This window comes from Pygocentrus nattereri, chromosome 12 (assembly GCF_015220715.1).
Source record: "Pygocentrus nattereri isolate fPygNat1 chromosome 12, fPygNat1.pri, whole genome shotgun sequence".
NCBI classification, from domain to species: Eukaryota; Metazoa; Chordata; class Actinopteri; order Characiformes; family Serrasalmidae; genus Pygocentrus; species Pygocentrus nattereri.
This window is the reverse complement of record NC_051222.1, coordinates 15,035,834-15,107,922: the sequence shown is the minus strand read 5'-3', so window position 1 is coordinate 15,107,922 and position 72,089 is coordinate 15,035,834. Positions and strand designations below refer to the sequence as shown.

The 72,089-nt window shown below is 40.9% G+C and overlaps 3 protein-coding genes across 3 annotated transcripts; 1 reads left to right on the top strand and 2 right to left on the bottom strand.

The window, feature by feature from the left end:
* The first annotated feature begins 11,917 nt into the window (after positions 1–11,917).
* n6amt1 (N-6 adenine-specific DNA methyltransferase 1) lies at positions 11,918–22,262 on the top strand. Its single transcript, XM_017701909.2, has 7 exons — positions 11,918–12,003; positions 16,528–16,693; positions 18,222–18,308; positions 19,163–19,253; positions 19,422–19,505; positions 19,825–19,966; positions 21,824–22,262. Exons 2-7 carry the CDS (start codon positions 16,566–16,568, stop codon positions 21,940–21,942), a joined length of 651 nt encoding a protein of 216 aa, XP_017557398.1. The 5' UTR covers positions 11,918–12,003; positions 16,528–16,565; the 3' UTR covers positions 21,943–22,262.
* Positions 22,263–23,073: 811 nt separating this feature from the next.
* gart (phosphoribosylglycinamide formyltransferase) lies at positions 23,074–49,982 on the bottom strand. Its single transcript, XM_017701908.2, has 22 exons — positions 49,723–49,982; positions 48,056–48,209; positions 47,669–47,764; positions 47,094–47,268; positions 46,019–46,130; positions 44,856–44,924; positions 44,528–44,653; positions 43,654–43,741; positions 43,413–43,498; positions 41,918–42,086; positions 41,143–41,377; positions 40,574–40,668; positions 37,301–37,410; positions 37,018–37,216; positions 32,291–32,542; positions 31,968–32,120; positions 28,526–28,729; positions 26,259–26,411; positions 25,912–26,042; positions 24,549–24,690; positions 24,200–24,315; positions 23,074–23,798 (listed from the first exon to the last, which is right to left on the bottom strand). Exons 2-22 carry the CDS (start codon positions 48,198–48,200, stop codon positions 23,607–23,609), a joined length of 3,048 nt encoding a protein of 1,015 aa, XP_017557397.1. The 5' UTR covers positions 48,201–48,209; positions 49,723–49,982; the 3' UTR covers positions 23,074–23,606.
* A 2,085-nt stretch (positions 49,983–52,067) lies between these two features.
* On the bottom strand, positions 52,068–65,725 carry LOC108429857. The gene is made up of 5 exons (XM_017701910.2): positions 65,570–65,725; positions 64,042–64,422; positions 60,287–60,553; positions 59,617–59,769; positions 52,068–53,576 (listed from the first exon to the last, which is right to left on the bottom strand). The coding sequence occupies exons 2-5, from the start codon at positions 64,334–64,336 to the stop codon at positions 53,407–53,409; spliced, it is 885 nt and encodes a 294-aa protein (XP_017557399.1). The 5' UTR covers positions 64,337–64,422; positions 65,570–65,725; the 3' UTR covers positions 52,068–53,406.
* Between the last annotated feature and the right edge of the window lie 6,364 nt (positions 65,726–72,089).

The following is a 72,089-nucleotide window of genomic DNA, read 5'->3' as shown; positions in this document are numbered from 1 at the left end:
AAAAACTTAAGAAGCAAACATCTTGACTGATAAAGAACATTTGGGGTAAGGGAGAAAATATGTAAATTAGACTTTTTGGCTGAACTCCTGCTTTCAACAACTTTTTTTCTTCTCCCTTCTTGTCAAAATATCTTTTAATTATTTTTGTAACTTTCACTTTTTTCTCTTACAGGCTCCATTTGTATCTTCTTCAAAGGGAAACAATGATAATTTACTTCATTTAAGGTTCATTTGTTTCTTTGTTTCTCTTCTTTGCCTCATCACCTTTCTTCTCCTCTAACTCTTTTGTCGTTTATAGGTCTGCCAAGAGTGTTGGGATGATCGACAGTGGGGTGCAATAAAGCCTGTCACTGTATGATAAATACAGCATATACTCCCTTACTCCTGCATCTGGCTTGCTTCTGTGCAAGAATAAAACCTGGTCCCAATAACCAAGCTGAGCGATCATTTACATTCAAACGTACCCCTGAGTGTGTCAGATGCTGTATAACCACAGAGATATCACCTGTGTAAATTCCCACAAATTCATGGTGTGCACAATTTATCTATCTAATGGTTTCTCATAGTTGAGACGCAGTCCCTGAGTGCTGTGGGTCTGCACAATAACTCAGTCAGCAATGAAGCCATTTATCATGCAACAGAGCAAGTATCGGTTCTTCGAATGTGGGTTGCTTATGATTTCCACTGCACGTCTAGCTGCTTGAAAGTGACAATTGCAGTCGTATGGAGTTCTCGTAAGCTCGCGCTTAATGGTGCTACATTTTTTGAGAATTGATTGTAAGGCTTGTGGCGTTCTCTCACTGGCCATATTTCCACAGCGTTGACTTTTATGAATCCAGGGCAGTGGAAAAGGTGCTACAGGGACCAGACCAGTGGCCAGAAGTCTCCACGTGTCATACAGCCCTGTGCACCACATTCCAGTCCCCCACATAGTTATAAAATGTGATACCAGACAGACAGTCTCAAAGCCAGGTTGGCTGAGGGAGAAATAAAACAGCAATACCATCGTCATTCTTATCAATACAAAGCCTTCTGTCACATGTAATCAGTGGTAACCAGTTCCATGTACTCAGTTACATGTATGTAAATAAACTTTGGAAGGGACTGTATTTTGAATATGTTGTAAAATCCTATTATATAGTCAAAATATTACAGCTTTTAAGCTAGAAACACTAACCTTTGAAGGATTGTAGAGCCTATACCCAAACATGAGTTTTTTTGTTAGAAATCAATTGGGGAAATTCTTAACATCCTGAAAGGGAGTCATTCCACTAAAATAATACATAATGTTTATAACTCTGCTTCTTATTCCATCTCAGTTACTCCTCTTTGGTCATCATCATACAAGTACACTAAAAACATCTTAGCAACCACCTGGCATTCCATAGCAATCACCTAGCAACACCTTAACAACCACCTTTGCTCTTATTCACACCTCCCACTTAAGAGTTTTATTATGGGTTAATATATTTACCAGCCCATTTGTGGACAGTGACAATCAAAACTCTGAATATAGTCTATAGCAGTGGTCTCTAACCCCGGTCCTGGACAGGTACCTTCTTGCAGAGCCTAGTTCCAATCATAATTTGCCATACCTGACCCAGCTAATCAGGCTCTTTGCAGTCTTTTTTTACACCACTGGTTTAGAGGTCATTTTGTGGAATATAATGGAAAAACTAGGCTACTTAACCTCTACAGTGTGCTATGCACTACATATAACATACCCTTTTTAATGCTGTTGTATCTAGAATTGCAATAAACCAGCGACTCATCCACAGAACAAATGTCACCTAGTTCAGTGTTTCTCAAGCCTGGTCTAAGTCTGATTGTTAGCATCTTTACAAAGCTCGTTTTCGAAAGAAACAAATGCTTAGGAGTCAGTCCAGTCAAACCAATAAAAGACAGAAGAGGGGAGTCTGAATTTGCCTCAAAATAAATAAATGTGAAAGCATTGCTTCACTCCATGTTGGGTCTGGGTGAAAACAAATGAAGAGCTGTGCCTCTCTTTGTGTTTGTTTCTCTGACAGTAGTCAGCAACATCGTTAGCTTGATTTTTTACTGTTTAGTTCAGTTGTTAGTATGATAGCTACAAAGCCTACTCTTGTTATTTCATAGGGTAAAGTGGATTCATGAGAACATGAGGATCATTTATCAGGAGTCCAACTAAACTAGACGTCTTGCTTTTCCAGTCAACTTTTTTTCCAATCTAAGCCTGGATTTTCTGTCTTCCGAAGGTGGATCACTTTTTACCAGGCTGCATCAACATAGCCACTTATGCTGCATGTCTACCATGCTCCACGGTTCAGACTCGCAAAGCAGAAATTCTTGTGCATTGCTGCACTGGTAACGTTTTGCAGAGTACTTCACAAAGTTGAATTTCTCAGTAAGTTGAATCATAAAGCTTATGTTATATCTGGCTAACTGAGAAATCCTGCTTTGTGAAATAACCCCAAGGATAAGTTTAGAATTTAGGCTTACGAATAGCTCTTAGGGTCAACTGGGGTTGAGCTCCTGAGCAATCAGACACTGACGGAGGCTGGTGACTTTTTCTCTTGGTCATATTTTTGGCATCAATGATGTTTAGAGCATCTGTTATTTTAGCTAATCATACTACACAGATGTTCAAATCTAAAGCAATTATCACACCAAGAAATACCAACAGCGCTTTCTACTGTTATAAACACTTTAGTTTCTATATATTTACATAGATTCTTTTCCCTTTTTTTGGAAACAAAAATCACTTGACTCCTCTTCATTTTTCATGAAGTATAGCTATTCATCGTAAATGTCACTTTTTCATGTTAATGTGAATGAAGACCGATCACAGCTTGAGCATCTAAATATGAGACCATCTCCATAAAACGAGTTAAACATCATTCTATGTTAGGTTCTGTGCAGCTGAAACATAATCAAAAAGCCTGTCTATTAAACGTGCTTCGTGAGACAGGCCCCCGGTCAGGCTTCAGTCAGGATTATGGATCATAAACAGCACTTGGATGAATCAGGGCAAACTTCTGACCAATCACTGACTGAGAGGTGTTCACCATTTCTCTTTCTGATATTTGTGACATCAATCACATGAGAAATATTGCTTCTTTGTCAGAGAAAAACAAATTATGCTACACAGATATTAAGAATATAACTCCATTATAATTATAATAAGCAACAACACAGTGGCGTTTGTGACAGCTATGCTTTCTTACAGTCTTTTAACCAAAAGAAAAATGTTTTACTTTCTACAAATTTACATAGATGACAAAGATCCACCCCATGTTTAACGCCATTGGCTGTTCAGCATACTTTCTAGAGTTCATATCTTGAGTAGCTAAGCCTGAGTTAACAAAGAAAGTTAACAATCATTGTAAAATGAGTTAACTATGGTTCCATGGTTGGCCCTACCAACATACAAACTACTGTTGTTGAGGGGAAAAAAAAAACAAACTAAAGAAGCAAACCTTGGACACCAAACATGTCCCTAATGTCCTAACTGACTACACTACCCACCTCTACAAAATATTACGCATTACATATGATGCACCATATCATGTATTAATGTAATAGCTTGTTAACCATGTTTACTCAATGGGGGTTGGTGAAACATGATATCATTTAATATTATTAATATTATTTATAATATTAAATGTGGTGGACAGTGACAATCCCAAAGAAGATGGTTTATAGCAATGGTTCCCATCCCTAGTCCTTGACAGCGATACTATATTGCCAAAAATATTCACTCACCCATCCAAATCACTAAATTCAGGTGTTCCAATCACTTCCATGGCAACAGGTCTATAAAACCAAGCCCCTAGGCCTGCAGACTGCTTCTACAAACATTAGTGAAAAAATGGGTCGATCTCAGGAGCTCAGTGAATTCCAGCATGGTACCATGATAGAATGCCACCTGTTCAACAAGTCCAGTTGTGAAGTTTCATCGCTACTAAATATTCCACAGTCGACTGTCAGTGCTTTTATAATAAAGTAAAAGTGATTGGGAACGACAGCAACTCAGCCACGAAGTGGTCAGCCATGTAAAAATGACAGAGCAGGGTCAGCAGATGCTGAGGCGCATAGTGCGCAGAGGTTGACAGCTTTCTGCAGAGTCAAGCGCTACAGACCTCCAAACTTCACGTGGCCTTCAGATTAGCTCAAGAAAAGCGTAGATTTTCATGGAATGGGGTTTCATGGCCGAGCAGCTGCATCCAAGCCTTACATCACCAAGCGCAATGCAAAGCACTGAATACAGTGGTGTAAAGCACCGCAGTGAAACAGTGGAGACGTGTTCTCTGGAGTGACAAATCACGCTTCTCCGTCTGGCAATCTGATGGACGAGTCTGGGTTTGGCGGTAGCGAGGAGAACGGTACTTGTCTGACTGCATTGTGCCAAGTGTAAAGTTAGGTGGAGGAGGGATTATGGTGTGGAATTGTTTTTCAGGAGCTGGACTCGGCCCCTTAGTTACAGTGAAAGGAACTCTTAGAGCTTCAGTAGACCAAGAGATTTTGGACAATTTCATGCTCCCAACTTTGTGAGAACTGTTTGGGGACGGTCCCTTCCTGTTCCAACATGACTGCACACCAGTGCACAAAGCAGGTACATAAAGACAGGGATGAGCAAGTTTGGTGTGGAAGAACTTGACTGGACTGCACAGAGTCCTGACCTCAACGTGACAGAACACCTCTGGGATGAATTGGAGTGGATACTGCGAGCCAGGCCTTCTCGTCCAACATCAGTGTCTGACCTCACAAATGCACTTCTGGAAGAATGGTCAAAAATTCCCATAAACACTTAGAAACCTTGTGGTTCTTTCCCAGAAAAGTGGGCCGACATCATATTAAACCCTATGGATTAACAAAGGGAGTTCATATGCGTGTGAAGGCAGATGACGGAATACCTCTGGAAATATAGTGTACCTTCCTGCAGAGCCTAGTTCCAATCAGTTTACTATACCTGCCCCAGCTAATCAATTACTGGTGCACCGTGACAATCAAAACACAAAGATGGTTTAGAGGAAGGCAAAATTCAACACATTTTGATGGAATATTGTGGAAAAACAAGGCTATGCTGGGAAACTCTACCCACCTTTACAATGGAGTCTGTATTACATATAACTTATCATTTTTGTGCTGTTGTGTCTAGAAGGGCATTACATTATATCAACGCCTCAACAACAGAACAAATGTTACTTAGTTTACAAGCAATACAGCTGTTTTAAATTCACTAGAAATGAGTTTGAAATGGATTTGTTAGTATTTGTACAAAGCTCATTTACAAAAGAAGCAAATGTTTTGGTGTAAGTCCAGTCAAAGCAGTAAAAGAGTCAGAATTTGCCTCAAAACAAATAAAAGTGAAAGCATTGCTACACTCTATGTTTTGTCAGGGTAAAAACAAATTAACAGCTGTGCTTCTCTTGGTGTTCATGATTTTTTAATACTGTTAGCGCAGCTCTTAGCATGACAGCTACAAAATCTATAGCTATAATTTTCATCCAAAAGCTTAATTAATAACATGGGTATTACTCAATGTCTAGATCACAGTGTGACTTGGGGTCATGGGAACATGAGGACACCGAACATGTCTCGGCTAATTGACTACATTTGACGTAAGAGGGTGAATCATGTTAATTAGTTTTCTTTCGCAGGAACTGTTCCTTTAGCACCACCTCTTTCATTTAGCTTCTTCCGTCCAACTACCAGAACAAAACATCCTGCACACACTTCAGCCTCACCAACCCCTCCTGTGATTTGTCCTTGCAACAGAACCACTTTGAAGTCCCTGGTGTCAAGCTACATCCTTAAATGCAGTCTCCTAATCCCAGCATGCACCAGCCGCTTGTAAAGCTATCCCACAAATCTATTACCCTCAGTTTGGCTGAACCTTTCACTAAGTGGCCAGAACTGAACATCCTGCACAGAGCCATCTCTCTGAGCATGGCAGCGGCAGGCCTAGAGCACTCCCTTCTTGGAAACTGCCCCAACTGTGCTCCTAGTACACTCGATTCAGGCTCTCACGTTCCGTTCATAAAAGTGTCACATGTGACCACAGGGGACGGCACAGAAAAGCACAAGCACAAAAAGCACAAAAATCAAATCTGATCCTTTGTATCAACGGTGTTCGTTAATGTTCCTGGCCATTAAGTGTGATTTATAACCATTTCAAAGCCAAAAGCCTGTTTTAATGGTGACTCAGCTGCATTTACACCACCTCTTATGTAAAAACATAAAAAGAAAAATGAAAACATGTAAAAACAGCTGCGCTTATTGAGGGTTCAGTAAATACATGTTTATTTTACCACTCTTTTTTCTGAATTTGCCTTTACTTCTCATCCAGCATTTGTTATGATTTAATGCAACAGAGCTTTATATTTCATATGGCGGATGCGGCATACCACCAGCTCAGGTATTGCTTAGAAATAGAGTGAAAACCATGTGCACACAGCACAAATGACATGTGCCAGGTGGATAACTGGTAGCGCCCATCAAAGGAAAAAGCTCAGCTAGCTTAGGCTACGTTTACATGGCAGGTAAAAGTGGCCCAAATCCGATCTTTTTCCTCAAATGTGACACAGATGTGTATCAGTGTGAACAGCAAAAAAACCACATTGAATCTGAAATTTTTAATTCCGATTTCAGACGCTTTCCCATGTGGTATTGAAATCCGATCCATATCCGATCTGAGGCAATGCGACTCAGTCTGAACAGCTAGATCGGAATTCAGACTTTTACATCAGTCCAACTCGACTTTCATCGTCATTCCACACCTCTGAGACTCATGGACATTAGGCTGATGTTTCTGTACCAAAAAATAGAAGTAACTCATCGCAGTCGCTCCGTGTTTGAAGAAGTTTCGAACAAAACAGCCGAGCGCGGCCGGAGGAGCCCGAGGCTGCAGCGCCAGAGAGTCTAAACAATCCGAAGACACGAACCAAAGAAGTGGCCGTGACCGAATAACGCGCCCTTTCTACGGTGAACTCAAACACGTTCTGGGCGATGAGCCCAGTTGTCAACGATTGGAACTTCGTAATCGCTCCTGCGCTGCTGGCGAAGACGAAACTGAAGCTCCAGGAGCGAATGGTGTTCTCTGGCCATCATGATTGTTTACCTAGGCCTCATGAAGCATTGTTCTTTTGCGAATGCGGGTCGGTTTAGGAGCTGATGCGTTCAGTTTGATGTCGCATACAGATCATATTTAAAAGATAGTGCGAACACACACACACACATTTTCTAAGCTGCTTCTCCCTCAGGGTCGCGGGGGGTGGGGGGTGCTAGAGTCTATCCCAGCAGTCATTGGTCAAAAGGCAGGAGACACCCTGGACAGGTCGCCAGTCCATCGCAGGGCATGGTGTGAACAGCTAAAAAAATCGGATTTGGTTTTGCCTGCTGTGTAAACGTAGCCTTTGTGATCCCCTTGAATCTGAATCACCCTGTATTTGGTTTAAATGAGCATAAAATTAGGTAAATTTACAAGTGCTCAACGTGAACCTTCCCCAGCTCTACAGACAACATCAACACAATAGTCAAATTCATCCCATACTCGATGAAGCATGTCAGGTGTCACGGTCCTCCCGGCTCTTTCAAGGTGATTTTGGAGATTATCCAGTGTTATAGGAACAACGACGAACGCTCTGAGCTGCTCACTGCCAACAAAAATCATGTTGCACAGTTATGACGGATTCACTCTCCTCCCAGACTGAAGGGAACCGTCTTCCATTGACGGTCAGAAACTCTATGACCCCCTCTTTCAGTTGGTATGTGATTGGTTCCTAGGCACCTCAAAGTTGTAAAAATATGACGCTTTGAAATCGGGTTAATCTTGTTGTATCAACCCGTATTTTAGTGAGGAAATGAATCTACATTTTAGCCATTCCTATATTGCCTTTTTGGGGTTCAATTTCTTTATGTAGATGTTGGGTTTTCTAAGATGTTCCACGGCTTATGCTGAAGGAACTGCCCACTGGCTTCTGTATACTTTGAATCAAAAAGTTTTCTGTTCATTTCCAAGGACAGAGAAACATGTTCAATTATTATCTGTGGTAATCAACTGTGTACTACAGATGCAGCAGATAAACATTAACATTAGAAAACCATTTGATACAACCAGTAAAAAGATATTTGGGGAACCAAAGGTGGTGGTTCTATAGCATCTAACTATAGAACTCTTGTCACCCTCATTTTTAAGATTACACACATTCTTGAGAAATACTGCAAACCCTGTAGGCCTGCGCTCAACATGGACATGTTGCCAAGCTCTCTTTGCAACAAAGATCTTCCAGGACTTCCATTACTGAGAAAATAAAGGTAAATAGAGCAGAATTAAATTCTGTGGAGTCAGCTGGATGCTTCTGGGGTCCCCCCACCACTCACCCACCCTCCCACCCACCCACTCACTAACTCACTCACTCGTTTGCTCGCTCGCTCGATGGCCTTTTGGGGCCAGCGAGTCTGGAAAGTGTTAAATACTCTCTTCTGTGGATCACGGCCAGGTCACAGTCAAGATGAAGCAGTCTGGGATACGTTAGACACCCTTGTGCAGATCAGCTGCCTCAGCGAAGAGAAAGAACGTGAGTCTATTTACCACCTGACTGTCATGCCAGTATCAGCTTCTCTCACTTAAAATACCAAAAAAAAAAAAATACTGTATGCTCTCAACAAAAAAAAAAAGTTCCATGATGATTTTTTGGCTCAGATATGTGCTTTAATTGGTAGATAACCTTATGTGGAAGGTTCTTTAGTCTTCATCCCCACATTTTTTCTTAATTATTATTACTTTTATCCCTAAGGTCCATAAGACATTTGCATAAGTTACATACCAAAACTAGCCACAATTCATTTTTGCATGATCATCTTCTACCTTTTGTTTGTCCCTTAAAATTAAACAGGCTTAACCTTTTGTCCCTTACTGAAGTCAAATTAAGTTAATGTTACTGTAACTTTAAAACTGATATGTAAATGACCTCTATTCTGACTGGCTGCTACAACACTCCTTATAACTTTAACCTAAATGGCTGGGGCTAAACAGCTGTAGGCTGAATAGTTGGGTAAATACACTGACTTTTTATGGCGAGGAATTAAAAAAAACAGGATGCTTAATTTCTAGGTGAGCACAATTGACATAGTGCTTTAAGAAAACAATGTGGACCCTTTAAAAGAGTCCACTAAACGGTTCTTTAGAAACAGTGGTTCTTATTAGGCAGCGCTCCAAAGAACCCTTTTGAAACCTTTTTTTTTAACATTCAGTTTTGAGCATACCCTTCAAAAGTCAACACACAAGTTTAACACCAACCTAGTCCCACCATAGACAGTCATCTTCTGCCAGTTGTTGTTTATAGCTGTCAGTTTTTAAGGCAGTGTTTTGTTTTAACATTGGGAGGCTAGGGGTGCAATAATGGATATCCTCCTATCCGGCTAGGAGCGAGTGTTTTGTGCAGTTTGATTCATTGGGCTCAGGGTGGGTAGTGTTTTTCTTACTGTTTGAATTATATGCTTTTGCACCTGTATCTGTTTCAGTTGTAGGACTGTGGACTGATTTCCATGGCCAACTCCACAATTGTTCCTGGACTAAAGATGGGGTTGCGAGTGTCCAGAGTTAGAAATAAAGACAACAGTGTACATTTACTTCTTTGTCAGTTTCAAGGTGTGGAAAGTAAATGTTAAGAGAAGAAATTTCATCGATAATTTTGCCAACACCGGGTATGGATCACCTTCTTCTCACTTTTGCTCGCTCTGCCTGCCAGCAAAAACAATCAAAGCCCCTTTGAAACTGTGAACTGAAGTAGGGCCCTCAAAACATTTCCACATGGATCAATGCTGCCATCTGTTGACTCAATGTTTCATCTTCTTCCATGGAGAAGGAACTTTCCGATCCATTTAATCAAACTGTCACTGGAACAAAAGTGTATTTTAAGAGTCAAACTTAAGGATCAAACTCTTTGTTGAGACAGTTGAGCTTACTTTATTTGAAAGTCATTAGCATGATGCACACATTTATGGAGGTATTTCTCTCAGCACAGCTTCTCAACCCTCCTTCTATTGACAGACTGTAGCAAATCCCTCCCTATTGGATCAGTTCCTCCAGCAAAGCGTGGCAGTTCGGCTCTCCAAGCTTGGCCTGGCCTTCGTTCTCGTGCGTGTGGCCCTTATAAAGCCTTGGCCCTCTGGAGACCAAGAAATGTCTAAATTAAAAACAAGTTTGTTTGCCTTATCGCTCTGAGGTCTAAAAAAAAAAAAAAAAAAAGGAAAAAAAATTACACGTTTTTACACCCTCTCTTTTATGTGTCCCTCTCGTGTCTATAATTCGGACTGAGTGGGGACTGTTAATGAGTAAAACAGCACATTGGAGTGTCTAACTGAGACCATCTGGAGTGCCTCCCCGTATCCCAGTGCAAATAAAGGGGGTGGGAGATTTCAAAAGAGAAGTTTGCTTGTGGTAAAATGCCATCTTTGTCAAACTAAAGGCATAGGTGGACAATTGTTCGTGTTTCACTGCTAGTCTGTAATTGTCCAGGACTGTGTATTTGTTTTAAAGTTTGGCCTACAAATCATAGGTAGAAAATCAAATTGGTTGGAGAGCCACTGGCGCCACCTTCAACACCAACAGTAAACTGACTAGTCTGGTAACATAATATGCTAAATCCGCTAGCTAGATTATAAGAAAAATGGTCACGCCAGCATGTCTCTTTGGGTCGCGAGGGCAAGCCATAGATTGCAAAATTAAAATACCACAAATTGTTGGTTTGGCTTCTTCCACACCCTACATCTTCAAGCCATTACATAACCATGACATGCAGGCTACAAATGCTACTGGAAACTGTTTGCTCATTATAATTTAATTTCATGAGTTCAGTGAAATAGCAAATAAAGGCAAATATATATAAAAAAAACAAGTGCAAATATAGCCATGTTAGCCACAGTGTGAATCTCCTTAAAGACACAGTTATTATGAAGAAAGGTGAAATATAGCTCTAATGTCAACACAGACTAGCCATAGCCGGTCGATTCTCTGATACCACTTTGAGAATCGGGAGTCCAATGCAAAAGCTTTGGTGACGTTCAAGTCGTAGAGTAAGAACTTATGCTGTGATTCTTTGGAGAGCTGGTAAAAAAACCACCCTTCCACACATAAACAGATCCAAGCAAAAGAGCTGATTAAGAAGACTCAGGAAAAGCTAGAGCTAGATATCCCCCTTTAGACAGCTAAGATAATTTAGCTAGAGTTCCTTAAATTGCCTTGCTATAGTCAAATAGGTCACTTAAAAATGATATCTTGTGTCCTTGAAGAACAACTGATGTGGTAGTTAATATCAAGATCCCTCATCGTTCACACCATAAAACACAATGGCAGATTATGAACTTGATTAACATTGTATGGCTATTTATGGGTGAGCAAAATGGCTCTATTTATCGCTGTGAATCACATCGTGTCACTGTATGCTTTTCTAAGCACATAGTGGATATCATCAGACTGCATGTTTCATTACAAAGAGCATGAGTAGTCCTCTTTATTTGAACTCAGTGTGTGAAACGTTGAACAAAAAAAACATTGTAAGGGCTGTCATGACCATGAAATGTTAGCTGACAACTGCCAAAAATAACTAACTAATTAATTACCTTTTTTTGGTCATTGTGAAAACTAATTTATCTAGTTAGCCATATAATTCGGTTTGTTGCAGGATAGACATCTAATGATTGTGGAAAACGGTTGCAGTCAACTTAAATAACTGTGGTTATCTCAAATAAATGAGATCAGTAATTGACAGTATTTATTCAAATGAGACACTGGATCTTTTTGGTGGGCTCTAACTTAACAAACCTCAGAAAACCTAAATAATAGATTTCACTAACCTGTTATCGAAATAGACACCGGAATTTCCGGAATCGAACAGCCGTAGTCGAGCCTGTCACTGAAACTACAACTACCACAATGCTTTGGGGGTGGCGGGCGGAAGACAACCGGAAGATGGAAGACACACGTGGCTTTTCAAAACAGTGCGGTTGAAAGGCGAAAAGGTACGGAAAGCTATAAGGCTGGTTTCTCATTAGTTGTTTGGACTCTTCTTAAAATGTATGTCTATATATTATCAGAAAAAAAGGTTTATGTCGGTTGTTTGTGTTTTTGTGAATGAGTCTTGTCAGTTGAGCCAGCGCGGCTGACGGTGAACGTGTTGGCAGCTTATCCACAGCTTCATTAAAACGCCTTTCTTTGTCGATTCGTTCATCTGAACACCATTCTGTACTGTTACCGCGTTAGTTGGCCTGTTAAATTCAGCCAAACTGATGTAAACTGGATTCGGCATGATAAAAGACCTGGTGCGCCGAAGATGGACAGTTATAGAGATTTATATAGTTCGTTTAAGACGCTATAAATTTCGCCCAGACGTCACACGACCGATTTCTGTTAATCCTCTCATTTTGTATAACAGCTTTCACACTCTTGGGCCTTTTAACCATCAGCATCGTTGCATGTCAACTCCGAGAAAATAAAACTATAAAACTAAAAGGAAAACATTCCCCTCGCGTGCTCAGCAGCCCTTTTACAGTGGTTTTGGTGAGGGACCTGGGGCTGTGGTGGGATTTTGTGGGTTAGCTGATTTTTACAGTCGTTGTGTTTATATCAGCTCAACAGTGCACGTCTTGACTCTAATGTAACCTCAGACATCCACGTTGTTAGAAACATCTACCCATTTGCACACCAGTGGTCACTAATCCTGCTCCTGGAGATCTACTTTTCCTTAGAGTTTATCTGAAACCTGCAACTAACATCTCAAAGATTAGCAAGGACTGTGATTACCTAGACCAGGGTGCCCAATCCTGGTCCTAAAAATCTACTGCTCTGGACATTTCAGATCTAACAACCTTACATGGATGCTATGTGTTAGATTGGGGCTGGAATTAAAACTCTCCAGGACCAGGATTGAGCACCCCTCTCCAGGAGTCGAGCTGGTTACCACTGGTATGCACTCACTGCCAACCTTATAACGTATAACAGTCTGCATGGTTTAGTGATTTTCTTGCTGAAACACACCTGATTGAATTCAGCAGCAAATGTAGGCTTAGTACAGGTGTGCACAACTCCAGTCCTGGTGTCCAGCATAGTTTGGTGATCTTGATGATCAGACACAGCTGATTCAATTCCTCTGTTAATTGGCAGGTTTACAAGATGTGGTTGAGTAGGGCATCTACCAAACTGTACAGGACACTGGCCCTCCAGGACTAGAGTTATGCACGTTAGGTTTAATGGAGCAAAGAAATCACCAAACTATGCTGAAATCCAATTCTAAGTGACCTCTTCTGTTAATGGTCAATTGCACAGGTGTACACTTACTGAATGTAGCTCAGTGATCACCAACCCTGATACTAGAGAGTAGCTTCTTGCTGTTAGAACTAAATTCTGCAGGAAAGTAGATCTTCAGGAGGAGGGTTGGGGATGACTTTTGTAGTCATGTACAATTTGTTAGTCCTCACTGATCTGTAATCAGCTTTGGACTGCAGAACCACAGTTGATATTTAGATAGTGAAAGGTCTACTTTCAACACAGTAGTGACTGTGCCATGGTGGTATGTATATGGCATTGGTATGAGACCATGAGGCCCAGCAACATTGCAGGGGTTTAGGTGGAAGGTGATCCTTCACCCAGCCAAGAGCAGTTCTGTGGGCAGAAACTGGCTGCTGAAGAAGAGCAACAGGGGTCATCAGCCCTCCTCCTGGAGATCCACCTTCCTGCAGATTTCATCTTCTGAAACATCTTTGTAATCAAGGACTTCTGAAGGCAATAATTAGATGGATCAGGTGGGATGGATTAAGGTTGGAGCTAAAATTTGTAGTAAAGTAGATCTCCAGGAGTGGGGTTGGTGACCACTGGAATACAGGATGACTAACAAAAACCACTGCAGACCTCAACACAATGCCTCATTAAACACACCTGATTCAGCTAATTAGCAAAGCCTTCATGAACTAAATTCATGTTAGATGAGGTTAGAGCTAGGCGATAGGGCCAAAAATGTTATCGCGATAAAAAAAATGAATCATTTGATATCGATACGTATCGCGATAAATGTCAAATCATTATTTATTTTAAGTTTGAAGGCTGATTATTGATCCTGGGTGGTTAATTGCCATTTTAAACTATCCTTTAAGTTCAGAACTAGGGGTGGGCGATATGGCTCTAGAATAATATCACAATATTTCAGGGTATTTTTGGCGATATGACAAAACACTGAATAACATTTTATCAATTTAAAAAACATGCTATTGCAACAAAATAAATGTTAATTAACATATAAATATGTTTCAAATATTCAGTAGACACAAAAAAATAACTGATTCCAATCGAGATATATAGTCGGATTATTAGCAGATTATTTGGATGCATTTAAACGTGGCTATCCTGGAGACGAGGTTTATACTCTGAGCTTTAAAAGACGGCGGCGGGACGGACGACCAGCTTCTGTGTCTCAGAGCACGACGTCTTCCTTTAAGTACAGGTGAAGGACGTTCTTCTGAGTCTGACGTCAGTTTAAAGCAGTTAAAACCACAAGCGCGTCAACTGGAAACTCGTCTCACGCCGACTGGACGTCACGGGATGTTCGCTGTCATGGTAACGGTTACTCTCAGCGCTGCTCCACGCATGCGCGTCATTCTGCATCGGGTTACTTGCAGCGAGCTGTAAACGAGGATTTTCATCAGATTGTCGAACAGAGTGAGAATAAACACCTCAGTCTGAATCTGTAATCCGGTTGTTTTCAATCGGATTGGCAAAAGTCTTTTACATGTAAACAGCCTCATACTCCACTGAGTGCTTCTGCTTGAGGTGGTGAAACAGATGAGTTGTGTTTCCCCCTTTTGTTGTTACAGGCTTCTTGCATGTTACTGTGATCTGCTGTACATCCGAGATTTTATAACTAAACCACCTCCACTCTACTGAAGTCGCTCCCGATTTTGGGAGAAACTCCACCACAGAGCTGCTTTGCGCCATAGCTACTTCTTTCTGTTCCAAAATGACTCACGCAACGAACGTACGCCACGCGCATGACGTCATTACGTCAACACGTCAGAATATCGCTGTTATCACGATGTGGATTTTTTTTTATCGTTTAGAAAGTTATACCGGTAATATCGCGAATGATACGATATGGTACACCCCTAGTCAGAACACACCAAACAGTGGAACATTTCACAAATCTGTGGTGGGACAGTGAGAGAAAGTGTCTGATCAGCTGTTTTTATCAGCTGGAAAAGCACGGCTGCAGTTTTTGTAATAGTCATAATTGAAGAAAGAAAACATTATTTTTAGCTGTCTGGTGACGACTGTGCGGCTATCCTGTTATAAATTCTAAATAAGTGGCCAAAAACAGAGCTAAACTGTTTAGTTTCTCAACAATGCCAACTTAGTACAACCAGCAGACATTAGCTGGCTCGGTAGGTCAGTGATGGATCACACCGCCTTACTGGCATCAGTCCTACTGCATCCATGTGAGAGCACATCACAGTATTCAGACACCCGCCAACAGATGGCTGGATTTCTCTATACTATTGCAGTAGTTTAAGGGGTGAACCGCAATATGTCAACACCAGACAAACAGTGTCCGCCTTTCAGGTGTTAAACAGCTAGCCCGGGAAGCTCGTTAGCTACCACACAGCTTCCTTAGTTTACCTTTGTTTAAATCAGGACTGTAATTCGCATGAACCCACTTCTTTCTTTCACTTTCGTTGCTTGGGAATGCACTAATACTAAAATATGACAGCGCTGTAACAGCGCTTTAGTTGAGAGGAGCGGACGCGATTTACCGCTGCTAAAGCTTGTTAAGATGTACAGAAAGAGGTGAGTTCAATTTAAGTGACGCTTTTTCATCCCACAAATGGGAAAATTTCACCTGTGCATTTAACCCATCTGTGAAGTGAAACACCACATACACACTAGTGAGCACACACACACTAGGGGGCAGTGAGCAGCCCTATCCACGGCACCTGAGGAGCAACTGGGGGTCAGGTGTCTTGCTCAAGGACACCTCAGTCATGGACCGTCGGCGGTGGGAATCGAACCGGCAACCTTTCGGTCACAGGGCCAGTTCCCTAACCTCCAGCCCACGACTGCCAAAGGGACAGTATATCAGGTCACTTACCTCGTCACTCACACTTGGTCACAGGAGAACAGGTCGCTCCACTCAAACAGGAAATGTTTAACTCCACGTTTCGGCCGTTGCTAAAGACTTCATTCACTTGTAGCCCCCTCACCCTCTAATCATATCGGAAAAACTCGGAAGTGCGCCCTCTCCTGGCGACAGCAGAGTAGGGTCGCTTTCCTTGCAGTAGAAAACACCACCAGGGCTGTCGCTGAATGTGGGACTGTGATAATGGTGTATTATATTGAAAATTTTGCGGACCTTTCTTATCGCGATATCGAGGAAAAGTTATGTCGTGATAATTATTGTTTTATCGCCCGGCCCTAGATGAGGTTCAGTCTCTGCAGCACTTTGGCCTGGAAGGTCTCCAGTTTGACATGCCTGGCCTAATGCTTTCTTCGTCTTTTATCAGGAATGCTTCACATCTTCCTTACTTGACATGTTGCACTGATGTACCCAACTCCTTTGTATGCCCACGCTGGTCGTGAGCCTTTCTCTGGGGTATATGAGCCAGCAGAAGACTCCTTCCTTTTGATTGATGCCTTGGAAGTGGATGCTGATTTGCTGAGGCAAAGGAGGTGAGTGTCTACAGAGTGGCATAGCTGTGATGGTGTTTTAAAACTATGTGGACTTGATAGTACATCTTGGCAATATGACTCTATTTATTGTGATAAGTTACGTCTCAATATGTCACAGACAGCTTTTCTGTGCATATCATGGATATTGTCAGTAGTGAAAAACACTTTCCAACTGCATGTTTGATTACAAAGAGAGCAAAATTAATCCTGTTTAATTTGATAAATACTTGGATTCAAAGTATGTTTAAAATGGTGCACTACTTTCCCAGTTCCAATTTACCAGATGATTATCAAAAAATAATAAATATTGTGACGTCATGTGATAATTTGATTAAAGTATTGTGGTGTGGTGGTGTTAGTTATTATTATTATTATTATTATTATTAATTGTTGCCATTATTGGCCAGCTCTACTTGATAGTTTCACCAAATAACATCATGATTCCTGTGGTCCTGAGAAATGTAAAAATTTGTAAAACTAAGAAAATAAGGCCTTGGATGTGAATGGATAAAGTATATCGCATTTCTAAAAAATATTAACAAGGTTTGTTAGATCAGGTGTCAGCAACATGCAGCTCTTTCACTGCCCTGTGGCTCCACAGTGGTTAGTGTAGTGGGTAACACCTCTGCCTTATATGCTGTAGACTGGGGTTCAATCCCCCACCTGGGTAAGCACCCTAACATTATACCAATAAGAGTCCTTGGGCAAGATTCCTAACACTACCTTCACCTACCAGTGTAAAATGATCAAATTGAAAGTTGCTCTGCATAAGAGCGTCAGCCAAATGCCATAAATGTAAATTAGATTTCTAGGTAAAAATGAAACAATCCTCTTAAAATAAAGCTCTGCTGATCATTCCAGCGGTTTTAACAATAAATACTTTTAAATGCAGGAGTTTACTTTTAAACTGCTCATTCGGCCTTTAACCCTGAAAGTTGGCGCAGACTGCTGGTCACCATAGCAACGCAGATAAGTCTTGCCTAGCTGGTAGCTAACAAAATGGCAAAGAGAAAAATTTAAGACGAACATTGATCATTTGGAGACGAAACTGACAGCTCGTCTCCAGCTTCTTGTTCGAATTTTCCTGTTCCACCTTAAATGGTGCAACAGTTAGCTACATAGTTGGTGACATTCTGGTACTGTAGGCAGGATTCAAGGTGGAATGGGAAAATTCAAATAAGAAGCTGGTGAATGTGAAGCTGAAAAAAATCAAATGTTAAGAGAAATTATACCGTAAAGAAACTGTTTGACTTTTGTGGAAGTTTCCTGCCAGAGATGCAGGAAAAGCAGCCATAACTGAACTAAAACTTAAATAAGACTTGGGTTTTTGTTTAGATTTTTCAGCCTATGAGGCCTGATGAGCGTTTTCCATCTTCTAACACCTTGAATTCAGTTCATGAAGATCTTGCTAATTGGCTAATACTGGAGGACTGCAGTCTGACACTTGTGACTTAGAAGCAAGAACGTCCCCCCTGTTCTCTACGCATTTGATCTTACTGTGATCTAATTGGATTTTCCATGTGTTCAGACCTGCTGTTTGTCTGGAGGTGGGCAGTGGCTCAGGTGTGGTCTCTGCCTTCCTGGCATCTGTGATTGGGACTGAAGCGTTCTATCTGTGAGTGTGACGTGTGTCAAATATGTGATTGATAAGTCGTTTTAACATCACCTCTCTTACATGTAGAATACATTTCCGTTGTGTTAGCCCAGCCAGCCCTCAGGAGTGTAATGATTTTTGATGATTTTTAAAATACACTAAATGTACAAATGTCACTAGAGGATCGATTTACACATGAATATAGAAAATCACAAATAGCTTCACATATTTATGTTCAAGATGTGCCACACTGCAGTAAAACTAAACTAATTTCCAATATAACTACTTTTTATTGCAACACTCTTAGCAAAAAGACTTGGAAGTCTATGACGTGGAACTGTAGTAGTGCTATTTGGTGCTACCGTCATGCAAAAGTTTTGGTGCCCCTGGTTAAATGTTGTTTTAATGAATTTAATTTGTGAACATCCTCTACAGGCAACATATTTCTGCCCATTTCAAAAAACTATTTTTATTATTTAATTTTGTGTTGTGGCACATTTTATATGTTAAATTCAGTAAATAATGGAAATTCTGCTGTAAATACATTAAAATTATTTCCGTTTGTTCTCTTTAGAGGATGTGTTAACTTATTTTCACTTCAGACCAACAAAACATAATTTGCCCGGGGGTGTTCATAAGACTGTATCTAAAATCTTTTTTAAAAAGGTTCTTTTAAGATCCATAAATAACTCTATCAAGGAGAAGAACCAGTTAAACATGCAAAGGGCCACTGATGCAGTACTACTATAATCCAAACTAGTATTCCAAAGTTAATGTGGTCGAATCTCTTCCCTCAACACATTTTCACAACCTGACTAGCTTCATGGTGGTTTTGCCATTTTAAGTTGATTGTTTTGTGTGCTTGCATGTCAAAGCTGTACTGACCTGAACCCAGCAGCAGCCCAGTGCACAGCAGAGACGTCTCGCTGCAATAAGCTTGATCTACAGCCAGTCATTACAGATTTGGTGAGACGCATTCAGTTCTCTCCGCTTCTTTTCTTTTCCAATAGTGGACATGGCCACACATCTGTAGCTGCCCATCAAAGTGTGTAGAACTGCCTTTGTTGTTAGGCCAAGTATGCTTTTTTTCATAAAAGTGGTTGTCTTGTTTGTATTTGTCCATTTGCTCCTCAGACTGAGTGTTTTTTGCCCAGACTAAACGGAAAGGTGGATGTTCTTCTTTTCAACCCTCCATATGTTGTTACACCGTCCGAGGAGGTACGTATCTGATACAGAATGAGATAAGCTGGGTGTGCACTACACTAGGGCTGAAGGTTATTGAACATCGTTAATGGCAACAATAAGAAACATTTCTACATTTTTTTTCCCCGTTTAAACTTTCAAATCGACATCCAACCTAGAGTGAGTAAACAATTTGTCATGAAGCAGGCAGCAACTCACTGAGTGTCGTACCAGTGTGGTTCCCAGGACTGCTCTAAACTGTAAGAGAGTCCATAGACTGTCATGAGTTCATGGGGTCGCGATTACTGAGGTATCCCCATGTCTTTGCCTGATATTGTTGCATGTTTCTGTACAGGTGGGCAGTCATGGTATTGAGGCATCTTGGGCTGGAGGCGAGAGAGGCAGAGAGGTGATGGACAGATTCTTCCCAATGGTTCCCCAGTTACTTTCCAAACAGGGCCTGTTCTACCTTGTTACAGTGTCAGATAACAACCCAGGTATCACACTTCTTTATATGCTTGTCATCATTCAAGCTTAAAGTTTTTTTTTTGGTAATAATGGTCATTGTGGTTTCTGTATACATAGTTGACATATCATTGACGTAATTGTTGTTATTACGCCAAATGATTTTAAGTTGAACGCATCAGCAAAGAGCTTTTACTAGCCTCACTTTGAAATCGTCATAGTGGAATGTAAAGTAAATAACGAAGGCTCTTAGTACATCTGGACTGACGATACACTTGTTCTAAAAGGAACATGTTGCTTATCCACTGCTTTTTTATTGCACTAATTGGTTAGTTTCTGTATTCAGGTGCCCAGGATCATATTGGTATGTGCCATTCCTACTATGGATGATGTGACAAGCATTAGTTAATCAGTGCATTAGATAATGTAAATGTTGTTAAATAGCCTAGAATAGACTTGGGTAGCTTCTAACAGTGAAGAATACAGTGTTCTCTATATTTCAAAAAGAACATGACTTGTTAGCTACATTAGCCTCGTAGCTGAAGCGCAAAATAAAAGAAGAAAATTTCAGGCAAGAAACATTTCTTAGCCACTTGACTAGATTGTATAATGGGATAAAACTGTTTACTGGACCTTACAGATTACTGTGATACCTCAAACTGTCTGACTTGTTTTGTACTGGAGAACAGTGTTGGGGTGGTTAATCAAAGTTACTTGTGCGTTATTCTGTAAACAACAACAGTACAGCTTAAAACTCAATAGTTTTGTTCAGTAATCATGTCTAGATTAAGAATATACTTGTTCTAAGTGGAACATTCTTTGGAAATAGTCAATCAGATTAATCACAAATATTATTTTACATCAGATGTGTTGATTAGAATTACTAACAGAGAATGCTGTTTGAGAAACTAGCTAGTAGAATCAAAACAATCAGTATGTATAAAATGTGAAGCTTCAGAGCTGTTTCTGAATTTATGATTTATGTGGGTGAGGTTGGGTCTCTCTCTTTGAGCATACAGATCTTTATCCATCAGTTTCATATTAGGGTGACTAGATGTTTTATGTTTTCTCAAGGAGTTCACAGCACATCAGTAAATTCAACAGAATTTAAAGTGTTGTACTACTTTGCAGAATACATGTGTGTGAATGAGAGGGAGGCAGGTGGAAAGGTGAAGATGCAAGGAGTAGAGGTCGTAAAGGTGGATGACTTCAAATATCTTGGGTCAACCATCCAGAGCAATGGACAGTGTAGAAAAGAGGTGAAGAAGAGGGTGCAGGCAGGATGGAGTGGGTGGAGACGGGTGTCAGGGCTGATGTGTGACAGAAGGATAGCAGCAAGAGTGAAAGGGAAGGTTTACAAGACAGTAGTAGTTTTCGTTGGGAGTGACAAGGATGGACAAGATTATAAATGAGCAGATCAGAGGGACAGTGAAGGTGGAGCAGTTTGGAGATAAAGCCAGAGAGCCCAGGTTGAGATGGTTTGGACATGTGTTGAGGAGGAATAGTGGATATATTGGGCAAAGAATGTTGGAGATGGAGCTGCCGGTTAGAAGGAGAAGAGGTAGACCTCAGAGAAGGTTTATGGATGTAGTGAAGGTGGACATGGAGATGGTTGGTGTGAAAGTAGAGGAAGCAGTGGATAGGGCAAGATGGAGGCAGATGATCCGCTGTGGCGACCCCTAAAGGGAGCAGCCGAAAGAAGTACTACTACTTTGCTACAAGATAAAAAAAATATTACAGTACTGTATTGTGTTACTTCATATGATGTTACCCCAATGCTGCAGGCAAGTTATTTGGCACTTACCCAAATTTTCAAGATTGATTTTAGTTAAAAAGCTACCCCTGTTGATCTGAACCAACTACTGCTGTTCTTCTGTCTCTGCACATAGAGGAGATTTTGGCTCTGCTGGGGGAGTCTGGACTGAGAGGGAAGGTGTGCCTGTCCCGTCAGGCTGGAAGAGAGAGGCTGTTCATCCTGCGCTTCAGTAAGAGTGACAAAGAATACTGAAAATCAGCAGCGTTCTCCGTACTGACTGACATTCTCTCTCCGGATGAGTGAAGGAGAGCTGGCCTGAGTGCCATGAAACAAATCTGAGAAGAGACAGTGGAGTGGGATGGTCTCAACTTTTTTTTTTTTTAATTCCTTTTCCGGACTCACTCTGAGATTTTGAATGGGAAACCATCTCCCAGCTAAGAGGTATAGAGCAGGTTTTTGTCTGAGGGTGCTGTGTGCTTCATACAGCTCAGTGATGCTTCATCTGGGGGGGGGGGGATTGCAGATTACCTGATCAAAAGATTGGATAGAATTAAAGATGTTCTCCACTTTCATCCTGATCTATATATGCTGTATCCGTCCTGAACCCTTGATAAACATGAACAATATTTGTGATGTTTCCCTGATCTGGGAAAAGAACAGAAATCCTCTTCACTCAAAACCTACAATAGAAGCCAGTAAGCAGTTGCTAAATTCTGTGAATAAGTGACTAATGCAAATTTGAAACTACAACCGGTACACTCTCCAACAGCAGTCCAGGTCTTACGATAAGACAAACATGTTCTTAAGAAGCTTTTTAAAATAAATAAATAAATAAAAAATACTGGAGAAACAGAGAGAAGAAACCATTCTAGTTGCTTTTAGTTTTCTGAAGGAACTCTGGTATCCATGGTGGAGACAAATGAAAAATATCCAAACCACATGCTGATAATGTATTACCAGTAATTATTCCAGTTGGAGTAGTAGTGTCATTTCTGGGGGAAAAAAAAGAAGTAAAATAGTAATTGGAAGATAAAAAAAACTGCCAACTTTTAATAAGGTAAAAATATTTTTTCAGTAACCCTGCATCAATGCCATCAGTCTGTTTATCATAAAACTGAAATGTTAGGCTAAAATGACTGTCCATCAATACACTGTACATCAAATGCCATTTTAAGTTGAAAAAAGGACTGAGCTTTATATGCAGATGGTTTACGAGGCTAAGGGTTGTGAAAAAGATTCCAGCTACTGAAAACGATTTACCTTGTGATTCAAGGATACAGGAGGCTCAAAACTCACCAACTACTGCAAGAAAATGACTCCAGGTAATTATGCTGGATCATTCTCAAACTTTCACAGGAGAAATGAAGTCCAAGACCAAAGTCATTGCAGTTCTGCAAGTTCAATACCAAGATTTAATACCAGCCATGTCAAGCAAATGTCACAGGATCTTACATGCAGAGAGTAACTGTACAGTTATATTGCAGTTCACCATCAGACATGACTTTTATATCCTGTCTACTTTCAAGAACCAAGCAACTCTCATGCATCGTTCGTACCAAGAGCTTTAAAGAATATTTAAGTAGTGTGAAAGTAACTCCTGCACCACAACAGTGAGCCATTAAAACTGCCATGTCGCTAATGGAATGTGCAGAAGTACATGATTATAGAAACATTGAGTTGTAACAATTAAAACTCCCTGTAAAACTAGAGAGAAGAGCATTCTACACTTTATCAGCAGAAAAGGAAACATAAAGAGATGAAATGTCACAGGATTTAAACTGGAATTGTGCCCCCAATAATGTAAACAAGGCTCATTCAGATTTCTAAGACAAAGGAACAGTTCACTATGTTTGCAGACATAGTCTGTTCTTTGTAATTTAGCTCTGTTGAACATGCCATAGGTTTTGCTGCTCTCTCTATGCCGACTGGTTCCACATGATGCGTCCGTCCTCCCCTAACCTGACCACTCCGCTTGCCACGAGTTCTAAAGCAGCAGGGAAAGCCTGATGCTCCGCCTCCAGGATGCGCGCTGATAGGCTTTCTTCTGTGTCATTCATCAGCACAGGAACAGGTTCTTGCACAATGATGGCTCCTGCATCCACCTCCTCCTGTTGATTCAGAATAGTGTGTAGAATATACAAGACATAATTAAAAAGGTTAAACTTCACATTGTTAAAAAGCTAAAGCAATGGTTACAGCAAAATGGACCAAACTACAGTTGTACAGTTGTATGCAAAAGTTTGGGTGCACCTGGTGAAATGACGTGGTTGACTTTCTAACTGAAAACGCTACGCAAATCGGAATTGCAGATGATGTTAACTCTGACTAAAGAGCATGGAAAATGCCCACATGTAATCTAAACAGGAGTACTTAAACCTTTGCACACAACAGCAGCTAAAACAGTCGTAGCAGTCAAAAGTTTTAAATGCATATAACAATATGACATCAACAAGACTACATTTGTTTGGAAATCTTTAGGTGGTAGGTGCCCTAAAGAAAGTTAACTTACAGCCACAAAGTGGACGGTGCAGCCAGAGACCCGAGCCCCAGCGAGGAGGGCCTGCTTCTGCGCGTTTACACCTTTGAAGGAAGGCAGCAATGATGGATGGATGTTCAGCAGCTTGCCTGTTAGACAGAAAACAGCTGGTTAACACCAAAACACAGCTGTAGCTGCCAGACGTGGCCCACAAGGATCCCTCATGGACCCTATTTGCTGGGTTCCTTTCTGCAGATGTCTTGCAGGACCCACTTCAATATATGCAATAAACAGATTAATCTAGTGTGTGGAGCTGTTAGCATGTTGCCTCTGGGAGCATACGTCTACATAAGCTAGTGTTTAAACAGGTTCACTTCCATACCATTCCATTTCCTGACAAAGGATCCAGTGAGGATTCTCATAAAGCCAGCAAGACACACCACTTCCACTCCAAACTCCGCCAGGACATGGTCGATAGTGCTATCAAATTCAGCTCGACTCCCATAGAGCTTGTGGTCCACCACCTAGTGGGTTGGTGCAAGCAAAGACAAATTAGCAGTAAGCATTGCACGCAACAGACATATTGCTTTTGTGCCAGCAGATGGCGCTTAACTGAAGCAACCAATATGCTGATGTCTCAAGCTTGAAATAATCCCACAAGCACCTTTCCATAGGTATGAAGCCTGTAAATGGCATTCATTCAGGCATAGTATGACACTGAACACTGCTTGTACCAGATATAAAAAAGGTAATGTTTTAAATATTACAGTAATTAGATTAGAGTAAGTTTCACTATCAGATACTTCAGGATCAGGTACGAGTACTGAAGGGGAAAGGTGATATTGTTGCATCCAAAGTTGCAATGACATTTACACAGATATTCTGACAGATTGTAGTACTTTACAGGAATTGCTGGGGGCAACAAGGCTACTAATAAGTCACTGTAACTCAAAAGAATAAACCACTTATTACACAGTAAAAACTTGAATGTTGCTAGCAGTAAAGGGAGAGAAACTTGTATATATCATGATATTTAAAGACATGCTCAATATGCATCAATATTTTGACACAATGCACGAGTAGTGCCACATTTTAAAACTGCTATCAAAATCTAATTACATAAAGATCTTAAAATTACTGACAATATACAAGATGCATAGCGTTCATCAAGAACATAAAGTACCATGATGACAATAAAATAGTCCTGTTGCCCACCCCTTACACATTTCTTTAATTAAAGAAATAAATGTTCATTTTGACCTCAACAACTTGTGTGACTTCACTCAAAGTGCAGACTGAAAGCTGTGCAGTTCAGCCTTATCTCGGTTCTAGCACATCTGATATAGTTAGCACAGGCTAACTATGTACTGGCATGGTGTGGTAATTGTGATTTTCCTGACAAATATTCTGACGGCAAAAAATGTAATTCTTGTCTATAATGAAGCTCCTGGCATTGTTTCACCAGAAGAACACCCGCAAATCTATTTTTTGGGACCCAATTTGTTGTTCATGAGCTTTGCATTATTAGGTTAAATTTCCTCAGTTAAAATGCTGAATAATGCAGGATATAAATAAAACTGCAGGTCTTGTGATTTGAAAATTGCACTCTTGTAAATTGTGATTTTTGTTTTAAAAACTATCAACTGTTCGGCCAAGCATGCTGCGCCAAATTTGAGTGAAAAGCATGTAGTACAACAAAGCATTTATACTTTTAATCAGAAAGGAAAATGGTGAGAAGAACGTACCCGTGTCTGAATGCCTGCCATGGAGGCTCTCTTCAGGCCCAGCACACCTGGACGATTTGAGATGACCACGACAATCTCAGCAGAGCTGGATGGCTTCTTGGTCTGCTCTATTAGGGCCTGCAGGTTGGTGCCTGCTCGACACACCAAAATCTATCAGTATTTACTTGTATTATTTTAACTGTTTGTAGTACATTTAGTAGTTTATAGTGTTCTTAATGTAATATTATAATACTGTAATAGTCAAACTGTCTTGGGCAAATAATCAAGGCATACTTTTGGCTTTAAGCCTTACTTAAAGTTTACATGACTACAGATGACCGTTTACAGAATGAAATGCTGATACTCACCAGTCCCAGATATAAGCACAGCTACTTTGGTCCTCTTGCGAGAACTGGAATCTGTGTGAGAAGCTCCGTTCTGCAGGACACTGGTGTCAGGACAAGGGTTGGGGCCTGCCCTCAGACAGTGTTCCAGATTTCTGACCACCACAGCCTGGCCACCTATTAATTTAAGTTAAAAAAAACAAAAAAAAAAACACAACAACTGATGACTGGAATAAACTGTCAAAGGATTGTGCTCACATTAAGATTTTTGAGCAATTCATTGGGCAATAAAACTTGTAAATGGTACACACTGGTGTAGGTAAGTGACTCAAATCTGTCAAATAATATGTGCAAACGTGTCCTGAAACAACCCCTATGTGCAAGTGAAAGAACCAGGTTCATCACAAACAACAAACAAACCAGCAGAACAAGCCGTCATTGTGGAGATAACTTGCTCTGAGTAGCTCTCAGCTGTTTAATATTAGAGTAGTAGTAGTAAGCCTTTGTCACATAGTCACCGAAGTAACTAGCGAAATTAGGGGGGTGGGGGTGGGGGTAGGGCCTGGAGAATGCGCTTCGCCTGGCATCCCAGACTAGACTAGGTGCCTCAGTTTGCAGGGTGTTACAGCGATAACACAGCAAATTGCCATGGAGACAGCCTTGATCGGGTCCCAGGCAGAGTCAACAATCAGCAGGAGTCTGAGGAAATGGGGGAAGGGATAAAACAGCGTCTCGCTGCAGTGTTCTTCTGGAGGAATTTGTTGTTCCAGCAGTGGCCTTGGCCAAGGCCAGTGCCGGTACAGGGAGCCAAAAGCAGATAAACAGGGTTAATAAGGCTTCCGGCGAGTAGTCCCATTTTTACGACAACTCACCAAGTCCAATTTGGTCTCCCAAACGATCCATTTTCCTTTGCAAAGCCGCCAGCTTCTCCATCATGTTTTCCATTGTGCGATTTAAAGTCACAGTCTGAGCGCTGACAGCTCTGGCCACCACGTCAATCATGTCGTGCAGCTTTAAGGGGCCGTGGACAGCTGTCCTCATTTCTCGAATCTCGCGATAAACCAGGGCAATGCCTAATCCAATCAGCAAAACACCTGCAATCATGGTTCCGAATAGGTAGACGTCCTCAATATCCTCCACGGAAAGAGCCGCCAGGCACAAGACTCGCCACCTCTCCCACGCGTCCATCGTGTAGCCAGCTGCAAACGTTCCGGCAGGACAGGCGGGTTCCCCCAAACCAGGACTTCTCGTCGAGAAGATGGTGTCAATTGCATTGAGAGACCATTTGATCAAATCCATTTCCTTCTGTTTGAAGAACAGCGCGGAGAGAGTCTCTCAAGTAAAGACAGTAGACTATACACGACTGTAGAAGCGAAGCAGGAGAGATAAGGGAGAGGAGAGGGAGAAAGTGTGACCGCCTTCGCTGAGAGCCAGAGAAGAAGAGCAAGATTTACTAGCTCATTTCATCCCTCCTGAATTCTGATCTCGAAAAATTTTTTTAAATCTGTCACATTAAGGCTAAAAACTGGATTTGTGCCACTTCAGCCTGGTAAGGTGAAACTAGTTAAAAAAAAAAAAAAAAAGAACCTCTTTTGTATCCCTAAAGAACCTTCATTTTTATAGAAGGAACAACCTTTAGAAGCATTGCTTGTAAAGATTTTCATTGATTTTAAAGCATTATGTAAATAAGGTGTACTAAAACAGTGGTTCTCACATCAGCCTTATATATAGCACTGTGCAGAAGTCAGAGACCACCCTTTCATTTAATTAATTTCCAGTTAAAATGGTTGTACATATTAAGCAAGTTATTTTCCAAAATCTGAGAAAAAAAAAAAACAGAAAACATTTAACAGAAAAATTATACAGAAGCCACAACAACTAAATATCAAGTTTGTCAGGAGAACGCCACAGTAACAAAGAAAAACATCTAAGGCGAGTTTATGGATAATCGTGAAATATCTAGTCTAGTGTGAAAATATACTGCTAGACCACAGATAGATTGGATGTTATATTTAGTCTTCTGTATAATTTTCTGTTTCATGTTTTTGAGTAACAATACAGCCTGGAAATAGAATAAATGAATAAATTAGATGGTCTCTAATTTTGCATAGTACTGTACAGTATATGCATATTCAGTGGGTAAGGTCAGTAAATGTTCGCCGCTCCCTCTCTTTATCCCTCAGAAGCTGCAGATAATATATAAATGCTAAAATTTCTAAAGGTTAACTTATTTCAATGTAACATATGTGCTGTGAACCATCAGTGGCACTACTTTCCCATGGCTTGCCTACCAGGCATTTTGTGTGTGAGTGAGCCTACGATCCACGCCTCCTCCTCTGCCTGCAGCTGTCTGAGGACCCTCTGAGCCTCTTGTTTGCCCACCACCAGCACCGCTCCCAGTCCACAGTTGAAGGTACGGACCATTTCTTCCTCTGAGAGAGAACCTTCCTTGTGGAGCCAGGAGAAGACTGGAGGAATCCTCCAATGTGTAGCATCTGAAAACAGAACGTTATCAATGCAAGTCTCTGTGAAGAAACTCTTTAAGGACCAAATGCAAGGAAACAAACATTCATTTAAAAAAATAAAAATTATAATTAGGTCAATTTGGCAACATCCAGTGCAACACGTTTAATAATGTCTAATTTCAAGACATTCCTGTGGTTTGCAGTGACGTACTCTTACTAAAAGCCTTCTTTACTGATAGACTACTGACCACTTCACACTCTACCTCTAATCTAACAGTTCATCAAGCCTTCAAGAGCATCTCTGAGAGTCAGGTGGACATAATTAGAGCTAGGCCAGTGGTAACAGACTCCTTTTATACAGGTACCATGTGATTAGTGGAGGGCAGTATGGCCAAAAATTTATTTTACAGTATAATTTAAATTTCCTAGAGTAATTTTTTTCCCCCAATAAAGCGACTTTAGACACTTGTTTAAGTTTGTATTTGTAGGTCAGCAGCAGATTGTTACTGTATTATGTTATTGCTTCTTTACATTTTGGCTATTGTGTATAACAGTAAAAACAAAACTAGACAACAAATATATAAACCTATGCCAACACTGCTTTCTAACAGTAGCCTGGTTGGCTTGGCAAAACCAGTGCTAAATGTTGTTTTAAGTGTTAATTTCTACAAGTTTACTTACATACCTTGCTGCGTTTTAACTGACTGGGCAGATTTCATGATGTAAAATAACTAACTGTGATAACGTCCACCAAGCTTTCGGAGTTGTGCTGCTGTCTGTGGCAACCTGGGCTCACTGGTTTTATTTATGTCTTGTTTTATCAGTCTTGTAATATTAGAGTAATAAGCCAGGAGGCTCCCTGTGTTACTGTGGTTTTGCACAACGCAGGGTAAAATCTCTTAACAGCCTTAAGTGGCTTGCTTCTTTTACAAAACCTTGGTGCCTTAATTCATAGCTTGTGTGCACAGTCAAATACATGGAGTATAATGACCTCAAACACGGCCTTGTTGTTAAAGCCTTGTTTAAAACCAAAACAATCTGTTCTAGAATTACCAATCAAGAGTTTATGAAGAGACAATAACACGCATGCATGTGTCAAAACGACATCAGAAACTCGATTTTTCCCCACATACCCAAGAATTCATTCTGTCTTTGGTCTGAACTGCATTCTTACTTCAAACAAACCGCAGCAGAGATCATTTTGAAGCATCTGTGGATGGCAGCAGTCTTGCAAAATGAACTGCACGAACAGAGAAATCACACCAGTTTTTTTTTTTTTTTTTTATAAATCAAACCAAACCTGCCAAGTCTGAACGCACCCTCAGGCTCCTGAACGTAACCGCTATGCCACTTGAGGTGGAAATAAGAAGCAACTTTAGTTTCTCAATTCATCCAACATGTTTAAAATGAAACTGTTATTTAATTATGCTCACATGTGGGACCTCAAGTGTCATGCTATTGTTCGTATGGCTGTAAATGATGCCCTACCACTTAGCCCTCTTTTTTGCAGATTCACGTCTAGGATAAGCGCGTTCCAATTTTTGTTGAGATGGAAGGGTAGGGCAAAGCGTTATTAAAGATGTATTTTCTCTTAAAAAATTATGATAACTATATTATCTTATATTTTTATATCATATCATATATTAATGGAATTTCAAAGTAGTGTCATTTTCTTCATAACAAGCATAAAAATAAATAAATAATTGCTACAAGTATGCTAACGTGTCGGTAGCTAGCTAGCTAATTTTTCCGCTCCACCGTAAACAGTCAGGCAGTACTGACACCTGAAGTGCCAGAACGTAACTGCTGCATCATTCAAGGTAAAACAGCTTTGTATCACCAAAGAATTAGCAGTGGGCGATAATATTTATCTTATACCCCCGGTTTGAACGCATATGCTACCCTAAATGTACCTAAAGTCCAGCAGTGAGGTCGCTGAACTTTTGCCGTCTCCATCACTGAAGACGGGCCGGGTCGCCTACACAGCAGCGCTAGTACTGTTAATGGAGCGAGGTGTTTGTTTTATTTGAGGGTTGTACCATTTCGTAGGGCAAGATTTCAACCACTACCCTTTGTAACTCTGTTCCAAGGGGTTAGGGTGACACTCGAAAACAAGGTGTATGGGTAAAAAGAAGAAATGGGATTTGGCCAAAGTGTCTGGGGGTTGTTGCCATGGTAATCAGTTAACAGTCACCTAATTAGAGCTACAATACAACTATACAAATCCATTACCACGACCAAAACAAAGGAAGAATTAGTTAGTTGTATCTACTGCATCCCTTTTGTTTCATCTCAATAGCATCTAACATTGTCCTAATATTCAGGAAATTTAGGAAAAAATCATTAAATTGTGCATTTAGGACAAACATCTGAAGCTCTTATAGTTTCACTACCTTCGTATTATAATTACATTAGTATATACACCAAACAGGCATAACAGGCATGACCACCTCCTTGTTACTACACTCACTGTCTATTTTATCAGCTCTACTTACTCTATAGATACATTTTGTTGTTCTACAGTTACAGAAGTTAGTCCATCTGTTTCTCTGCATACTTTGTTAGCCCCCTTTTAACCTAATCTTCAGTGGTCAGGACCCCATGGACCCTCACAGAACAGGTACCTTTTGTGTGGTGGATCATTCTCAGCACTGCAGTAACACTGATGAGATGGTGGTGTGTTAGTGCGTGTGTGACCAACTCAAACTGTGCAGCAGCAGATGAGCCATCGTCTCTGACTTCACTGCCACAAGGTGGACTGATAAGGTAGGAGTGTCTAATAGAGTGGACAGTGAGTGGACACAGTGTTTAAACACTCCAGCAGCACTGCTGCGTCTGATGCACTCGCACAGCACAACACACACTAACACACTACCACCACGTCAGTGCTACTGCAGTGCTGAGAATGATCCACCACCCAAATAGTACCTACTCTGTGAGGGTCCGTGAGGGTCCTGATCACTGAAGAACAGGGTAAAAAGGGGGGTAACAAAGTATGTAGAGAAACAGATGGACTACAGTCTGTAACTGCAGAACTACAAAGTGCACCTATACAGTAAGTGAAGCTGATAAAATGGACAATGAGTGTAGAAACAAGAAGGTGATCATAATGATTTGCCTGATCAGTGTAAATTGTAGGAGTAGTACAATAAAGCGATATATAAACTGCAGTTACTCTATTCTGAAATATGACAATAAGAAGAAATCCTATAAAACAATCATCATTAATACTAGTGTCACCAAATTCCACTGCTTGTGTGCATCTTACCCAGATCTACAGCCAGGTCTTTGGGTAGAACCCGAGGAATGTTCTCCAAGAGACCGCCCCCTGTAATGTGTGCATACGCCTTCACTGCTCCACTGCGCAGGATTGGCTGGAGAAGGCGGCTGTAGATTTTAGTTGGTGTGAGCAGAGCAGAGCCTGCAAAATAAAAGTGAAACAATGGTCAACTCACTGTTCCAAACCTTAAATGTTGATAATGTGGACATCAGCTACATTATAATATCTGAATATTTTCTTCAGTACAGAAACACCAGATTTCTGCCCCAAAGGGAAAGAATAAGCAGAATATTTATTTATAAGAATTGTACCCATAGTTTGTCCAGGCTGTCCAAAGGGAGCAGGAGAGCTGTACTGGAGGCCAGTCCGCTCCAGGACTTTGCGCACCAGGCTGAAACCATTGCTGTGCACCCCAGAGGAGGCCACACCAATCAGCAGGTCTCCTTCCTGAATGTCTCCTAGCCTGGGTAGGAGGGACCCCCGCTCTGCTGCTCCCACACAGAACCCAGCCAGGTCATACTCTCCTGGACCATACACTCCTGGCATCTCAGCAGTCTCGCCACCTGAACATTAAAGATATATTTCTTGAAGTGATCGCTCAAGCAGTTATGTGGTTTCTGACACTATAACATACTGTCATCAACAAAAACATGGGAAAAAAATTCAAGGTCACTATCTATCAGATATAGTTTGCAAAATAGGGCTCATAGAATTTGCTGTTAGACTTCCATAGCGAACAAATTTCGGGCATGTTACTTCATGTCGAGTTTGACTTTGGTGAAAATGTAAATGTGCACTCTCAACAAAAACAGCCTTACCAGAGAATTTAGTGAGGTGAACTATCACTCAGTAATGTCTCCCAAGCAAGTCCAAAATTGAGGTGTTCCTAGGAGGTTTTTGTGCTAAATGATTTTTTGTAAATGCATAGTTACACAAAAAGCACACTTGTTTCCACAAGACAGAACAGCACAAAATATTATAGCTGGAGATTGATAATATCACAGCTCTGCTGTAAGACCTTATACAAGAACCTTATGCGCGCACACACACACACACACACACACACCATCAGTGAGCACAAACTGCTTTAGTCAGTCAATGAGATCATGCTGCCTTCAAGTCATATTGGAAATATTGGTGAACGTTACTGCTGTATATGGAAAGATGAAAACGCGCGTTTCTGCCTGTTCTGTGCCGTTCAGTTCTGCTTATATGACAATCCAAACAGCTGGAAAAATATTTAGAGCTTCATGTTTACAATTTTAGCCACCAAAAACCTTTTTTCTCCCTTCATTTTTTTCACCATCATATGAAAAAATATGAGCCAACACTTTGCATCGTAGACCAGCTTTGATTACGAGGGGGCAGAGGAAGTTTTTGCGCTCGAGTGTGTAGATTCTGTTCTTCTGTGTGTGTGTAGATTCTGTTCTTCTGTGTGTGTAGATTCTGTTCTTCTGTGTGTGTGTAGTGTGTGTAGATTCTGTTCTTCTGTGTGTGTAGATTCTGTTCTTCTGTGTGTGTGTAGATTCTGTTCTTCTGTGTGTGTGTAGATTCTGTTCTTCTGTGTGTGTGTAGATTCTGTTCTTCTGTGTGTGTAGATTCTGTTCTTCTGTGTGTGTGTAGATTCTGTTCTTCTGTGTGTGTGTAGATTCTGTTCTTCTGTGTGTGTGTAGATTCTGTTCTTCTGTGTGTGTGTAGATTCTGTTCTTCTGTGTGTGTAGATTCTGTTCTTCTGTGTGTGTAGATTCTGTTCTTCTGTGTGTGTAGATTCTGTTCTTCTGTGTGTGTAGATTCTGTTCTTCTGTGTGTGTAGATTCTGTTCTTCTGTGTGTGTGTAGATTCTGTTCTTCTGTGTGTGTAGATTCTGTTCTTCTGTGTGTGTGTAGATTCTGTTCTTCTGTGTGTGTAGATTCTGTTCTTCTGTGTGTGTGTAGATTCTGTTCTTCTGTGTGTGTAGATTCTGTTCTTCTCTGTGTGTGTAGATTCTGTTCTTCTGTGTGTGTGTAGATTCTGTTCTTCTGTGTGTGTAGATTCTGTTCTTCTGTGTGTGTGTAGTGTGTGTAGATTCTGTTCTTCTGTGTGTGTGTAGATTCTGTTCTTCTGTGTGTGTAGATTCTGTTCTTCTGTGTGTGTGTAGTGTGTGTAGATTCTGTTCTTCTGTGTGTGTAGATTCTGTTCTTCTGTGTGTGTGTAGATTCTGTTCTTCTGTGTGTGTGTAGATTCTGTTCTTCTGTGTGTGTAGATTCTGTTCTTCTGTGTGTGTAGATTCTGTTCTTCTGTGTGTGTGTAGATTCTGTTCTTCTGTGTGTGTAGATTCTGTTCTTCTGTGTGTGTGTAGATTCTGTTCTTCTGTGTGTGTGTAGTGTGTGTAGATTCTGTTCTTACCCAAGAACAAATCCCAAATAAGAAAACATGTGAATATCAGAATCTTTGTGAAAACTGCAGGAGCTTCGAGAAGAAATTTCTTCATAAGACTGGTTGATGAATGAGACTCAGAGTTTTAATGACATGGCAAGTTAAACATAGGTTTCCAAATGTTTCTTAAATGTGAGAACTTAGCTGGACTGTCTAATGGAAGGTGGAACTGAGTTCCACAATTTGAAAGCATAAGAACCAAAAGATGCCTCCACATGTTTCTTGTACAGAAGGCATATTCAGAAGGCCAGTTTCTGCAGAACTAAGATCATGTGTTTGAACCTGAACAGAGACATTAAGTGATGTAAGCTGTCATTTAGAACCTTAAACAAGCAGCAAAAAATTTAAATCTGTCCTGAAAGATATAGGTAGCCTGTTCAGGTCTTTCAAATGATGGAAAATGGGAGTGATATGAAATTGTAGAATTTGGGAAGCCCAGTAAGTAGAGCATTACAGTCATCAACTCTGCTTATAACAAATTCATGAACAAGTTTTTGCTTAAAAAAACAGAGCTCAGAGTCTAGAATCTAAAAAGAGTCTAAGAGTCTGAGTCTTTAAAAAACATTTTTCTCAGAGTTTTAGTATCAAAAATCAGCTTTCCAGTTCATTTTGTTACAAGTTTGTAAGAAATTTGTCATTCACTGAGAAGGATTTTTGAGAAGGGAAGGAAGAATAAAAGAAAACAGCTGCCCCCTGCTGGTCAAAGCTGATGTTGGTCAATATACACTGCTCAAAAAAATAAAGGGAACACTTAAACAACACAATATAACTCCAAGTAAATCAAACTTCTGTGAAATCAAACTGTCCACTTAGGAAGAAACATTTATTGACAATCAATTTCACATCACACAGCAATTTCACACGCAATAATTTCAACAGGTGGAAATTATTGGCAATTAGCATGACACACTCAATAAAGGAGTGGTTCTGCAGGTGGGGACCACAGACCACTTCTCAGTACCTTTCTGGCTGATGTGTTGGTCACTTTTGACCCAACCCACACAAGTGGCTCAGGTAGTGCAGCTCATCCAGGATGGCACATCAATGCGAGCTGTGGCAAGAAGGTTTGCTGTGTCTGTCAGCGTAGTGTCCAGAGGCTGGAGGGGCTACCAGGAGACAGGCCAGTACACCAGGAGACGTGGAGGAGGACGTAGGAGGGCAACAACCCAGCAGCAGGACCGCTACCTCCGCCTATGTGCAAGGAGGAACAGGAGGAGCACTGCCAGAGCCCTGCAAAATGACCTCCAGAAGGCCACAAATGTGCATGTGTCTGCACAAACGGTTAGAAACCGATGCTGGACGCTTGGCATTTGCCAGAGAACACCAGGATTGGCAAATTCGCCACTGGCGCCCTGTGCTCTTCACAGATGAAAGCAGGTTCACACTGAGCACATGTGACAGATGTGACAGAGTCTGGAGACGCCGTGGAGAGCAATCTGCTGCCTGCAACATCCTTCAGCATGACCGGTTTGGCAGTGGGTCAGTAATGGTGTGGGGTGGCATTTCTTTGGAGGGCTGCACAGCCCTCCATGTGCTCACCAGAGGTAGCCTGACTGCCATTAAGTACCGAGATGAGATCCTCAGACCCCTTGTGACACCATATGCTGGTGCGGTTGGCCCTGGGTTCCTCCTAATGCAGGACAATGCTAGACCTCATGTGGCTGGAGTGTGTCAGCAGTTCCTGCAAGATGAAGGCATTGAAGCTATGGACTGGCCCACCCGTTCCCCAGACCTGAGTCAGATTGAGCACATCTGGGACATCATGTCTCGCTCCATCCACCAACGCCACATTGCACCACAGACTGTCCAGGAGTTGGCAGATGTTTAGTCCAGGTCTGGGAGGAGATCCCTCAGGAGACCATCCGCCACCTCATCAGGAGCATGCCCAGGCGTTGTAGGGAGGTCATACAGACACATGGAGGCCACACACAATACTGAGCCTCATTTTGACTTGTTTTAAGGACATTACATCAAAGTTGGATCAGCCTGTCGTGTGTTTTTCCACTTTAATTTTGTGTGTGACTCCAAATCCAGGCCTCCATTGGTTAATAAATTTGATTTCCATTGATGATTTTTGTGCGATTTTGTTGTCGGCACATTCAACTTTGTACAGAACAAAGTATTCAATGAGAATATTTCATTCCTTCAGATCTAGGATGTGTTATTTGAGTGTTCCCTTTAGTTTTTTTGAGCAGTGTACATTTTATCATACACTGCCCATCTTGCGCACCTCAGTACTGGACAAAATAATTAGGGAGAAATGGACTCAAGTACTTTTTTCCTCTTGCCTTACTCTACTGATGTTTTTCAGCTATCAAGTGCTACATGACAATGAAAAAATGAAAGTTCTGAAAAGAGATCCGTCTCAGTTCAACAGAATTAGAAGCATATTTTTTGCATATTAAATTTTTCGCATTGCAAAAATGTGACACATTTTATTCACTCTGTTTGAGATTTGTGAATTTTTGCCAGCAACAGGATTTGTTTACTTTCATTCAGAAGGTGTTATCATCTCCAACAGCAGCTCAAACATCCAAGCTGCAAAACATCAGAACCACTCGACTATGTTTATTCTTCTTCTGATCATGTCTTAATTACAGAGGACATCACAACAGTGACTCACCCAGTAAAGCACATCCTGCCATCTGACACGCCTCTGCAATTCCGCCAATCACAGACGAGGCCACGCCCACATCCAGGCGCCCACAGGAGAAATAGTCTAAGAAGAAAAGAGGCTCCGCCCCTTGAGCAAGAACATCATTGACACACATAGCCACCAGGTCCTGGCCGAGTGTGTTGTGGATGTTGCAGGCTTGGGCAATCTAAATGGATGTGGGCAGAAAATGAATATTTGAAGCAGAAACAGCAGTTTATAAGGATTTGTGGATAAAGGAGAATGTCGGCACCTTCAGTTTGGTGCCTACTCCATCAGTTCCAGCTACAAGGATGGGGTCAACGAACCCAGCAGCTTTTAGGTCAAAAAGCCCAGCAAAGCCTCCTAGCTCAGCATTGCAGCCTGGGGAAAATAATGATGTGCACAGAATAAAAATATTAAACATATTAACTGCGTGACTGTAAAAGTGTGCAGAGTGTAAAAATTGTTATGCATCAACCTGAAAATGGAGATTAAACTGCATCGATTTTAGATCACGAAAATTATTTATATCAACTATTAATGATAATGGTCAAAAAGATGTGAGGTCATTTCTTGGCCAAAATAGAAATCCTTGGTAACTTTCAAACATAAAAATAGTCGAAATTCTCTTTCTCTCTCTCTCACACTCACACACACACACACACACACACACACACACACACACACACACACACACGTTATTACTAACTGCTAAACAACTTTAACATCTACAACCTCAATTCCAATGAAGTTGGGACGTTGTATAAAACAAAAAAAGAATATGATGATATGCAAATCCTTTTCAACCTATATTCAATTGAATACACTACAAAGACAAGATATTTAATGTTCAAACAGAAACTGTTTTTTGCAAATATTCACTCATTTTGAATTTGATGCCTGCAACACGTTCCACAGAAGTTGGGGCAGGGGCAACAAAAGACTGGGAAAGTTGAGGAATGCTCAAAAACACCTGTTTGGAACATTTCACAGGTGAGCAGGTTAATTGGGTTAAAAGGGAGCATCCCTGAAAGGCTCAGTCGTTCATAAGCAAGGATGGGGTGAGGTTCACCACTTTGTGATCAACTGCGTGAGCAAATAGTCCAACAGTTTAAGAACGTTTCTCAACGTGCAATTGCAAGGAATTTAGGGATTTCATCATCTACAGTCCATAATATCATCAAAAGATTCAGAGAATCTGGAGAAATCTCTGCAAGTAAGCAGCAAGGCAGAAAACCAACATTGAATGCCCGTGACCTTCGATCCCTCAGGCGGCACTGCATTAAAAACCGACATCATTCTGTAACGGATATTCCCACATGGGCTCAGGAACACTTCAGAAAACCACTGTCAGTGAACACAGTTCGTCGCTCCATCTACAAGTGTAAGTTAAAACTCTGCCATGCAAAGCAAAAGCCAAATATCAACAACACCCAGAAACACTGCCGGCTTCTCTGGGCCCGAGCTCATCTGAGATGGACTGACACAAAGTGGAAAAGTGTCCTGTGGTCTGACGAAAGGACTGTCCGGATTGTTATCAGCGCAAAGTTCAAAAGCCAGCATCTCTGATGGTATGGGGGTGTGTTAGTGCCCATGGCAGGGGTAACTTGCACATCTGTGAAGATAAAATTACTGCTGAAAGGTACATGCAGGTTTTGGAGCAACATATGCTGCCATCCAAGCAACGTCTTTTTCAGGGACGTCCTGCTTATTTCAGCAAGACAATGCCAAGCCACATTCTGCACATGTTACAACAGCGTGACTTCGTAGTAAAAGAGTGCGGGTACTAGACTGGCCTGCCTGCAGTCCAGACCTGTCTCCCATTGAAAATGTGTGGCGCATTATGAAGCGCAAAATACGACAATGGAGACCCCGGACTGTTGAGCAACTGAAGTTGTACATCAAGCAAGAATGGGAAAGAATTCCACCTACAAAGCTTCAACAATTAGTGTCCTCAGTTCCCAAACGCTTATTGAGCGTTGTTAAAAGGAAAGATGATGTAACACAGTGGTAAACACGCCCCTGTCCCAACTTCTTTGGAACATGTTACAGGCATCAAATTCAAAATGAGTGAATATTTACAAAAAAGCAATAAAGTTTATCCGTTTGAACATTAAATATCTTGTCTTTGTAGTGTATTCAATTGAATATAGGTTGAAAAGGTTTTGCAAATCATCGTATTCTGTTTTTATTTATGGTTTACACAACATCCCAACTTCATTGGAATTGGGGTTGCATATTTAAGGCTTCTTAATACCTACTCAAGACGTCAACTTAGTAACGTCAACCAACTGATCAAAAAGAAAAAAACAGTATGCCTTTATCTTTTCACTGTGTTTGACTATCAGTTCTGCTGTCCACTAGTTCTTCATCAGTAGATCTGGATATTTTTGGATTAGTTTATTTACAAACAGTTTAACAGCTTAAATAGGAATGTCAGAATTCTGAATTTTTTGGGGGAATAATATAGCTGCACAGTTTAGGGAAATTAATTAAATAAATTAATTAATCCTACAGTAAAATCAGTTCAGTTTTGTGTAAACATGCTGGGGCAACTGCTCTGTGAGTAGCGTAGCAGCTGTTTAGTCCAAGTTTAACACAGCTTGGACTAGGCTACTAACTTCAGAGGTTTAACCTAAACCTTCTGGAACACACAGCTGCTCTGGTGAAACAAGCACAACTACCCGATCCACTGCTAAACCGGACATAACGTCAAACTGGCTAGCGCTGTTTTTCTTTCTTCCCTTCATTTTTTTTTTGTGTGGAAGTGGGAAAATGAAGAATAAATGTTGAGATGAACTGCATGTCTGCTACAGTCACAGCCTAAACACAGGTCACCTACTTCACTGAACAATGCCTTCTGAAAAAGCCTAATCAAGACTGCAATGATTAATGCTTCCTCTAGTTGAGTTTCATTTTGAAATATAGTATTTAATTAAAACATGCAAGTCCAAATCATTGACAGTGAGTATGTGGGCCAAGGTACAGAATGTTAAAATGTCAGAAAATGTATTTCAACTGCAATAACTTTACTTACAATCTCAGTAAAACCATGTTCAGCAGGTTTAAGACAAACCTCAGTTAAATCCAATATACAGCACCATCTAGTGGCTCAATTGGATATTGTATAAACTGCAACAGTGCTTTAAACTGTAGGTTTCCAAGACACAGCAATGGAGTTTAAGAACCCATGTCATGTTTAAAACCCAGCTAACCTAATGACCGTGCAGTTGCCCCAAAGTGACATTCTGGATCAATCCATTTTCTTTTTTTTTTAGCCTTTTTCAAAATGACCACCTGACAGTGTGCGAAATATTGACTTGATCAAATCCGATTTACCCATTTGATGATTTGGCAACCAGTACTGTAATATTCTGCAGTGAAACTGCTTTTTTCCATTTTTGGTATGTGCACAATGTTATACACTCTGAACTGACAGCATTTGTATTTGACTACTTGAGTAAAGTAACTATTTTACAGTCATAAATACGCTACAATTCCATGATTTCATGTTGGGCCATTTCATAATTTTTAAGACAAGTACCTGTGCGAGAAGTGGCCTTGGCCAGAGGTTTGATTATCTCCACCAGCTTATTTCCTGCAGCTATGTCCACTCCACTGTCCTTATAAGTCAGTCCTCTGTGAATGGACAAAAGCGGACAAGAATCAATGCACCCGTTTGGCTTTTGATGTAGAACTGTGATTTTTATGTGCATTATTTGTACTTTGATTATTTGATGCATTTCATTATGCTTCACTCTTGCAAACAGACACAAGTTCTTGTTTATATAAACTCATTTATTACACAAAGAAAACAAATATTACTACTACAAAGTACATGCAAGACACAGAGTCCCCAAGCAGTATTCCATTAATCGTGTTCCTCGTCTTGAGTAAAGCAGTAAACCAGACAACGGTCGTGAAATATAGGAATTCAGTCAGTTATATCAGCTGTAAGGGGTAAACAGAGTCTATCAGTTGTGTTCAAATGGGTGATCTTCCTATTCTGTCAGTGACTGTACAGTTAACTAAAACAAATACCCTTCCAAGTCCAAATAAGCTCTTACTCTGATCAGAATACAGGCTGTGTAATGATCAGTTCCTCACACACACCTGGTGCGGGTGAGGTAAGCAATGGCGCGGTGGCCGATATCTCTACGGTACACAGCGTTGGGGAAGCCCACCGCAGCTACGCCCTGATTGGCGCTGTGCAGAGCGCTCTCCAAAGTGGGCCGAACTGCAGTCACTGTCAAGACACGTCCACCGCTGCTCACAACTCCACCCCCATCCTTCAGTGCAGTGCCAGCATGGAACACCTGAAGCCCCATCTCTGTGACCTGAGACAAACCTGCAGACATACAGAGACTGATAAGTCTGCCATTTTACAAAATTACAATTGAAACCATCCAAGAAACTCATCTGAATGTGTACAGTTCCGTTTTCCTTCTCAAACACCTGCGTCATTAGTTATCAGGTTTAGTAGTAGGTTGGTTTGATTAGGAAAAACATCAAACGGACACTCCTTGACCACTCCATGCTGCATCTTTAAGGGCCCTTTAAAACTGCAGTACCTCCAAAATACATCATATTATTTATACACTGAACGAAAATATAAAAATGTTACTTTTTGCGCCCGTTTTGCAGCAGTTCACTATACATGTGTTTCCCTAGAAACACGTTGAACTGCTAGAAACAAATTCAGATTTTTTTATTTATCGTTTTGTTCAGTATACTCAGATATATTTGATAATCCAATATTGTGTATAGTATAAAAGAATTGGCATTTTAGTTTGGTCTTCCATATTAAAAAGACTTTCTTACACTTAAAACTCATCATGTACTAATGTCCAGCCCTACTTTCACTGTCTCACACTTCATAGTATCTTACCTGTGATCTCGACACCCTTTTTGTAGGCTCCAGGATAGCCTTCACTGGCCATGACCACAGTGACCGCAGCACTGTTGTCTAGCCACACAGGAGGCTCAGAGGCCAGTTTAGCTTGCAGTGTGTTCTTTAGTACCTCATACAGATCACTCTTTAGCAGGGGCAGCAGCACCTGAGAATACAGCAGTATATTAGTGCAAAAAAAAGAAAGACAAGAAAAAAATGGTGTATATATGCACCAAGGTCATACATGAAGTAGGTACATTTATGCTGCATATGCCCTATAAATACTGCAGAAGACTGCAATATACAAGTGATAACTACGGACAAACGAACAGCAAACAAAAGCAACACCAAAAGTTCCTCTACAGAGCCTCCAATGACGACGACAGTCAGAGGCCACAACTGTGGAGGAGCTGGAAGTATTGACTATATACACACTGACCGGCCCGCTAATTGAATTGGACTCTCACAGAGCAGGTACTATTTAGGTGGGGGATGATTCTCAGCACTGCAGTGACACTGACGTGGTGCTGGTGTGTTAGTGTGTCTGGTGCTGGTATGAGTGGATCAAACACAGCAGTGCTCCTGGAGATTTTAAACACTGTGTCCACTCACTGTCCACTCTATTAGACACTCCTACCCTGTCGGTCCACCTTGTAGATGTAAAGTCAGAGATGGCAGCTCATCTGCTGCTGCACAGTTTGTGTTCATCCTCTGGTCCTTCATTAGTGGTCACAGGACGCTGCCCACAGGACGCTGCTGGCTGAATATTTTTGGTTGGTGGACTATTCTCAGTCCAGCAGCGACACTGAGGTGAACTCCAGTAGCACTGCTGTGTCTGATCCACTCAGACCAGCGCAACACACGCTAACACATCACCACCACATCAGTGTTACTGCAGTGCTGAGAATGATCCATCACCGAAATAGTTCCTGACCACTGAAGAACAGGGTAAAAGCGGGCTAACAAAGTATCAGAGAAACAGATGGACTACAGTCTGTAACTGTAGAACTACAAAGTGCACCTGTATAGTAAGTGGAGCTGATAAAATGGACAATGAGTGTAGAAACAAGGAGGTGGTCACAATGTTTTGACATTGGTTGGAATTTGCAGACACTCTTGCTCTCACTGGAAATTAGTAAAATACTGTTTACTCTACAGTAACCATGTGATTTTCACATTCAGGTTGATGAATCCGGGGTTTATGACCTCACTGCATTACTGAAAGATGAAGTTTATTCCACTCAACAAGAGCAAAATGCATTGTTTTTCTGACTGACACAAAATAATATTAACCATTATATTTTATATTGCAGGGCACCTGCAACCGCAGTCAGAAAACAGCATTTTGCACAGGCATGCAATCTTTCTAATGCAAAATGAGAAAAAAAAAGTGCTATAATCTATAATCTATAAAACGGACTGCCTGGTGCGCTGATGATGTAATCCAAGAAAAAAGCAGTAGTCAGTAAAGTTAAATACTTTAAACACTGACCTGACACTCAGGATCGCCGAAGCGGCAGTTGAACTCCAGCACCTTTGGCCCCTGCTGAGTCAACATCAGCCCTGCATAGAGCACACCTAAAGGGGGGGGGGGGGGGTTCAAAGGTCATCAAACAGCTGTTCAAACAACATTATCAAATGGCTTTATCGAATTTTACTTCATTGTTCCTTCCCAGACAATAAACCTATGAAATAGTAGGTGATTTATATCTACTACAGGTTTAAGCACATACCCACATATGGTATGCCATCTTCTTTCATCCCATCCACAGTCTTCTGCAGAACAGTGGTCTTGATCTGTTGAAGCATCTCCCCGGACACCTAAATGAACACATATGCAGGGGCTTTTATCTGCTATCCACATAGACGAGGCACTCAGCTGGATAACTTAACCCTTCAAGGCGGTCTCAAATAAGTGACCATTTCTGGAGTTTCTACTTTTTACTGTTAATAATGTGATTTCTGAATGCTGCTGTTGCATCAGAGATGTTCACAAGTCATGTTCACCTCCTTCTGTCCTTCAGACTCAGGTTTTCTATAGTAGAAGATTCATTATTTGAAGCCATATTGAAACTGATGCTACTGCGAGCTTAGAAACAATGGCATTTTAGTAATAACTGTTGTTTACGTTTGTTGTTTACTCATACGAGTCAAGAGTCAGTTAAGTGTGTGTGGGCGTGAGTCGAGAGTCAGTTAAGCGTGTGTGTGCGCGCGAGTCCAGAGTGTTAAGCGCACATCCAACTCGAGAGACAATTTGGCCAGTTGAATCATGAATCAGCTCAGCACGAGTTTCAATCCAGTGGCCAGTCAAGACAACATGCAAGTTGAGAGTGAAGTCTGAGTCACTCGAGTGCCCATCGCTTTATTTTATTCGATAAGTTAAAAACCTGATCTTTGGGTCTCAAACAACATTTCTGAACAAGAAAACATGAACAGGAATACAATCTCACAGCGGTCATGTTTTATCAGTACAACGATCGAACAAATCAATATTAAGCCTAACGTCATGTCTTGTTTGAGTAAAATAAACTGTAAAATTAATTTTTATTTTACAGAAAAAAAAAAATGCTGCGCTAAAACAGTACTGAAGCATAACTGGCCGTTTACCTGAGGCGTGGGGCAGTAAGCCCCCATTCCCCCTGTGTTTGGACCCTTGTCTCCATCCAGTAACCTCTTATGGTCCTGTGCAGGGGGCATAGCAGCCACTGTGGACCCATCACTGAAACACAAACACTAAGAGGAAGACAGAAGGGTTAATATGCAGAAGATACACACACACACACACACACACACACACACGCGCGCGCACACACACACGCGCACACGCGCGCACACGCGCACGCACACGCGCGCACACACGCACACACACGCACACACACGCACACACGTTTCTGTAAGAATTCATATGTATATATGTATTTGTAAAGACACTCACAGAGACTTCCTCTCCCTCGAGTAATTCTTCCACCACTACAGTATCACCAGCAGCACCAAATGCCTTGTCCTAGAAAGACCAATGTTAAACACAATCAAGACATGAGTTAAACAGGAGTCCACAATTATTTATTTTGTTTAACTACACATTATTGGGGTAGTCTCTTAGCTGTCTGCTGAGCTGTTCAGTCTGGATATAGTTCAACAAAACCTTTTGTTTCATATACAGTTTCCTTTCATATACACGTGATTTCAACATGTGTGTGATCATCAGACATGCAGTATGGGTTTAAAGTGCTTGTGGAGAATCTTCAGTCTGCTAAACTTGGCTTTACACTGCTTTGATTATCATTCAGATTGCAAACTAATCCATTTTTTTGCAGACATAAAGACCATTTTAAACAAATATTTCCTCATACGCAGTTTTTATATTCCCAAATTGGTCTGTGTTTTCAGTCTCAGTCCAAACAGTGCGGGTCAATCATATGCTAGACTTAACTAAAGCTACAGTAGAATCACTTTTAGTCTGTATTGGTTATTAGAGAGAAAAAGTATTTAATCTGATCCAATCCTGTAAGAAATCTTTCCCGATAGGCTTTGTGGGCTAGTAATGTGTTTGAGTTGCTTCGGCATGATAGCCTACTATGCTCATCTTAAGTTCTTCAATGAAAAACAGCTCAATTTAAAGCTCAGTACATTTTAAAGGAAAAATAACAGATTTTTAATTGATAATCAAGATTTCAATGGTCAGTATCCGAACAAAACAGTACTGATATCGTGCCACCTTTGTTTACATCGCCTCTATGAAAGTGGGGTAAATAAAGGGGGAAAAAAGAAGCTAAGATTAGAAGTGGTTATCAAATCCAATCCAGACTAGATTGGGACACCCTTAAACACCAACACCTCAAACAGCAAAAACATCATAAACTGCAGTAACACTACTAACATAATAAAACAAGTGATAATGTAACTAGGAATTTAAACAGGGCTGCTGCTGTAGGCATACATTTCTCCATATTTCTACTCTGCAGAGCAACGTTAGCTCCAAATAAAGTAACCGTACTCGTTTATTGGATGTGCAGAATGACATTCTCAGTTTGACTGAATGTGAGAAGTGAAGCAACAACAAAAGACAGTGTCGAGGAAATAACTGAGCTTACTGACCTTCATGATATCCAGAACCGCCTGGCAGGCCTCTTCCTTATCCTTTGCTACGATAACGCCCTTCCCCGCAGCCAGGCCGCTGGCTTTCACCACCAAAGCTGGGAAATCTGCTCTGTATAAAGGTTTGACATGATATTATAATGGTGCACATTTAGACTGTTTCCTAATGATCATCGAGGACAGACTTACAACCCCAATTCTAATGAAGTTGGGACGTTGTGTAAAACATAAATAAAAACAGAATACGATGATTTGCAAATCCTTTTCAACCTATATTCAATTAAATACACTACAAAGACAAGATATTTAATGTTCAAATGGATAAACTTTATTGTTTTTTTGTAAATATTCACTCATTTTGAATTTGATGCCTGCAACATGTTCCAAAGAAGTTGGGACAGGGGCTTGTTTACCACTGTGTTACATCACCTTTCCTTTTAACACTCAGTAAGCGTTTGGGAACTGAGGACACTAATTGTTGAAGCTTTGTAGGTGGAATTCTTTCCCATTCTTGCTTGATGTACAACTTCAGTTGCTCAGCAGTCCGGGGTCTCCGTTGTTGTATTTTGCGCTTCATAGTGCGCCACACATTTTCAATGGGAGACAGGTCTGGACTGCAGGCAGGCCAGTCTAGTACCCGCACTCTTTTACTACGAAGCCACGCTGTTGTAACATGTGCAGAATGTGGCTTGGCATTGACTTGCTGAAATAAGCAGGACGTCCCTGAAAAAGACGCTGCTTATCATTATCATTATCATCGGCCGATCATTGTGAAGTTTCCTCTGTATTAATGACATCTAATCCTAGTCTAGTTAATCTTTGTTTTTTCTTTCCTTTAATAGTAATGGTTTCCCAAGTTCTGCTTAACACAATCTACGACATTCATAAAAGTGATAACCAACGCAACTGCGTAGCTCTCAGTACTGGAAAGAACTGCTTGGTTAGCCTATATCGGATGGCTGATTAGCCACTGGCGAGGATGCTCACCATATCAGCCCTGCTAAATAACCTTATTAAAGACCACATGGAAGCCACCTCTTCACAACCCTCTCACTCATCCTCCCTACGTACTTACCCTTGAATGTAGCTACAGGCCTCCTGAGGGTCAGTGAAGGAGCTCCAGCGGGCTGTGGAAATGCCATAACGGTCCATGAAGCTTTTGGAGAAGCTTTTACTGGCCTCCAGCTGGGCAGCCTTTGCTGAGGGCCCAAAGCATGGCACGCCTGCTGCTGTCAGGTCATCCACGATACCTGTGGAAAGAAGAATCTGAGCTGTCAGCAATTCCTTCCAGACACAAGGCATCACTAAACAATGTAATGTCAATCAAACTAAAGAGCGAGTGCAGTCATATTTTTTCCGGTGATTATTAGCCAGTACTAGGTGTGAAAATTGATACCAGCGAAACCTGAGAAAAACTGGATCAGTGCAATTTAGATATTATATTAGAAATTTACACCCGTGCTCAGCTGGTGTCTTACAGTGCAGCTACAGCACATAGGAAGGTCTGCTTCTGGATTGAATTTGTTGTAGCATAGGGAGATACCCAATGGTGGGGGGGGGGGGGGGGGTTATTACTTATCAAATAATATTTGAACATCAAATCTGACTGCCAATGCCCATCTCTACTTAACATAAAAGGCTTTTCCTTACCTGCAGCTAAAGGAACCTCTGGGCCGACCACCACCAGTGCCACGTTATGATCTTTGCAGTATTGAGCCAGGATGGTATGATTACTTACATTAACAGCTGTGAGAGGAAGAGCAAGAGATGATAGTTATAAGAAGAAGTGAATGCAATGGCTGTAAATGGGTTGGAAGATACAGCTGTAGATACAAAGCAATAATGATCTACTTGAGAGCGGACTTCTGCATAGTAGACAACTTGTTCTCAAAGCCCATTCTGATGACCCCATGAACTGATATTTTCCTGCTAGAACGCCTATTCAAGCCTGACCAAGCCTAGAATCCCTAACCAAACCTAACCATGACAGGCTTGGTAACCACCTAATTGAGAACCACTGAAAGAATATACACCTACCAGAGTTGGAAATCTTCCCACAGCTGGCCGTGCCTGCATTGCCAGGGGCTACTAGGACTTGCTGGACATGAGGTGACTGTGCCAGCTTCCATGCCAACGCATGCTCCCGCCCACCACTGCCAATCACAAGCACACGCTCTGCCATTGGAGCTGTCTGCAAAGCATAAAGTTGTCAGAGACCAAAACGGTGTTAAAATCATTGTAACAATGAAAGTTCAAATCAAGGCATCGTTATCAGCACCAGATTTTTGTTTCATAGGTCCAATGTAAACCATAAGCAGCTAAAAACTTCAATAACAAACTCACACGGTAAATTCAGCCCTGCTGACCATGGCATGGTCTTCTGTATACAAACTGCCACAGCAATAATGCAAAGGCCAACTGTGCAGCACAAACCTATTTGATTAAATACTCATAAGAAACAGGTTTAATTGCATGTAAAAATCGACCTATGGATGAGCATGAGATGGGAACCCACATCTTAATGGCTAGAGTACACCACAGAGTGACCTTTCATCCAACCGTAACGTCCTAAATCCACATGACATAAACGGCACCGCAGGAAAGATTCACGCACCCATAAAGTACCTCAATAAGCTGCGTCCTGCAAAGAAAGGTCTAATGCAGCTTACATGTAGGCGATTTACAGCAATGACATGTGAACAGCTACTCTGGCCATCAAAAGGGGAATTCCACCGATTTTTTACAATTTCGGAATAATTCAGTCATTCGGATGTAAACAGTCATTCGGAGTGGTTTGTTGTGAAATGGTTTATTGCAGAAAACACAAACATGGACCCACACAAACATTATATGCAGTGTTGATGAGGGTAAAAAAAAAAGCCATAAATCTCAACAAGGTTTCTTTGGGGACTATTTTGCCTCTCAACGCCCTGCATGTACCCCCACTGCCATGAAAGCAAAGCAGGGAGATTCCAGAGCATTAAAACTTCTCAGACGTCTGGTTCCCATCACCTCCACTGTGAACACTTCTGACTCGACAAGTTTCTCCAGAATGAAGCATTTCACAGCATACCACTCTGAACATCTAGAACTTCATTATCTAGAACTTTAAAAAAAACATTCTTTTTAATCAGTGGAGTTCCCCTTTAAACGACCAGACGAGACAGACAGGCTTTTTGATCAAATCAAATCGAAGCAGTTCACAACGTCCATGTTCGACCTGCGACACAGAAACCCACTGACACTGAAGTTTCCAAAGGTTGTGAAATCGTACAAAGGACCTTTCTGGCCGTTTGAGCACCAAGATAACGTTGAAAGAAGACCACTTAACAAAGATCACGCAGAAGGCATCTAATGACTGATTCCTCGTTTAACTGCAGCCATGTGATTCACGAGGTCGAGGTTAAGCATGTTAGGATCATTCATTCAGGCTCAGAAAGCTGCAGGCTAACCACAACAGTGCACGAACAAACCGCTCAAACTGTCAAACTGTGCGTCTTAACGAACCCATGCGTGTAGCTTCAGGTGCTCAGTGAGAAACAGTGATACTGTAACAGGTAAATTAACAGTTATTAACTTCTTGGTGTAAACTTGAGATGAAGCGATGCTAACGCTGACTTTCTTAAGAGAGTAGATAGTTAAATTAGCCCGTTATCAGGCGCATGGCAATACGTTTCACCAAGACATTTAAACTACTGGCCTACCTTTTTATCACGAGAGAGGTTAAAGTAGCTCGTCCAGCTCCTGTCCGCTGCAGGGGAAGAGGCGGCGTTGTGAAGGCTGGGACGCTGCTAACGACGTCCAACTCTTGAGGGAGTCGTTTATTAGAACCGATTCTTTTTAATAACTCGGCCGAACCGATTCATGAATCCCACTGAATCGAACTGTTTTGTTCTATCTACGCACGAAGGGGGTCTAATTAAAGATTTTCAAATAACAGTCGTCCACAATTTAACCTCATAAAATCCCCACATTAAATCTCTATTATAATACAGAATGAAATCGTACTTTATATATTATAATACATATAAAGTACAATCTCATGACATCTGTCTACACTTTGTTTCTGTGGACTGTTTTATGGAAGCCCGTCATAATAATAGTCAAAATAATGAGAAAGTTTTCCACAATTATGACTAGATATCTCTATCTCATAATTATGACTTAGTCTCTCATAATTACAATTTACAATCTTATCATTACGATTTATCATTTCAATTATGACTCAATCTCTCATGATAACGAAATACTTTCTCGTAATAATGAGAATCTGTGTCATAATTGACTATTTTATAATTATGACTTAGCCTCATAACTGATTTAGTATCTCATTATTATGACTTGGCATCTCATAATTATGACTTAACCTTCTCATTATAATAACATTATCTGACACAGCACTACATAAATTACACTCAGTCTAATCATTTTGACTGAATATCTTCTAATTATGACTTCTCGGAGTTATGATTTATTTTCTTATATTTGAGTCTCATGATTATGACTTATAGGGCCTGGGTTCGACTCCCCGGCCGGGCGGCCAGGGTCCTCTCTGTGTGGAGTTTGCATGTTCTCCCCGTGTCTGTGTGGGTTTCCTCCCACAGTCCAAAGACATGCAGTCAGGCCAATTGGACATGCTAAATTACCCCTGGGTGTGAGTGACTGTCTGTGTCTGTCTGTCTGCCCTGCGATGGACTGGCGACCTGTCCAGGGTGTATCCTGCCTTCTGCCCGAAGACTGCTGGGATAGGCTCCAGCATCCCCCCGCGACCCTGACGGAGAAGCGGCTTAGAAAATGGATGGATGGATGGATGGATTATGACTTATGTTCTCATAATTACGACAAATGTTTCTCATTATTATGAGATAGTAAATCATTATTATGAGATAGCAAGTAATGTTTATGAAAAACAGTCTCATTATCGTGAGACACTACAGAAGTTCATCATGAAAAAGAAAGTTATAATAATGAGATTTGTCACAATTACGGAAAACGTTCGTAAATATTTTCTCCACTGACGGGTTTTATACTATGAAGAACCAAAAATGACGTAAGAAAGAATAAATAAATAAATAAAATGTGGAAATAAATAAATAAATGTAGAAATGTGGAAATATTAAATATTAAAATACATCAATAAATAAATGAATAAATAAATGTAGAAATACAGAAAAGGCCCAAATAAATGTTGACCTGTGGAAATGTATAAATTAAAAACATTTATTTTTAGTGTGCCCTTTTTCATGACAAAAACGTATTATTTATTTATAAACTTATACATTTATTTATGTACACTTACGTCATTTTTGCTCCTTCGTATATTTGTGCTTTGTTCATTACCAATCTGACCCCTAGCCACGTTAAACTCACTCACTGAACCGAATCTCACGGTTGGATGGATCCAGTGGCGCACAAACAGAAAGAGTCGGTTCTGAACCGAACTGTTCATCTCTCGGCTCTGCAGCTGCAGTTCGTTGGGAAAAGAAAGTTCTTTGCCCAAATCAGCGAGCACGTGGATTCCGTTAAACCGACCTGATTCAACGGCCAGCAAACGCCCCCAAGTTTGTGCGCCACCACGAAGCGTATGACTGCATTCAGGTCTAAAGGGTGTTCTATAGCTGCACATACACGACCGTTTCCTCAAGTTTACAACGCGTTTCATTTTGGCTCGTTTTCCCCCGCTTCCGTCATGTATTTTTTGGCGCTTATGGGTAATGTAGTTCAATATAAGAAATTAACCTGTTGCATAAGCCACTGATAAACGAGTTACATAAACGCTTAGACCATTTCACAGAATATAGTGTGGCATGAAGATATTTTACAAAACCTGCCTTAGTGTTAATATTTATACATTTAGTCTTGCTTTGTGATTCGGTGCAGTTTGAAAGGAGTATAAATCGTCATTCAGCAATGAAGCCGTGTGTGTAGCCAGTTTCTAACATTAGCAAACGGTTTTCCCACAGATTTCACATAATGAAAATGAGCTCAACATAAAAACAAACCACAGAAAAAATGTGTATTTAACCAATTAACCAATAAAAGCCGTTAATTCTTCTTTTTGAATTTTTATTTTTGTGATTTTTCAGCCATCTTGTGTATTAAAAACACCAGTGACTTAACAGGCAGTTAAGTATTCATTTTTTATGTCGAACCGATTTAGATGCTTGTTTTTCAGGTTAAATGACAAAAATCGGTCACACTTTATTTGGATGGTCCCTTATAGATGCTCTACAGCTACTTAAATCATTAACAAACTTTCTGGAGATCATCAACAACATTCTGCCATTAAAGGGTTGGGGTTAGAGTTAGGAGTAGGTGTAGGTTTTGAATTGAGGTTAGGGTTAGGTTTAGGTTTAGGGATAGCTTTAATAAACTCTTTCACACTGAACTTCCAAGTTGTATTTAATGGATATTTAGTTGAATGTTATTGAAAGGCAGACTGAGCATTTACAAAGCATCTATAGTCAACCATCTCAGTACTTACTTAAAGTACTTAGTGTTACTTAAGGATACACTGAACATTTACAAAGAATCTACAGTGGACCATCCAAATAAAGTATTACCTAAAAATCTGTTAAAATGATCAGCTGTTCTTTGTTCAAAGTATTTGCAAATATATAAATAGAAGTTTTGGTATTAAATCTTATCCCAAGATTTTTTGTCAGTGGTGTTACCAAAACATACGTCATTAAAAACGCAAAAAAAAAAAACCCAGATGAGTCTCTCAATCACTTTTGGTATAGATGACTCAAGATAGTGTCAGTAGTGTTACTCAAAACAACACACTAGTCCCCATTATACTAGTAAAGCTCAGATTTTAGTCATTTTGTAAGAGGTGTTACTTTCCTGATGTTGTTCCAAATAACAGTCTATGCTTTACACTTGGATTACACATCTAAAACCGTACCCCATTTGCCACCACAATGGTAGCGTGAGCCAAAGGCCCAAAACGTTCTCCAGAGTGTATTGCCTTCAACAAAGTTAGCAAAACACATCTCTTAAACCAACGTAACATGGAGTTTATCCCAGAATCGTCTAAAAGAACATAAACAAGCCTCTGTCACAAAAGTAGACTTAAAGACAGTGCATGTTTACCATTTTTCCCCAACCATTTCCTGACTTTTAAAGGCATAAATAATCAGACTTTGATTACTAATTGACAAATGCATGGAGGACAATCCCAAGCGCAACCTAAATATCTGAAAATGTGCAAGTTCTAGCAGGTTGCAGGGCTCTCACTGTTTTCCAATGATGAAACATAAGTGTTAGTGACCATGCCAAATACCTGTGTACAGCTTAAAATACCAACACTATACTTCATTTGCACAGCACAGCAATGCGTGGCGTAAGACGAGTCCAGGCGTACAGTAAGGAGGTACCATGATGAATTATAAGAAAGGCAGTTCAGGGGCACTGAGGAGTTCCTGACCAACAGAAGAATTTCTGAGGGCAAACAGCGTGACTCCAGAGCTGTAAGCCGCAGGGATCATTACGTGTGTCATCTTTGGGTGGTCTTCATCACTGTGGTCTTCCTCATTCATCATCTGTCTGACTTGACCTAAAATGAATAAGATTATGCTCACAGTTAGGCAGGCAATATAGATAAAATACTAAATTGCAATTATATTTCCAAATATCGTGATTGCACACAGGGTACTGTGCAAAATCAGACCACCCTTCAGTTATTTAACTTCCTGTCAGACATTAAGTACAAGTTATTAATTTTTCAGGAGATATTTCTGAGCAGATTCGAGATAAGATAATCTGCAATTTGTAAGGAAGGGCAAAGTAAAAAGAAAATAAGTGGAAAGAAAACAGGAGTATTAGCTTATAGTTATTAGAAATTATGGAGATTGTGGGACACTTGCAATTATGCAAGACCTAACAGGCCACCAAATCTTTCCATCATCGAACGAACAGTACTTAAGGCTTCCATGTTAAAAAAACAGGAGAAAATCAAGATCCACTCTTGCTTTTGATCTGAAAAAAATCCACACATGCTTTTGTCCATCCTTTTACTGTGAGAAGACAACCTAGCTCTACGGGTCTGGAAATATGTTTTGCTGTCAGAAGTTGTTACTGAGATGGAAATACGTACAAATGGAGAAATGCAAATCCAACAAATAAGCTGCTGACCACCCCAGAGCCCAACCCTCAACATCACTGGATGTGTTTGGGATTTTCATCAAAGACTGAACTTTGGTCTTACAAGCTGGCTGAATATCCTTGCAGTTTTCTTTGAAACAACAAAAGGAAGACTCCTTTTCCTACTGGAAAGAAAAACAGATATTATATGTTGTTGTTCAGGCTTCTGTGTCATTTTTCTGCCTTTATGTGTTACTGAAAAATGAAAAACAAGAACTTGACTGCTAGTTTGCCTGAACATGAAACAGACTTTCGAAACCACAGTAGTGGTGGGCGATATGAACTCAAACTTGTATCACGTTTTTTTTCTACTATACAGACCATAACAATGCGATATCCTGATATTAAAAAAAAGTGGAACAATTTATAACAATAACAGTTCTAATAACAAAACACCGCAAAACAATTATTATTACTAACACAACTATTGTTGCTACTGCTGCCATTACTATTACTACTCTTACTATAAGAACAACTAAAAAGTGTTCTTCATTGTGTAAATACTATCAAACACTTAAGTAAGACACTTAAGTTGCAATCTAACCACTACCAACCTCATCTCCTTCTTGCCCTCCTTCCCTTCTCTACCCCGCTATTACCCTTTGGCCTCCTCTAAGGCCTGACTATGCTTGTTCTATGTACCTCATTATTTGTAAGTCGCTTTGGATAAATGCGTCTGATAAATGTAATGTAATGTAATGTAAAAAGTAGCTTCCTCAGTATAGAAGCAGCTTTTATGGTTCTCTCCTGCAGCCTCTCCTCATGTATGTTTTACCTCCTCACTCATGTTCAATTCCATTTAGCACTTTGTGTTTGGTGTCTAAAATAATATTTCACTGTTTGCTATTCTAGCAAAGACGTATCACTATTCCAGGTTTTTAAGTTTATACATTAAGTTTACTCCATGCCTTTTGGATTGATTTGATGAACTGATATGTTCTTCATTGTGCTTAGTTGTTTCCTAGTTCACTAGGCTTGAAATGCCGGCCCAATCACAAGTCAGAATGCGGTCCAGGGTAAACAAATGTTCAGTGCTCTTTTAAGAGCACTCTTTTTATTGTTTATTGACCAAAGTGACAGATTTGATAGTTTATTCATTTGGTAAAAATATCTGTAAAACTTTCTTGCTACACAACGGCACAAATGCTGTATAAATGACCAGCAAGTGCAAGCTGTAGTCTGAAACTGACCCAAATGTGTCCAAGCGCAAACATCTGAAACAGCGCGTAAAAACACAACGTATTTATTAAAATAGTAGTATGTTTAGAAAGTAGTCCAGTCAAATATACACTGCTGTATAATGTCTACCTGCACTGCAAGTTGAAACTAGCTGGATATGGCAGGAAGTGGCACTCAGAAATGCGGTTTTGCCTTAAAGCATAATTTTGTCAAGTTTAGAATTGTTATTTGGACTGCTCATGCTTCTGTTCAAGTTGTTTTGGGGCAGCACTGTTTGTGGCTGAATGTGTTTTGGCTTATCGCGTTATCCCCAGTACAGCAAAATTCATATCACGAGAAAACTGGTCATACTGGTACTCACTTTCATACCGGTATACAGCCCACCTCTTCAATACAGTATCATCTAATGCACTGCTTCCCAATCCTGGTCCCTGAGGCCCAATGTCATGCACAATGTAGTTCTTTTCCTGCTTTAATACACCCACTTCAACCCAATAATGGGCTGCTGAAAGAACTTATCAGATGGATCAGGTGGGTTGGGAGCAGGGAAAATACAAACCCAATTCCAAAAAAGTAAATAAAAACATAATGCAATTATTCACAAATCACATAGACCCATATTTACTCATATTAACTCATTTAGAACTTAATGGCAGCAATGCATCTCAAAAAAGTTGGGACAGGGCCACGTCTACCATTGTGTAGCATTCCCTCTTCTTTTAACAATAGTCTGTAAACAATGCTGGAGTTTTGGGAGAGGAATGTTGTCCCATTCTTGTCTGATATAGGATTCTAGCTGCTCAACAGGCCTGGGTCTTCTTTGCCAGATTTTTCATTTCATGACCCGCCAAATGCTTCCTTTTGGTGTGGGTCTGGGAGGCAGGCAGAAGAGTTCAACACCCAGACTCTTGTTTTGTAAAGCAACGCTGCTGTGATGGCTGTGGTACGTGGTTTACCATGGTTTAGCATTGACTTGCTGAAATATACAAGGGCTTGCCTGAAAGAGTCTGGATTGGAACATATGTTGTTCTCTGTATGCTGTTCAGCATTGATAGTGCCTTTTCAGATGTGCAAGCTGCCCACCCCATAGGCACTAATGCAACTCCATACCATCAAAGATACAGGCTTTTGAACTGTACGCTGATAACAAGCTGGATGGTCCCTCTTCTCAAGTCCGCAGGACACGGCATCCATGGTTTCCCCCCAAAAATGTTTAATTTGGATTCATCTGACCACAGAACAGTTTTCCATTGTGTCTCAGTCCATTTTAATCTATGCTTGGTTTGAGGCACAGAACAGCACAACGATGAGGAAAACCACACCTCCTCCAAGTGAACTGATGCTGTGTCTGTTTACTGCTGATGTGCAGAGAACTCTACACAGAGTCAACCCACGAAAGGCACTAGGGTCCGACAGCATACCAGGCAGAGTGCTCAGAGAATGTGCCGAACAGCTGGCTGATGTTCTCACGGACATATTCAACATCTCTCTGAGCACTGCAGTCGTTCCAGCATGCTTCAAGTCCACCATCATCACCCCTGTGCCGAAGAAGTCTCCAGTGTCTTGTCTCAATGACTACCGTCCCATTGCACTCACTCCCATCATCATGAAGTATTTTGAGAGGATTGTCATGAGGCACATTAAAGACCAGCTTCCTCCTTCACTGGACCCACTGCATTTTGCATATCGCCCCAACCGCTCAACTGACGACGCCATCTCCACCACATTCCACCTGGCACTTTATCACCTAGACAATAAAGACACCTACGTCAGAATGCTGTTCATAGACTTCAGTTCAGCATTCAACACCATCATTCCCCAGCAGCTGATTGGAAAACTGAGCCTGCTGGGCCTGAACGCCTCCCTCTGTAACTGGATCCTGGATTTCCTATCTGAGAGACCTCAGTTAGTCAGGATAGGAAATAACATCTCCAGCACCACCACACTGAGCACTGGTGCCCCTCAGGGCTGTGTGCTCAGTCCACTGCTGTTTACTCTGCTGACTCATGACTGTTCTGCAAAGTACAGCTCAAACCACATCATCAAGTTCGCTGATGACACAACTGTGGTGGGTCTGATCAGCAAGAACGGCAAGTCAGCATACAGAGAGGAGGTGCAGCGGCTAACGGACTGGTGAGGAGCCAACAACCTGTCTCTGAATGTAGACAGTGTGAGGTGACCACCCCCCACTGAACATCACTGGCTCTGCTGTGGAAATCATCAGGAGCACCAAGTTCCTCAGTGTCCACATCACAGATAACCTCACCTGGTCCCTCAACACCAACTCCATAGCCAAGAGAGCCCAGCAGCGCCTCTACTTCCTGCAGAGACAGAAGAAGGCTCATTTCCCCCCTCCCATCCTCACCATGTTCTACAGGGGCACTGTGGAGAGCATCCTGAGCAACTGCATCATCGCTTGGTTTGGGAATTGCACCGCCTCGGACTGCAAGACCCTACAGTATATAGTGAGGACAGCTGAGAAGATCACTGGAGTCTCTCTCCCATCCATCATGGATATCTACACCACACGTTGTATCCGGAAAGCCATTAGCATTGTAGATGACCCCATCCATCCCTCACACGGACTTTTTTCACTGCTGCCGTCCAAGCATCCATGCCATCACTGTCATACTCTGCAACAGCTTTATTCCTCAAGCAATCAGGTTTTTAAAATCACAAGGACTGAACTAACCCCCGCTCCCCCTCACACACATACTCCACACACACAACTCTTTGATGCTCTACTTGCACTATCTGGATCACTGCTGCTACACTGTGTTTTCACTGTTACACTCAGGTCTTTCTACCTCAGTAACTGCTGTGTTTATGTATGTCATCTGACTGCATGACTCATCACAGCATGTTAAATATCTCTGCACATAATTCCACGACCTCATGTCCAGAATGAGTGCTGTGTCGGTGCTGCACTGTCCTGTCTGTTTACTGTGTCTAATGTCTGTTTAATTTATCATATTTATTTTTAGTTTCTAGTTTATTTTTTTTGTTTGCACACGATGTCTGCATCGTTTGCACTTTGTACTTTGTATTCCTCGTTGCACCGTGTTGTTCCTGGAGGAACATAATTTCACTCCACTGTGTACTTGTACATTAATGGAATGACAATAAAATCCTCTTGACCTTTACCTTAAATGAGCTTTGACCCAGAGAAGATGGTGGCGTTTTTGGATCGTGTTGACGTATGGCTTCTTCTCTACATGAGCAGCTTTAAACTGCAATTGTGTGTTCACAGACAACGATTTCTCTGTTTCTGAACCCATGCAGTGATTCACAGTACAGAATTATGCCTGTTTTTAATGCAGTGCTGCCTGAGGGACTGAATATCACAAGCATCCAATATTGACCGCCAGCCTTCTCCTTTGCATACAGGGATTTCTCCAGATTCTCTGAATATCTTAATATTATGTACTGTAAATGGTGGGATATTCAAATTCTTAGCAATTTTACATTTAAATTTTCTGAAATTGTTCCACAATTCTTAGAGAGTTTTTCACAGATTGGTGAACATCTGCCCATCTTTACTTCTGAGAGCCTCTCCAAAATGTTCTTTTTAAACCCAGACATTTGAGTTAGTTGCAAATTGTTCGTTCATCTGTTTTTATTAGTATCACTTACTTTTCCAGCCTTTTGACGTCCCTGTATTAAATTTTTTAAATGCGTTGCTGCCATCAAATTCTAAATGAGTTCAATATTTTTCATGAAAAGGTAAAATGTCTCTCAACATCTGATGTGTGTTTTATGTTTTATTGTGAATAAAATATGGGTCTACGATGTCTGCAAATCATTGCATTCTGTTTTTATTTACATTCATTTACATTTTACACAGCGTACAACTTTTTTGGATTTGGGGTTGTATTAAAAAGTGCATTGCATTGGGCCTCCAGGACCTGGGCTGACTAATATTGATCGTTTTCTGTGATCACGGATTAAGCCTAGTACTGGACTACATTTTCCTTTCAGCAGAGAATCTCAGTTCTTAATGTTGTGTAGTCCACGACTAGGCTTAATCCCTGTCCAGGAAACCAACCCCTAATGTGATGTGGCCATGCAATATTTTATAATAATATTTTATAATAACACTGATTGATTGGTGAAATGCTCATTTGTATATGCTTGACCTCTGCCATAGCACTGCGAAGACTGATGTCATGATTAAGGAATGATATATTGTGTAGCCAGCTGTCTGTAGTTGACCATAATCTAACGAAAGAATATTGTAAAAGTACGGATGTCAATAAGATTTACACTTATAGTACCTTCCACATCAAGAGTTTTCCAACGTGGATCAGTCTGCTGGTCTGAGATCAGTGATAGTGGGGATCCTGGCATTAGTCTCTTCAAGACATCTTCACGACGTATCAGCAGCACTGATTCACTGCACAGGCGAATGCGTACCTCCTCCTCACCAACTGTGGACACAAACCACAAGACCAGATAATTAGTAACTGGTAGAAAGTCTGTCCTGGGGACCCCGTGGTCTGCACATTTTTCTGTTTTTCTTTCTCTAACACAGCTGACCCAGCACATTAGCTTATTAATTAGTTAATGAACTGAATCTGGCTTTGCTAGATCATGGAAAGTATAGCATGGGGTCTCCAGGACAAGACTGAAAACCCCTGACTTAAAGTGCCTGTAAATATGAGAAACACTTTAAACATGCCGCCTCATGTATCCACCTCAATGCACTTGTAGTTTTTTCCCCTTCTTCAAAATGTATCATGAGAAGGGGCACTTTTCTAATCTTTAAACCACAAAATGACACTCTCCACTACTCAATGACTACAGTGGCATGACTGTAAGCAAGCAGACATGTTTAGAACCAATGTTGAAATGATTACTTTTTTATTTTGGCTGAGGCATCCCTTTAATGATAATTAAAACCATTCTCAATTATGGATGTCACAAGTCTCTTATATCACCACATACCCACATCCAGAGGATTAGTCATGAACACAGCATTGGGTCCCACTCCAAAGATCAGTTGGTGATGCCAAGCATCAGGGATTTCTTCACCCTCTGCCACCCCTCGCTGCATGTTCATGGTGGCTACAGGCACAGCTCCACGTCGGATCCAGTGTGCCAGCCATGGTACCAGCTTTACCCGCCTTGCTGGGTGGAAACCGAAGAACTTGCCCAGCACTTGACCGCCACTGGCCCGCTCTGCTCCGTCTATCAGCTGATGGTGGGTGGCACCTGATAGAAAGCATGTCAAGTCAAGTCAAAGTTTACAACAGGTGTTGTTCCAAAGCAGCTTTACAGATAAAAACCTTTACATCCTCCTCTGGTCAGCACCAGATAGCAAACTGCATTAGTATAAAACATTTAGATACAAAATGGGGAAAAACAGGTGGCGCAATGGTTAATTCGATAATTTGAGTTTATGCAGCAGCAGTAGGGTCAGTTCAGGTGAGGTTTGCTTAGGTTTGTACAGCATGAAATTCCACAGTAGTCAAAACAGTGCAGATCAACAAACGGAAATGGAACTCTGGCGACTCTAGCAGCTCTGGTACCTCCCAAGTGGCGACTCTTGTTTAGGGGCTCAAATAAAGGGAGAGAGAGCAAAAGAGAGCGAGCGAGAGCAAGTGAGAGAGAGAGAGAGAAAGAGAGAGAGAGAGAGAGAGATTGATTAACAGGACTGGTCCGTTTATGGAGAGATATTAGTGAGTTAAGTGAGTGCAACAACTGATATTAGTAAAGATAGAAAGGGTGGACATAAAGGGCTAGATTAAGGTTGTCCTTCTCATCCTGAAGGGCCATAGCACAGCAGAGTTGAGGGACCCGGTTGAGAAATGTAACCTACATTTTGACCATTCTTGTGGAAGCTGCTGGAGTAGCTTCATAGTCTATTGCCAATAATGCTTCATGCATGGGGTCTGACCCAAAGAAAGTTTAAGAGAAATGCTGAACTAAGCACTACACATAGTTTAAAAAGTACAAGAATGTGTACAGTAAAACACACAGGACACTCTTTATTTAGGGGCAGATTTAGTAATGTTCTGCGTTTATGTTTCCTATTAAAAACTGGCTGTCATGGTTTCAAAGGGGCAATAGCCTTTTTAGTGCCTGTAATAAGATGAAAGGGGTGGAGCTGCTTATTTGCACATTTGCCTCACTGCATATCATCACTGTTCAAAAAAAGAAAAATCTCCATTTATTAGATTTTTCTATGTCATTTGAGCACAGAGGCCGCCATTTACATTCTGTGAAAATTTTGTTATGAATGGACCAACATAAATGTTCCAACACTGCTTGGAATAAGATCTCTTTAAAATAACTTACAATAAAAGTAATGAACCTTTCTACCTTATGTAAATTGTAATGTAGCCTTTTTTCAGACAGTAATGATTTGCTTTTATATCTCAAAATGCTAAATACTGGGGGGCTTTACTGTAATGAAGCACTTATTAAGATTTACTAAGACTGATAGTAAATGCTGAGTGTGTGTTAAAATAAGACTGCTCTTACTTTTCGGCACTGCTACTGTTGTTGCTGAGAGCCGAAAATGTAGCATCATGTACACGTACATCACGTTGTTATTTTCAACTGAAAATAAAACAATATTCTGTGAACATTTGCCATGTAATATTATTCTCAATCTTCTTCTTCTTTCAGCTGCCCCCTTTAGGGGTCGCCACAGCGGATCATCTGCCTCCATCTTGCCCTATCCACTGCCTCCTCTACTTTCACACCAACCATCTCCATGTCCACCTTCACTACATCCATAAACCTTCTCTAAGGTCTACCTCTTCTCCTTCTACCCAGCAGCTCCATCTCCAACATTCTTTGCCCAATATATCCACTATTCCTCCTCAACACATGTCCAAACCATCTCAACCTGGCCTCTCTGGCTTTATCTCCAAACTGCTCCACCTTCACTGTCCCTCTGATCTGCTCATTTCTAATCTTGTCCATCCTTGTCACTCCCAACGAAAATCTCAGCGTCTTCATCTCCGCCACCTCCAGCTCAGCCTCCTGTCTTTTAGACAGAGCCACAGTCTCCAAACCGTACATCATAGCAGGACGCACTACTATCTTGTAAACCTATGTAATATTATTCTCAATATGATGGATAAAATTAATGAACTGAACCAGTTTACCAGTTTTAGTAAAACAGTGCTTTAAATTGGAATTTCCTAAAACTGTGGGTATATTTGACATTTTTCACATGCCTCAGGTTTTGTCTAAACAGTGACTTCACAGTTTTCTCCCTCAATCTGCTGTGAAACTTCATAAGTAAAAGAAAAAAATGTTTTATTCACGCTCAAATCAAACAGATGCCAATGGTGCTGGAAGCTCTCCATGAAATTAAACAAGGATTTTATATTACATAAAGTTTCTCAAACAAACCGAACGAACATGTTTCAAAATGATCAAAATAAGTACTTATTGTCTCAATTATTGTTCATTACAGCAATATAATGATGCATTTTGTCTAAATAGTTATAATAAAAATAATAATAAATAACTAATGTGCATCATGAATTTCAATCTTCACTGATTTTTTTTATTATCCTATTTCATATTTTAAAACAAACAGCATTCATCCCACTTCAAAAAAGGCAATGCATATATTAAACAGAGGGATAACGCAAAAGGCTGAAGACTTCTAAACTAAACTAAACTAACTAATCTTGAGAAAAGAAGTCATTATTTTAATATAATGAGTTACAATTTGAACCAGATGTCAGATGCTAATTGTTTTTTCTTTTTTCTTTTTCTATCAGTCAGAAATGGGCTTCCATACAAAAAGCATGCTAGTCAAACACACGTTTATACTGCACTACTCGTGCTAATTACGAAGACACAACTGTGTCCATTTGCATGGAAGTTCTTAGTAAGCTACTAAATTAGCCACCCCCACTCTGTAATTATCACCTCTTAGTATCTACGTGTTAGAACAACATCCAACACTGTAAACATTAAGATCAATTAAGATTAAGAGACCCTTATTCGTCCCACAATGGGGAAATTTCACCTCCGCATTTAACCCATCCGTGAAGTGAAACACCACATACACTCTAGTGAGCACACACACACTAGGGGGCAGTGAAGACATTTGCCCGGCGCAGTGGGCAGCCCAATTCACAGCGCCCGGGGAGCAGTTGGGGGTTAGGTGTCTTGCTCAAGGACACCTCAGTCATGTGCTGTCGGCTCTGGGGATCGAACCGGCGACCTTCCGGTCACGAGGATGGTTCCCTAACCTCCAGCCCACGACTGCCCCATTGATACAGTTTTGGGGAAAGGGTGCGTTGACTGAAGTCTTGTGCACTGTGCTTTTGCCCATATGAGAAAAGGGATGCACACAGACTCTATACACAAATTCGGGACAACGTGAGGGACTGGAGACGAACATTTTTCACTGTCTCATCATAATCCTAAACAGCCGACAAGCTGTGAGCTGCCCTCTAGACCAAGTCATCTAGCGCTGCTAGTTTCATCAATTTGCTCATATTGAACTAATGGACCGTGTTGCAAAAATTTGTACAGCATTCATTTAAAACATTTCGAGAAAAAGATGTGTTCACTTTTACAAGGGACAAACACAACCATGATCTGATCAAGCTCATATGTTCAGGAACACCAGGAACACCAATGTGTTTTGTTCCACTACAATTGCCAACATGGCTGAGTGAGGTAATGTGTTTTACACCCCCTGTAACACATAACAGAAAGCAATTTACCCGCTTCGCTGCGTGAGTGAAGGTAATCAGGCAATGGGGAATCATTCCTCCTGAGTCTAGTCCGTACACAGTGGTCAGCTGTCTCTGGGGCCACTGTAATCCCCAAAGCCTGGAGTACATCCACCACAGCTGTAGCACCGCAGGCTGAGACTCCGATCTGAAGGGTCTGCCTCTCCACAGCCTCTTGGATGGACCACAGCATGGCCGTGTGCACCTCTCCTTCTTTGTCCTCCTCAGCGCCGGCTATGCTGCAGGCAGTAGCTTCTCTCTCAGAGTTGGGAGGAACCGCCTCCATTTCAGCCCCCAACTGACTGTCCAAGATGTTAATTATGGGCACCACTTGGACATCCACTTCTCCAGGAAAGAGCAAAGGTAGAGAGACTGAACAGAAAGAAAGAAAAGCAGATAGAAATGTTAGACGGTCTGTTGGCAATCGCTAATGGAAAGGATCTATAATACAGTAGGAATTTTCAGAGAATTCCCTCAGGAATCTCATAGCATCTTCGGAGAACTACTTCAGTGGTTCTCAACCAGTTTTGTTTTTCCAGACATTTAAAGAGCTCTTTAAATAGGACTCAAACAAACCCTCAGCCACATCAGCTACACACCCTAAATATGTTTAATTAAAGAAGATATGAGTCCACGTTTAACCATATTAAGCTGTTTTCACAACATTGTAGACTTTTGTTATATAATGAAAATTGAACTGTTCATCAGACCAGTACTGAGTATTACTAATACAGCTACACGTTTAGTATATGTAACGTATAATGTGGACGATGGCAAATCTGTAATAAATAAGAAGAAATCATATTTACTTTGGGCATAATTATTATTATTATCACTTTTCAAGGATTTGTATGTTCATCAGTATTTTTTTTCTTCAAAAGGGACAACTTTCTGCAATTTCCTTTTTTTTTTTAACAACCTTTTCACAAAACAATGGATTATGCATTTTTGTACCCACTCGATGTGAGTTCTCTACATTTGGACGTCTGGTTCCTATCACCACCACTGTGAACACATTTTGACTCTAGAACACCTGAACACTCTTTTAAAAGACTGTACGTACATGGCAACGAATGAATTGAGCAAAATAACGAAAAGCTGATGGATTTTCACCCTTCGGCTTCATGACTGTACATCTATTTGGTGGTGAAATCTGACGTTTAATACACTGCAGCTAAAGTTGTGAGGGATGGTGTACAACAGAACCTCAACACCATCCTCTGTGTGTGTGTGTGTGTGTGTGTGTGTGTGTGTGTGTGTGTGTGTGTGTGTTACGTTACAGCAAACTGCCTATTTTTGTTCCCCTCTTAAACCTGAAGATTCAGTAACAAAGACAACGACGTCTCACTAAAACACCCTAATGTCAGCGGTTTTAGGCGTTCAGCGCTATAACGCGTCAGAAGTGTGTGCTCTTGTCGCGCTGCCTCAATAACCGGCGTTAGCATCAGCTCGAGGCGGCGGTTATTTGACGTCAGTCAGGATTAAAAGTCTACTAGAATCAGTGAAAGAGGATACCAACCGCAGGGTTTTCACCGGGATAAGGGGGAAATGCCGGCTACGGAAGCTCACTCCCCATAAAACAGCATGTTTAGTCCGTTTTCACACTACCCTGTGGCGCCGCGGTTAGCTGGCTGTGTTTTGATTCCGTGTCTCCCCGGCAGAGGAAGGTCACTGAGCGGCGCGGCTCTCAGTCCGTGAATGCGGATTTGTGCGAGGTGCTGTCAGTCAAACAGAGCCCACTGCAGTGAACTACAGAGGACCTGGACCACCTGAGGGCAGTGCAGCACCGTTACACCCATTCAGAGCGACACACAACACCAAGACTGAGGCATTTCAGTGCCTCTCAGAAACACAACAAAACCCCACACATTTCAATAGAACATTCATTCACTTGGGAAATGAATATACTCTACCTTTCAGTGCTAATGCTTTACTATGAACCCACTTGGGCTGCAGATAAAGGCATAATACATTGTTTAAATAGGCCATTTCTGTGTTTTAAATACAGAATCCTGTAAATAAACACACTTTTTAATAAGCGTCCACGGTGATGAGCTACAGAACTCTGGAGAGGCCATGAGGTAGTTCTAAATTTCTGGATTGTTGTCTGGAGATAACAAGTTATCTATCTTGTGATCTCGAGATAATGAAGGTGAAGTATCTTGTGACCTCAAGAAAACAAAGCTGTTATCTTGAGATAACGAATGAAGTGTTTTGTGATCAAGATAATAAAATCATCAACTTGAGATCACTAGGCATTTAACTTGTTATCTCAACATAACAATCTAGAACATTATTGCAACAGCTCTGTGCATAAATGCAGCCGTGGAAGACGTGTAGCTATTCCTGCTAGGGGAAAAAAGCACAACCGTTATGGTGTGGTTTGTATGCAGGTATGTGGGTCAACCACCATCAGACCAGCATGAAACTATTTTATATATATATATATCTCGCTGCTGTCGGATCTTCATTTTTGTCATTTTTCAGTTTTTGACATAATTTCAAACGACCTGTTGTTCTTTACATTATGTGAAAATTTCATGATGAATGGACCAAAAGAAAAAGCCCAAAATGACTCGGAAAGCCGTCTGGTTCCATTGACTTACATTAAAACTACAGTAGGTTTTTTCCTTCTCCTGTAAAGTTACCATTTTGGAGATATGAGGTTTTCTCCCGACAACAGCGATATATATATATAGATATATATATAGGGCGGCACGGTGGCGTGGTGGGTAGCGCTGTCGCCTCACAGCGAGGAGGGCCTGGGTTCGATTCCCTGGCCGGGTGACCAGGGTCCTCTCTGTGTGGAGTTTGCATGTTCTCCCCGTGTCTGTGTGGGTTTCCTCCGGGTTCTCCGGTTTCCTCCCACAGTCCAAAGACATGCAGTCAGGCCAATTGGACATGCTACATTGCCCCCGGGTGTGAGTATGTCTGTGTCTGTCTGTCTGCCCTGCGATGGACTGGCGACCTGTCCAGGGTGTATCCTGCCTTCCACCCAAAGACTGCTGGGATAGGCTCCAGTATCCCCCCCGCGACCCTGATGGAGAAGCGGCTTAGAGGATGGATGGATGGATGGATATATATATATATATATATTTATATATATATTACCAATAATATCCATAAATCCTCATATTTCTAAAGTGGTGATCTCAAAGCAGACAACTTGACAAAAACGGAAAATTATCATTAATAGCTTCCTTTTCATAGAATCCTTGAAATGTTAAATCAAACATCGAAAAATTCCTTTCACTGAATAGTTTGTAGGATTTTTATCCACCTTGTGTAAGTAATTACTGAATATGAAATGAAAAATATATTAGTAAAGTGATTCCAAACACATATCAAGTCAAGTCAAGTCAAGAGGCTTTTATTGTCATTCCATCTATGTACAAGTACACAGTGAAATTACGTCCCTCCAGGAACATCACGGACCAACAAGGAACAAAAGAGTACAAAGTATAAACGTGCAGACATCGTGTGCAAACAAAGAATTAAGCTAGAAACAATAACTACGATAAATTCAACAGACATTAGACACAGTAAACAGACAGGACAGCGCAGCACCGACACAGCACTCATTTCTGGACATGAGTAAAATAAGGTGCAGGGATATTTAACCTGCAGTGATCTGTGAGTTTACACAGTCAGATAACCTACATAGCCACAGCAGTTACTGAGGTAGTACTTGAACATATACAAATACGTTATAAACAAAATGTCAGAAACGGACAATGAGTACAATCTAAAAGCATTACACATTAAAAATGACTTAAGAGTTTGAACTGTAGGAGTGGGAGAATAAGTGCTATTCTGAAACGGAGATATTCTACGTACACTGGTATGCAAAAGTTCGGGTAACACTTTATTTTGAGTGGTGCTTTGTAGAAAATGAATATACTCAGCAAGCTACCAGTTACATATCATTGAAGTAGCAGCAGTGAAGCATCTGAATACATTGGAGTAAATACTTTTAGTACTGTTACCTTACTAACACTGAGTACTAAGTTTTGTTGGTATGTTACTGAGACTGTGTTGAGTGTTTATTTCATCTAAGAAGGACCTCTCAAAATAAAGTGTCACAAAAAATTGGCCTGTTGAGGTCAAATTACACACCTCTGTGAAATAAGTTAACGTATTGTCCTCAGAGAACACACTTTTGCAATTTTAATACACATTAGCTGGTAATTTGCTAAACTTAACATACAAGAAAAAAACAAAAACATCATGCGTGGCCTGTGCAAAAGTTATGGCACATTTTCAAATGGTGGTGGTGGGTCTACTCTACCACTCCAAGTCAATCAACAGCTCCTTTGTTTTTCAGTGCTTTGGTTTAAGGTATTTACTCTTATTCTAGGCCATAATAGATGCTCATTCACCATCTGTTCTTAAGAAGACCTTTATTCTATGTGCGCACACACACACACACACACACACACACACACACACACACACACACACTTTCTAAACCGCTTATCCTTCTGGGTTCCTTTCTCAAGAACACGTTTAAGAAAAAAACTTGTAAGATATTGGTGAATAAGGCCTGTTGTTCTTTATCAATACACGTATGCTGGACTTTTTAGACAGACTACAGCATCACAACTAGTTGCCCATATGTCAAAACTTTTAACTCTTGATAATAAATATTGTGTGAACATCTTTGTGTTTTAATGAGTTTATAATATTAACAAAGTACAATAAACACATATTGTCACTGTTCAAAGAAAAACATGTATCTCCAAAATCAAGTCCACTTTATTATCCATATAGGAAATTCCGCTCCCAGGGCAACTTGGAGATATATTCCCTCCAGCGGTTCCTAGGACGACCCCGGTAGGGCGTGCCTGGTACACCCCCACTGGGAGGCGTCCAGGGGGCATCTGGCTCAGGTGCCCGAACCACCTCAGCTGGCTCCTCTCAATGCGGAGGAGTAGTGGCTCTACCCTGAGCTCCTCCCGGATGACTGAGCTCCTCACCCTATCAAATAGAGTGTAGCCTGCCACAGTGCGAAGAAAAGTTCATTTCCGCTGCTTCTATTCGCGATCTCGTTCTTTCAGTCATTACCTACAGCTCATGACCATAGGTGAGGGTCGGGATGTAGACCGACCGCTAAACAGAGAGCTTTGCCTTCACAACTACAGTCCGGCACAGTGACCGCATTACTGCTGCCGCCCGATCTCACAATCCCTCTTCCCATCACTCGTGAACAAGACCCTGAGATACTTAAACTTCCCCACCCTCCGGCCTCCAGACATAATGCCCTCCTGACCCCGGCTACGCCTTGACATTTTGGCCATGAATGTCATGAACAGGAGTGGAGACAGGGCACAACCCTGGCAGAATCGCTTACACTAAAAGAGTCTGACTCAATGCCGAGTATACGAACACAGCTCTCACTCCGGGGGTACAGAGATTGAATATACACATATCCACACACCAATACTAAAAACAAAGACACGACACAAAGTAACCCCCACAACCAATGTATACAAAACACATGAAATTATCATAAAAAATGACAAAAGCACCTTTGACCCCACACGTTCTATTTGACTGCTGAATGCATTTCTAGCAGCAGCTCTCCCTGAAGCGCTCTGACTCATTTTAAATTTCTGATGTAAAGGATGGGTAGATTCTTTGATAATACATTTAGTTTTTTTTTAATCAGCACTGAGCTGACAACTTCTTTTGTTCCTATAATCCTACTCACTGACTCCATTAATCTCTGGATTTGTTTCGTTCTTGTTTTGGAACACATGTTCCCAAACATACACATGAGATCAAAAGTCAGGACACTGTGAGGTACAGATTTACAGAGAAGTTACAAAACACAATAACTGACACTGTACCTATTTAACTGACGTTAAAGGTGGCACACTTTTTCTGCTTTACATGCCCCACAATCTGCAAAGTTATCAATCTCTATTCCTAGATATTCGTATATTGGAACTCAACTGCTCCCCGGGCACTGCAGATTGGGCTGCCCACTGCTCCGGGCATGTGTACTCACTGCCCCCTAGTGTGTGTGTGTGCTCACTAGAGTGTTTGTGGTGTTTCACTTCACGGATGGGTTGAATGCAGAGGTGAAATTTCCCCATTGTGGGTCTCTTAATCTTAATAATTAATCTACTAATTCACCATCAATATGGAAGGACCCATAGCTGTTGTCTTCTCACAGTGGAAGAAGGTACAGGACTACCTGTGGATTTTTTCAGTCGGAAACAAGAGTGGAGCCTGATTTTCTCCTCTCTCATGAATGAAAGCTAAATACTGTTTATCTGATGGTCACAGTATTGGTGGCCTACCAGGTCTTGCACAGTTGTTGTGAATCTCACTTAGGTATCCTTTGGGGCATTGGGGCAATCGTGGGCTGGAGGTTAGGAAACCAGCGTTGATACAGGAAGATTGGTGGTTTGATCCTCTGAGCCAACAGTACGTGACTGAGGTGCCCTTGAGCAAGGCACCCAACCCCCAACTGCCACTTGGGCGCTGCGGATAGGGCTGCCCACCACTCCAGGCACTTCATTAGTGTGTATGTGCTGTTTCACTGCATGGATGGGTTAGATTGCAGAGGTGATATTTCCTCATCGTGGGACTAATAAGGGTCATATAATCTTGACTTTCTTCTTCTGCAGGTGAACTGCGTCTTACATCTAATCTCAGAAATATCTCCTGAAAAGAAATGACTTGTACTGCACATCCAGTTTTAGAAAGCAATTTTAAAATTAAAAGCAATTTAATGAGCAAGTTTCTCACAGCTGTGAATTAATCATGTGTGATTATGTCTCTCAATCTCAATTACATCATAATTATAACTTACTGCATTTTAATGATGAGAATAATTATAAGCTTCTCGCTATCACAGCATAATATGTGGTGATGAGAGACTATGATGAGAGTGATAATTAGATAATAAATGTCATAAAAACGTAAGATGTCATAATTAAAATATACTAAGTCATAATAATTAAGATGGTATCTGATAATAATGGGTAACCACCTCATTATTATGAGATTTAAAGTCATAATTACAAAAAAATGTAGAACTTACTCAAAGGCTTCCACTTGAAGCTGCAGCATGTGTCTAATATTTAATGAATAATAATCTTCCTGAAGTATTATGCTCAGATATGTCTTTTTTGACTTTTAGTGTGCAATTCTGAATGCTGCTAATGTCATTATGGGTCACAGTCTATAATAAAACTAACAAAAACACAAGCACAACAAAAGAGTGACACTTGTTTGTGTCTGCTAATAAGTAGTTACTGAAGATCTAACAGAAGTCACAGTAATTATATGACCATAAATTTTTCATTTGTATTCAGTAGCAATAACAGACTGTTGAAAAGCAGTGTCATCACATTCAGTCCATAACAGAAAAACACATCCCAAGCCAAACAAATCATTTCGTGACAAGACCAGACTACAGACACTATTTATCCCCCCGGAAACAAACCTGAAAGACTGTTTACAGCTCACACACACACAACTGCACACAGTCCCTACCCTGCCACCCAAATCTCACTTGCATGCACAACAAAAACAACAGGAACACATTTATGCCAAATTTATGCCAAATAGGCCAGAACACCCTGTCTCTCATTTCACTCATCAAATAAAATCTGACCTAATTCAGGTTCTTCTGAATTAGTTCTTGGGAAGCTTGCAGTAGCTATTTGACAAAAGATCAGTGTTCTGAATGCTGAATGTTTTCCTCCGGGTGCATTTGGCTCACCCTCTTAATTCAAATATGAAACACCATGTGAAAGTGTGAAAGACACATAACTATGTCAAATCATGAAATGTCTGCTGATAAAGCAATTCTATATCTACCACCCTATTTCCAAATAAGTTGGGACGTTGCCCATAATTTAATATTTATATATGCAAATGCATATTTTTAAAGGAAAATACGACACAGGCAACATATCAAATGTTAAAACTGAGAAATGTCATTGTTTCTTTGTTTGCGTTTTTTTTTTAATACATGCCCATTTCAAATGTGATGCTGACATCACATTCCAAAAAAGTTGGGGCAT

What these genes read in the sequence shown, in the direction of transcription:
- n6amt1 (XM_017701909.2), top strand. Translation starts at nt 16,566, where the DNA reads ATGTACCCAACTCCTTTGTATGCCCACGCTGGTCGTGAGCCTTTCTCT. An exon ending in GATTTGCTGAGGCAAAGGAG is followed by an intron (nt 16,694 to 18,221) that starts GTGAGTGTCTAC and finishes CCATGTGTTCAG; the next exon opens with ACCTGCTGTTTGTCTGGAGG. An exon ending in AGCCAGTCATTACAGATTTG is followed by an intron (nt 19,254 to 19,421) that starts GTGAGACGCATT and finishes TTTGCTCCTCAG; the next exon opens with ACTGAGTGTTTTTTGCCCAG.
- gart (XM_017701908.2), bottom strand. Translation starts at nt 48,200, where the DNA reads ATGGCAGAGCGTGTGCTTGTGATTGGCAGTGGTGGGCGGGAGCATGCG. An exon ending in AGAGGTTCCTTTAGCTGCAG is followed by an intron (nt 47,269 to 47,668) that starts GTAAGGAAAAGC and finishes TTCTTTCCACAG; the next exon opens with GTATCGTGGATGACCTGACA. An exon ending in TCGGCGATCCTGAGTGTCAG is followed by an intron (nt 42,087 to 43,412) that starts GTCAGTGTTTAA and finishes CTGTATTCTCAG; the next exon opens with GTGCTGCTGCCCCTGCTAAA.
- LOC108429857 (XM_017701910.2), bottom strand. Translation starts at nt 64,336, where the DNA reads ATGGAGGCGGTTCCTCCCAACTCTGAGAGAGAAGCTACTGCCTGCAGC. An exon ending in GACTAATCCTCTGGATGTGG is followed by an intron (nt 59,770 to 60,286) that starts GTATGTGGTGAT and finishes TTGTGTCCACAG; the next exon opens with TTGGTGAGGAGGAGGTACGC. An exon ending in GAAAACTCTTGATGTGGAAG is followed by an intron (nt 53,577 to 59,616) that starts GTACTATAAGTG and finishes TATTCATTTTAG; the next exon opens with GTCAAGTCAGACAGATGATG.